We start from the raw sequence: 71,468 nt of genomic DNA, 5'->3' as shown, positions 1-71,468 counted from the left end.
TGGAATGACTCAGGAAGAAGGATTTAATCAGATCCCCTCTTCTTCAACCCCCGGTCCGCCACTCACCTTGATTGCCTTACCTGATTTTTTAAAAAGACACTGAGGACAGAAAATAGCAATAGAGCTACACTTCTGATTATGATTAAAACTTGATTGATTTGTTACCAAAGCAACTCAAAGTGACTTACAATAAATAATCAAACACATATATTGAAACAATCATAAAACAAAACATAGGAAAATCTAAAAGAAAATCCTCTTCTTATAAGGCAGGATTGAAACATCCTGCCCACTCAGAGAGGCCATTGATAATTAAGAGCCAAATGCCTGGTAAAAAAGAAATGTTTTTGCTTGGCACCTAAAGCTATGTAATGATGGTGCCAGGTGATCTTCCCTGTGGAGAACATTCCACAAATGGGGAGCCACCACTGAAAGGGCATGTTCTCATGTTGCTACCCTCCAAACCTCACAATAAAGGTGCACACGTAGAAGGACCTCAGATGATGATTGCAGGGTCCGAGTTGGTTCATATGGGAAGAGGCGATCCTTGAGGTATTGTGATCCTGAGCCGCATAAGGCTTTATGGGTAAAAAAACAGCCCTTTGAATTGGGTTCAGAAACTAATAAGCAGCCAGTGCAGTTTGGCCAGGATTGTTGTTATATGCTCAAACTGTCTTGCTCTAGTGAGCAACCTGGCCACCGAATTCTGCACCAGCTGCAGTTTCTGAATTTCCTTCAAATGAGATCATCAGCATTGATCTTATCAACTCTTTTTTAGTTTGGTGAAAACATTCACCAAAGGGTTGCCAAAGAATGGATTGTCTTGATTATTCTCTGCAAGAAAATGCAACATTCTTAAAGACCAAAGTGATGTGTGGCACTACAGCCTGTATAGGTCTACTCCAAATTAAATCCCACTGAGTTCTATATGGCTTGGTTCCAGGTAAGTGGGTAAAGGATTGCAACTTAACTCTGAAGTAAGTCCCAGTGAGTTCAATGGATTTCTTGTCTGGTGAGTATGTGCACGATTACAGTTAGTTACCTTTTGAGCTGTCATTGGCAAAGCTCTGCTTCATCATGTGCCAAAAAACACCTTAAACTAGGATGCAGATACTGAAGCTTGAACACTCCTCAAACACATGATAGAATATTTGATCAGTGAAGTACTTGTTGATTTCATTATGAAAATGTTCCTTCTGCTAAGGTGTTTTATTTTTAAAAGAATCCTACTGCTTTTGCTTCCTTAATAGATCCAAATGTTTGTCATTTTTAATCTGCCAGAATATTAAAGAAAGATCTGACAGTTTAATGTCATATCATACCCAGGTTGCTATTCTGTTGTCATTGTGATTTTGACTAAGCCAAGGCATACGTAACTGAAGAAATTTCTTTAGTTTTCACACCATTGGTGGTGGGGAATCATTTGAGCTTGTTTCATAGCATAGTACAGGCATGTCCCACAGGTAGATCATGATCTACTGGTAGATCACTGGCTCTCCCCAAAGAGGCTCAAGAACTTTGGTTCCCCTAAAAAAAGCTCAAAAACTTAGACCTAAACCCCCCAAAACAGGGCTTTCCTTCCTAAAAAAGCTCAACAACTTTGACCTGAACCCCTAAAAAAGGGGGTAGATCACTGCCAGTTTTCAACTCTGAGTAGATCACAGTCTCTTGGGAGTTGGCCACCCCTGGCATAGTTCATGTAGTAAAGCATTCTGCAAATGAAAAGTATTCCCTGCCAATTGAATTGCTTACAGACTTTTCAAAGTGTTAAGTACTCACCAAATTTTATCCAGCTCAGTCTGGAATAGTCAGAATTTTTCAGTCTTGCAGTCATGTTTCTGATCAGTTTTGCTTACTAAATCACAGCAAGCTTGCATGGTGGTGTTTGGTGATACTTTCACCTTAAAACTGTTTGAAAATGTCCTAGTTAAAATGAAGGAATGGCATATGTGGTATTCTTGCAGATTTGATTGATGTTAGTCATTTGTACTGATCTTTAGACCATCTTCTGCTCAAGGGTGCTCATTCTTTAGCGTTCAAGTGCTTAATAACTTCATCCTGTCTCAAATTAACATTCTCTTTTCACAGTTTACTGCCATGAACGTTTTCAATTAGCTATGGAGCGGGAACTCCCAGGGCACTTGCAAGAAATCAACAGACAGATGTTCAGATCAAGGAAACTCTGCATTGGTGCACAGGGATGACTTCATCCCTAATCGCCTCTGTTAATAGAGTGCAAGCACAGCTGAGACAAATGGTGAGGTTGGAAAGGAGGAGGATAAGCTCAGGTCCCTTTTCCTCCTGAACAACTACATTGAACAGTTGGAGGTCCATACTTTCTATGGAATATCACTTATGTGTTAAGATGCAAAGCAGCTTTTAAAAGGGGCTGGATGACTTGGGCACCCGTTTAAGGTGCATGAACTGATTGACTGCAACATTTATGCCATTGTGTTCCGTAAGCTTGATGTTTTGTAACACAGCAATGTACGTTTTTAAGTTTCAGATACTATGGAAGAAAGCAACAGTATTACAGCAGTAGTCTCAAACATTGGGGAACCGGAAGCTGTACTGATCTCCGAAGCAGTTGTAAGCCCAACTTCAGAAAGTGGTGAAGACCAGAGAAAGTGTAACCCTGACCCACTAATCCAGGTCATCCAAAAGCTAAGCAAGATCGTTGAGAATGAGAAGTCACAAAAATGCCTTTTAGTAGGGAAAAAGCGCTTGCATCCTGATGTGTCCCTGCTGTCACTTGACTCACAAAACCTCCCAGAGATCCCAGATAAAACCATTGAACTGCCTGCCCTGGGCACGATAAATATAGAAGATTATTACGTGACAGACTGTCCTCCGCAGAATAAAAGAAAGGTGGTTTGTTACCAATGCAGTCTCTGTAAATCTCTGTCTCCCACTCTCCCTCTGTTAAAAGAACATGTGAAACAGCATGGCCAGCAGAACGAAGTAATACTTATGTGCTCGGTGTGCAATTTTGCCATGAGAAGCCTAGAAGAGTTTGAAGCTCATGTGAGGCATCACCCAGAGAACAGCAGCAAAGCACACACTCTTTCAAAGGAGCAGCAGCAATGTGCAAGTTTTCCTAGTACCACTTTGCATGGTCCAGTGGAAGGTTTTGTCAATGCCGGTGCTGATCAGACAGCACAGGTTCAGTCACACCGTCCAACGGAGAAGGGGAGGCAAAAATGGTATACTTACGAGCAGTACGGCATGTACCGATGCTTAATTTGCAGCTACACTTGTGGTCAGCAAAGAATGTTGAAAACGCATGCCTGGAAGCATGCAGGCGAAGTCGATTGCTCATACCCCATATTTGAGGAAGAAAATGAACAAGCTACGTTGCTGGACCCTGCTATATCGGGTGTTCCTCGCAACGTGGATGCCGTTGTCCTCGCGCTAGAAAATAACGAACTGGGTCTCTCTGGTGACCAGGCTGTTCAACTCCACATTTGTAGCTCTGAGCAAATGGTGTACAAAACCTCCTTGGCAGAAGAGCCTGCGAAAGAGGAAGCACTCCTAAGTCAGTCGGCTGCTCTCTCGCCCACAGGCAAGGTAGCAGACGAGACTCTGACAGATGCAGATCTGGAGCAAGACAACTTGATGACTGACAGCTTGCTTTCCTCCGCCCAAAAAATCATTAGCTGCAGCCCAAATAAAAAAGGCCACGTTAACGTCATAGTTGAACGTTTGCCAAGCGCCGAAGAGCCTGTCTTGCAGAAGCCTTATTCTATGGACACCGACATTGAAGCTGAGAAGAAAATAATCTCTGAGCAGGCTCGTGTGGCACGCGATGGGGACGTTTATCATATGGACAAAAGCTCTGTGGAACTCGAAGAAGTCATAATTGGATGGAGCAGCGCAGAGAAGAAAGATGGCGATTTAAACCCTGGTAGAGCCAAAGCAGTGGATGAAAACGCACCTCCCACCAGAAGGAGAACAAATTCAGAGTCCTTGAGGCTGCACTCCCTTGCTGCCGAAGCGCTCGTCACGATGCCCATCAGAGCTGCAGAGCTAACCCGGTCAAGCCTCAGAGCTTTCGCCGAGGTGAATTCTATAGGTTCAGAGGCTGGGCAGAGGCCAGCTGACAACAGCTACGTTGCCCATTCTAAGCTGGTGACCTCCCTTAAAACAGAGGAATTGGCAGGCCTGAACCAAACGGACTGTGCTTTCATGGAAATACAGAAGGATAAGCCAGAGCTGGCTGAAGGTCCCATTAAAATGGGCATCAGCATGTCCCTGCTCACCGTCATTGAAAAGCTGAAGGAGAGGACGGACCAGAACGCTTCTGACGACGACATTCTGAAGGAGTTGCAAGACAACGTGCAGTGCCAACCTACAGCCGATGCCAACGTGCTGGGCAGCAACCTGGTGGAATACATCCCCAATGTGGATCGCCCCTTCCGATGCCGCCTGTGCCACTACAGTAGTGGCAACAAGGGGTACATCAAGCAACACTTGCGGGTGCATCGCCAGAGGCAGCCCTATCAATGTCCCATCTGCGAGCACATAGCAGAAAACAGTAAGGATTTGGAAAACCATATGATCAACCACTGCAAAACCCGAATGTACCAGTGCAAACAGTGCGAAGAATCCTTTCATTATAAGGTGAAGTGTTTATACTTTTGTGTTTGCCTTTTTTTTTTTTTTTTACTGATCCTTTATTTCTCTGAACTATGTGAGCCAGAGAAGTTGCAGCTTGTCATGACAGGCTTAACTGGGGCAGTCAATTGCAAACAGTCGATGATGGTTGGTTGCCAGAAAGGTCCCATTGAGATTGCTAGCACTGGAGTGTCTGGTGCTGCTCAGTGCCTGAGTAATGGCCTTGGAATCAACGACTGGATTGTTTGTCAAAACCTGTAAGTCAGTTCAGAAGTGGGTCAAGGAAGCATCAGGGTCATAACTTTATTTCAGCCTCTTCAGATCTAGAGTTAAGCCTGTAGTGATAAGGCAGGTAGAACTCTGACGCATAGCATTAAACCCCCCCCCCTTTAAACCAAGGGACATACCCTTTAACACTTGAGTATCTTAACATTTCTTATGTCTGAAGAGGAACATAACAATTCTGATTGTTATATGCCATTTTTCTTAAAGCAGCTTAAGTGTTATACAATATATAAATAGAAAAATTCCAAAAAAGCCCAAGTTATATCATCAAGATAAAGCCTAATAATGAAAAGTTAAAGTGCATGACTATTCTACCATGTTGGGGTACAAACCAGGGCATTCCTGCAGCTCTTGGTGGAGTGGTGGGTGGGCGGAACCTTGTTACCTATTTATTAGACCAGGTAATGGTAATTCTACTCTTCTAAACCTACGGAGCTCGCTCAGATTTGGGCAACTGAAAAGTCTGCTTTCCCATTATCCCTGCTTGAGTTGGAAACTGTGTTTGGAAACATCCTCACCCTCATGAAGTTGGTTAGTGATCATGTGTCTTGAGCTCCTCTTTAAAAATCTTCTTGATTTGTATTGTCATTTTGTTTGGCTGCCTGACAGATAAGTAATCACAGATGACGTCTGACAGGAAAATAACTAGAGTTCAATATGGAGGTTCAGCCACTCCGTATTTGCACCCTGTTAAAAGACGGTACTCCTGTTTGCTTTGCAGAGTCAGCTTCGAAGCCACGAGAGAGAGCAACACAGCCTTCCAGACCTATACTCTATGCCGCCGTCTGACAGCCTAATAACTTGTAGCAAAGTGGATGAAAGAGTCGGTACTGTCTGTCTTTTTCACTTGCTTAGTGATAGCATTGGGCCGGTTTAAAATGTTGAGCTCAACATGCTGGGAGGTTCTTGAAAATCCCTCGGCTGTGGCAGTGACTTTTAACTGTTAAAAGCCAGCGCTACTTTCATTTCCCAGTCGCCCATAGTACCTGAGCAGCAGCACTGCCACTGCCAGGAATATGCAGCATTGGTATGCAGATAATGATATGTGCAACACATATGGTTAGGGGCTGTTAAAGGTAGCACCTGCTTCATGGAGAATCACCAGAGGAAAAAGCTTTTCAGCGGTTGCCACATAGGGCTTTTTATCACTTGATGGTAAAGCACAGCCTTCTGATGTCTCCAGCCCTCTGGATGTTTTGGACTACAACTCCCATCATTCCTTGTCATTGGGCATGCTGGCTGGAGCTAATGGGCATTGTAGTCTGAAATATCTGGAGGGCACAAGATTGGGCAAGGCTTTTGTAAGGCCTTCAAATTGGCAAACAGTATGAAAAGAAGCTTGTTCCTCCCTTTGCTATTGTCCACACCTTTTTAGAGAAGCGTGCCTTTTACCTGAATTGCCTCTGAATCAGAGGGAAAGGATGCCAATTTTTCTTGATGATGCACCCCTCCAAAATAAACAGCAAACACCTAGGCCCTGCCTCAACACTTAATGCAGGTTTTTATTTTAAAACCTGGGATTTGGAAGTATGACTTGACTGAGCATGTTCCCCCTTTTAATAGCATTCATTAAATGAGAATTTAAGCTTTCTAAAGTAGTTTGGAAAGTCTTTGCAGTCAAATTATGACACGATTGCAGGAAGGAAGCCCTCTTGTCAAACAGATGTCGTCTCTATAAAACAGCCCAAACCCAAGAAGTTTATGGCACAGCATCTGTTTATGTATGCGTTAATCTGAGCGGGAACATTTGTTTCATGTTTATGAAATCATCAGCGCCCCTGTTCATCGCGGCTGTGCTAGAACGTTAAAGGGATCTTTCTGCATATGATTGAATTCTAAATGTCTAATAATGTAGGGTGATTGTAATAACATGCATTACAGGAACACCTGCTTTTAGTGTTGGATTGAAACCAGTCAGTTTGTTGCACCCTTCCTTCACTACCTGCCCTCCCTTCCGAAGATAGAAGCAGTTCCCAAACCCATGGTCCTGACTCTAAAGCATGTAGTGAAAGGCAGAGTTGTGTTATGTAAAACAGCAAATCTTTGTGACATAATTGCATATAAAATATGGTGGTTTTAGTGATCATTAGGCAATATATTTTTATTTGCCTACAAACTTATTTCCTTCAATGTTATTCAGTTTAGATAAGAAATGGCTTATTTATTTACCAGGCTGGTCCAAGGCAACTTACCATCCTAAGACACAGCACTGTATGATCCAAGAGCAATTCCCAGGACCACCTGTAATGAGGATGCTGGGATGCAACAACTAGGTTATTGAGAAGGACCTCGCATATTGTAGGTTTTCTTGGGCGCCCTTAATAATAAGACCACCCTAAGTATCTGCTTGGGTCACTTGTGTGGTTGGCCCAGACCTGATTATTTTAAAAGAATCCTGAATTAAATACCTTCCAGAACCAAAGCTGCAAGCCAATCAAATGTGTGAACCATACTCTACTCAGCTGTTAGTATTGGGAGGTTAGAACCTAAGCAGGATCAGATTGTGCTGCAACAAGATCTCTCTTCCAGTTAAGGAAAATAATTTCTAAAAACAGTCTTGTATGTCGTTTAGGGGATAGGATTTCAGTCCAGAAACTTTACAGATGCGACATTTGTGATTACACAAGCACAATGTATGTTGGTGTGCGGAATCATAGGCGGATTCACAACTCCGATAAGCCATACAGGTGAGCATATCTCTGGGGTTTTCTGTTACAGCTGGAATTTTTTTTGATGTGTTTTCTTGCAGCTGTCAATTCTAAAGTTAGAACACAGTGGGCGATTTGAAATTGCCTAATTTTGAAGGAGTGTGTCACTTGCTACCAATTTACTCTGACAGTCACTTTAGAATCCACTGACATCATTACAATAAGGACCTGCAAGTAATGCATATTGAAATACCTGGTAAGGAGGTTCCTAAAGCAAGCAGCAGCAGAATTGGAGCATGCTTGGGCCACATCCCATCAACTGGAGGGCTAACAGCTGCCGGGTTATGCTAGAAGAATGTGGCTTTTTCCACCTGTTTCTTTTAAGCAGCCTAGAAAGGTCTGAAAGTTAAGGTAGAAAATATTCAGAACAAACAATAAGCAGATTTCTCGAGTTTTTAATTTAATTCAGCAGAGTTTTCCAGGAAACTCTTACCATTTGCATGATGCATCTGAAAGTTTGCCATTTTGAACTTTTAGATGGATAGAGCCATATTGTTTGAACCGCATGTTTAAAGCAGACAGCTAACACCTCCAGAGGCCCTTAACCAATGACATTTTCATCTGAATAACAGGCAGCCGCCATTTACTTGGCTACCGCACCAATGGATTCTAGAATGAATTATACAGTCATACCTCACGTTGTGTCCGCTTCAGGTTGCGTGTTTTCATCTTGCATCCCGCGGCAACCTGGAAGTACCAGAATGGGTTACTTCTGGGTTTCGCCGCGTGCGCAGAAGCGCTAAATCGTGCTTCGCGATAGTGCAGAAGCGCCAAATCGCACAGTGCGCATGCGCAGAAGCGGCGCTTCAAATTGCGGGCACTTCACATTATGGACGGGCCTCCAGAACGGATCCCATCCGTAACATGAGGTACCACTGTCATTAGCCAAAACTCCCTCCTTGTCCGCCCTTCCGCAACTCCCACCTCAGAGATGGTCTTGTCAAGAGGCTGAGGTTGCTGGGAACCAATTGCTTCTTTGTTTTCCTTCAGGTGTCGAATGTGCAACTTTGCCACAACAAATATGAATAGCTTGAAGTGCCATATGAGGCGCCATCCACAGGAGCACCAGGCAGTGCAGCTAATGGAGCAGTTCAAGTAGGTAACTGACTGCTTGGCAAGCCGGTGGCAGCTGTGGCCTTGTTAATACGGATAGTTTGGAGTTGAGATCACTGAACTTTTGCTAGAGATCTCTCACAAATTGCTTGGTTAAGGGATCATCTCTGCCTTTGTATCTTGCTGCTGTTAGAGCCTGGTACTCTGGAGGCTCCAGGTAGTGAGAAACCTGCAAAAAAAAAAAAAAAAAAAAAAACCACCACCACAACAACCCAGAAGTACCAGAGCTCTGGAAAGCATAGGTCTCTCCCTCAGAATATTTGACTGTAGTTACTTAGTAGTGAGGAAAATGTGTTACGTACATGCTTGGCGCACAAAGTCCTGGTATGTGAAATGTTCTGGGTGTGGTTCCAATTTGTTCCAAATTAAATAGGGCTTGGAGAAGAAAAGATGGAAGTTGAATTTGATTAATTTTTTGCAGAAGTTGGTTATGACCTATCATTCCAGGTCAGATTATTTGTCCCATCTATCCTGGTATTGTCTACTCTCTTGACTGGCAATGACTCGCCAGCAGAGGCCTTTCTTTGCGCCTTCTACCTGAACCTTTTTATTTGGAGATGTGAGTGACTGAATGCAAGGCCTTTTTCATGCACAGCATGTGCTGCATCACTGAGCTGTGGCCCCTTCCTTAGTCCCACAGAGAAATCTGTTTAGCTAGACCCAGGGCAAATACTGTATTCATTTAGGTATGCCCCAGTGCATCTAACCATATGTTAAATTCTGAGAATACATGATATACTACAAATTTCTTCAACGTGCAATTTCTCCCTCTCGCTTTTCGTTACTTTGGCGTTTATTTTAATACCCATTAATTCTGTTGTTATTGCCTAATGAGACTATGTATTAGTCTATCATGTTTAACAGACTTTACTTTATATCTTTGAGTATACTTTTTGGGGTAGAGGTCTTTAAAATATCACATAGAAATGCAGCAACAACTAAACCAAACGGGGTAGAAATCAAAGGGTTTACTGACCTTTTATAATTTGACCACATTTTGGGTAAGACATATTGACCCCTTCTTCTTTCTCTTAATCTTTTCCCCCACCTTCAGATGTTCGCTTTGTGGGTATGAGTGTAGCCATCCCCCTTCTCTCAAGTCTCATATGTGGAAGCACGCAAGTGACCAAAACTACAACTATGAACAAGTGAACAAGGCTATTAATGATGCAATTTCACAAAGCAGCAGGTGTGTGTGCATTTTAAGGTCACTATTTATACCTGTAATATAGAGCACTATCTTAACAACTTGCATAGCAAGTCAGTTGTTTTAAGCAATATAGTTACTTAAGTTGTTGGAGTCTGGGGGACATTGTGATTTTTCCTGCTGGAAGCTCTTTTGCCAAACCTCCCACTTTTTCTTTACAGTTGGGGGAAATTTTATAAGCTGTTTAGTGAAGGGGAGGGAAAGGGCTGGCATACAAGTGAGATATACCAAAAGCAACATGTATATACATTGAGCCCTGCAAACTGATCCTTAGACATTCTGTATTGCATTGAACCTTTGCATGGTAGAATTGCCATTTTCTTAGAATTTGTATACTAAAAAGTCAACTACTTCCTTCCTTTCTTAGGTTCCCAGGTCAGCTGACTGGGAAAGTGACCGCTGAAAATGGTTTATTTCCTTTGAAAAGCAACTCGGAGGGCTTGTCCTTTACAGACTCCTCTAACCAAACTGCTGACAAAACCGTGAATTCTGATGAAAATCAGAATCCTGCTTCCACAACTAATACCTCATGCAATTCAGACAAAACTGCCAGTCTGCCTCACCTTGGCACAGAATACTGTGTCCTGCTCTTCTGCTGTTGCATTTGTGGATTTGAGTCCACCAACAAGGAGAACTTGTTGGACCATATGAAGGAACATGAAGGTGAAATCATAAACATAATTCTGAACAAGGACCACACAGCAACTCAGAGTGTAAGATAGGTGAAGCTGCTGCTTTAAAGGGTTTCATAAAGTGCTGTTTTCTTGTGTTCTCTTTACGTCACCTGAACTACTTGCTAAAGCGAAAACTGTAAGTAAAAAAAAATGCAGTGATATTTCTAACGGTCGAAATGTTATTTATGTCAACAAGAAAATGGATTTATTTCACAAGCTCTTGAAGTAACTGAACAGTAAATACTCCATTTAGGGAAAGGTCCACTGAAACCATTATTCTCTACCGACAGAGCCGTTTTCAATTCCTATTGCTAATCTAAAGCTTAGTCATATAATAGAAATTTCACACTAATGTGTTACCTTAAGGGGTTTAATCTTACTGCCTTGAAACTATCTAAAGGGGGTTAAATTCATTTTAGATAATTTTTTAAAAACTGACATGACTGACTATACATTTATGAAGCAGCATTTCGGGAGAGGGAGACTGAGTAACTTCTTAGGCCTTATGGTTCCTCACTCAGTTACTGCTTCTTTTTTTAGAAAAGATAACAATATCTGTATCTTCCTGCTGATACAGGCATCATAAAAGTAGCAAATTGTTTGGCTTGGGTTATTTATTTCAGTATGAAATTCTGAGAATGTATAACATAAATCTTGATAGACCATAATGGTTCACCAGAACTTTCTCATAGTACTTAAATCTCTCTCTCTCTCTCTCTCTCTCTCTCTCTCTCTCTCTCTCTCTCTAAAATCAGGCATTTCAGAATGCTAGAAATGCCATAACTTGGATCAGAGTGGGTGGGAACAAGTGGTCTTAGCTAAACTTTGAAGGGAGGTTTACTTCTTTATCAAATAACATTTAACACGTCAAAATCCACTTTCTTGAGTACACAGAAATCTGATGAAAACTCAGTGGAAGTTACTAGCTTGTCCCATTGTGACATTGTTATAAAATAGCCACTAAAAGCACTTCATTCACACTTGTTTCTCAAAAGGAGCTGTTTTCATGCCTTCTAGAATACATTGAGTTCTTGTCTGTGGTTGCAAGCTTCAGCTGCTTAACTCCCATTGACTTCAGTGGAGGTTCAGCAGCCTCCAATGTTACTTTTCTCTTGAAATTAGTGTTATGTTTCATTTGTGTGGACCCCTCTCCCAGTTCTTGCCATATTGCTGCATTTCCCTTTACTCTGGCAGTTAATTGCTTGTAAGCAGATGTGTACACAGATATGCATTATTTTCAGACAGCTGCAGAACTTTTAACAATGTATTTATTGTACATTAAAAGCTCAGTTTTCATAATGCTAATTGAGTTTGGGTCACCCCCTGCCCCTCAAAATTTCTGAACTGTGAAGTTGGACAAATGGAAAATATTTTGTGTCATTTTTAAAGAATCTTTAAATGTAGAATGCAAAAATATTTCAAGGCATTTTGTAGAAAATCCAAACTAGGATCCCTATTCTTATTCAATCTGTTACTTGTTTCTAAACTAGGTGCATTTATAAAAAGTGAGTGCATAAATTCACTGTACAACAATCTGTACAACAACCAAGTTTATTTTAAATATGAGATTGAAAATGTGGGTTTTTTGTGTTCTTGAGAAATATAACAAACAGGGAGAAATTGAGAAATTGCTATATTTCACTTTCTGCTATGAGCTCTTTATAAGACTGAACAGAATCCAATTGGTCACAAATCCTGATGAAGTACTTCTGGCTACTACTGTTACCTTTGTATTCAGTCATTGCATCAATATTGTATCCTCAACCTGAAACTTCTGATGTGCTTAGAAACAGGAAATTATTGGGCAACTATTTAATAGCTGAGGTCATACAAAGCGTATCAACATTCCACCTCCTATCTGTCTATTTACTGCAATTAGTTGAAAGCTTGGTAAAAATTACTCTGTTTATTTCAAATGTTTCATTTCAAAACCATGGCGAAGGCTCTTTGTCACAAACCTTTACTTTGTTTTGTTTTGTTTTATCCTTAATGGATCATGCCTGTCTGTTACACTACAAGAAAATTGTGAAACCACAAGCTTATAAAACTAATTATATTTTTATTGAAGTTAAGTATTGATTTTTAGGCATGTAAAGCTTTTTGCAGGAATACAATATGTGAAGAACAATTGAAATGAATTGGGGAGGCCAGGCAAGGTGCATATGTATTCAGCAGGTTCTTTTGTTACCATTTTGTATATGTAATCTTCCATTACTGTTAAATAGTAAAGGGAAGTATTTTATTTTTATTTTTTAAAGCAAACTAACTATAGTCTCAATACTTAAAAGTTTGATATTACCTTCAATTGCACAACAAAAGCATCCTTCATACTGACACTTTTTTCCATTTTAAAGCCCATGGGTTGCTATCAGTTCACTCTTAAATTTACACACTCGCCATGCAGCAGACTTGAGGCTGAAACCAGTTTGTTGATCATGTTACCTTTCTTGGAGTGTGAGCTGTTTGGATTTAGGGAGTTTTTGTTTAGAGCACTTTTTCAGACATACAGCATGTCTTCCCTCTGTTTTAGAATTTAAAAAAGATAAATGCATACTGCTAACTATAGTGTTTGATTTCTTCCCCTCCCCCATTTAATTTATGGAGAAGCAGATTCAGTGCTCTGTTCTGTTATGGGCGAAAAGCTTCCATTTATACTTCTGGCTGCAATTGCAATATACACTTGCTTGAGAGTAGATTGCATTACACTTGCATTATTCCCATAGAGATGTGTTGTGGATGACATCCTTACAATGTTCATCCTGTTGTGCTCAATCGGAAAACTCTTCCAATGGATCAGCACTGCACTTGTTTGGGCTGGTTAGGATTAATTTAGCATGTGATACAGGCTCATAGTAGGAAGAATGAGGGCAATGAGATCACAGCTACCCCACTCTTAGGCCCACTGTGCATCTAAACATAAAAAGTAATATTTACATAGGACCGGCAAACACACAATTAAATGATTGCAGGTCCAGATTATGATCTTACTATGAAATGTTTACCTGTGTGGTTTGGGCCTTCATGTGCTTTGGCACGTATCCAACTGATGGGCATTTTGGTGGGCGTAGAGGTAAGATTAGTAGACGGCATGGGTGGGATGATTTTCTTGTTTCCCATCCCCATAATCTGACCATATTTTATTTTCCTTAACTAGCCCTTTGACTGTAGCATAAGCAACTTATTTGGAAACATGGTGTTGGAATCAATGGAGCCTGCTTCCAATTAACTGTGGCTTCAACAGCTTCACCAATAGAGGCTGTATTCCCTGTTCTTAGCTTGAAAAAACATTGTGGCATTCAGCTAGTTGCTGCATTTTTAAAGCACTTATTTAATCATTTAAAATGAAAATGTACAGTTGGTGCTCAAAGTAATGTTAAAATATATTTAATAGAAATGTGCATTTGATATTCATGGGCATGGGTACATATATTTTTTTAAGAAAAAGGAATTGTAATACTATGGCACTGTTTTTTATAGCCAAAGTATAAAACTTTTAGAAAACTGACATGTAAAAGACTGTAGATCTTGCATTATCTGACTGACAGGATGAGTTACTTTATAAGATACTTTCCCGCACATTAAGCTGCATGCCTTAAGTTCTCTCTAGGTTTGTCTCGTTTGGAAACTACGGAAGCAAACTTTGTAGTACAACTTTGACTACCTTCTGAAATACTGTACATTGTTAGAATAATTTATTTTGCTTTACAGAAGTTTTGTCATGTATTGACTAATTGTATTTTGGTAATAAACTCCTTTGTTAAACACATCAATATTGTGCTCTCGATTGCATATGCTTTACTGAACACAAAAAAGTTAGCTTGTAAATATAGCCTTTCTCTTTGTTTAAAAATGCACACATATACCTAAACATGCTAAAAGAGCCAGTGTGGAGTATTGAATAAATACCTGAGCTATGAATCAGTGAATCCACAATTCAAAACAGCGCTTGAACTCCCTAAGTTTCCTGAATTGCTTATCTAGGTTACCCTAAGCCCCCGCCCTGCCCCCAATATGGGGTGACCTACTTTAGCGGGTGGTTCCAAAGAAAGACTCTTGAACACCAAAGCGCTATATAAATGCTGTTTTGTATCACCTGCATTCCTCCCAAGCCATATACTGACCATGGATGGTGATGCCTTTGAGGCTTAATTAAACCACCTGTTTGTGTTGCCTGCCTGGGACAACAAAGGGAGAGCAGGAGGCTTACTGAGGATGCTCTGTGTTCAATGAGCTGTGCTCAGCTGTGAGCTGTAAATTGAGAAAGGGATACGTTTCCTGTTTTTCTAGTGAGCCTAATTTAGCACTTTGCTTTCATGTATGATAGGCATGTAAAAGTTGACTATGAGCTGAATTATAGTTGTCATGTATGGGGATTCTTCAGCTGACTTGTTAAAATCCTCAGTTGCTACATGTGTCAGAGCTTTGCAATATCTGTAAAACATATTACTATTGTCTGTGCATACCTTACCACTTATTTGGGACTTTCTTGTGTAAGGCAGTCTCCTGAGACAAACTTGATTGGTCACGGAGAGTAAGAAGACAAAGGGAGACGGATCTTCTGAACACCGTTTCCGTGTTCTATGCCACAAGCTCTCACAAATTGAACATTTGGCAGAAACATGATGCAATTCTGTTTAATTTGGGGGGGAAAGAATATCCTATCTTCAAGGTGGCTTATAATTTCAATTAAAATCACTACAAACAAAAACAAGCAGTTAAAAATCATGAAATATGGTTGAAGTGAATTACTATTTTTTTAATTAAAAAGAACTTGAGTGAATGGAACAAGTTTGGCTTGGCACCCCAAAGCTATTCATGACAGAGCTGGTCTAATCTCCTTGGAGAGCAAATTCCAGAGCCAGGAAGCCTCTTTGAGATAATCCTCTGGTAGCCACCAACTTAATCCCTGAAGAAAAAGAGTATTAGAAAACCAGTAAGTAAAGAATATAAATAAATGTTAAAGCATATCTAGCAATGAAGTTCTGCACTATATTCGTGGGCCTAATTCTGCTCTAGTAGTCCCACAATACCAAGTCACAAAGGTTTGAACATTTTCGTGAATCATACTTGCCCAAGCAGAGTATTAGGTGTGAGGAACTTTGCTAGATGAGTGTGGCTCATTTCTCTCCTTTAAGAACTCCCCTGCTGGATCAGACCAAAGACCTATCCCGTACAACATTTGGTTTTCATTCAATATTTTTATTTTGCCAGGTGTTCCCAAACTGGTCCATTCAGGTGGCTTGTGGTGTGTCTGTGGTTTTGTGGTTGAAGATGGGAGACAGCACATCCATTGCATTAAATGTTCATACCGATACTTAATTTTTATTTTATTTTTTTATTCCTTACATTTCATTTTATTGTACTGAAATCTGAATTCTATAGAATCCAAATTGTAATACAATAAACCAACAATATATAGGAATTAAAAGAAGCAATAAAAATGAAAGTAAAAATAGCATCTAGCAGAGTGCATTACAGTTGCTACAAGAGGCAGAAACATTAAGTGACACACTAGCCCCTCAGCAGTTTTCAAGTGGTCCGTGGCAGAAAAAGTTTGGGAATCACAACCCTAGGAAATAAAATGGGGGCATGAAGAAAACAGCTGTTTGTCCTCCATTAGACTGCCTACTGGAGCCCTGGAGACAAATGGTGATGTGGGGGCATGGAAGGCCCTTAATATGTATTCATTTACAGCATTTATATTCCACATTTTTGTCCCTAAAGCTTAAGGTGGCTTATATGGTTATCCCCCTCTTATTACCAGACCTTGAAAATTACAGGTGGTGGAGTTGTCAGCTAAGGAGATGGGCATCTAGCAACATAGTTTTAATTATTAAAAACTGAGGGGAATGCCAGTAAATCCTTGTGGTCTAACATATGGTTTAACAGACATCCCCGTTTCCCGGGGACAGTCCCCAGATTTACAAATCAGTCCCCTGACAAAATCCATCTATTTAGTAGGAAGTTGAAAAGTGTCCCGGGATTCATTGAAAAAAATCTGGTAACCAGAATGATGGCAGTGGAGACTGCACTGCATCAGCAAAGGATGAACTGATAGATTTAATCAAAGTGGGAAAGGCGTCCTCTGAAATGAAAGTGGCAGAAAAATAACCTGTTTATTCCTGCAGACTTTTCTTTCCCTTTTTTAAACTGTTTTTATTTATTTTCATGGTACAGAAGATAAATTTTGAGAAAACAATTGTTACAACAGTAAACAACAAGTAACTTGTCCTGATAAAATTACAGATTTTTATCATGTCATGTGTTAAAAGTTTCATTTGGTTACTCTGAGCTGCATAGGACTGAGCTGCAACTATTGGAAGTGTCTCCAAAATGATCCAGAGTGAAACCAGAAATTCATTTAGCTTCCATCTTGGTGCAGAGGTAGCACATGTGGTGCCCTCCAGATGTTGTTAGGCTGAAATTTCCATCATCCCACTCTGAATTTCAGAAGGAGGGTCTCTTCCAGCCCTACTTGGAGATACCTTGGGGACTGAACCTGGGATCTTCTACATGCAAATCTCAACCACTGAGCTACAGCCCTTTAGGGGACATAGTGTAGACTGAGTTTCCTGAGTGGCAGCAACTCTCCGGGGTTTCAGAAGGGGATCTCTCTCTCCCCAGCCCTACCTGGGGATGCCAGAGATCGAACCTGGCACCTTCTGCATGCAAAGCAGATGCTCTACCACCTGAGCTATGGCCTTTCTCCAAAGACATACAGGAACACAGGAAGCTCCCTTATACGGAGTCCGACCAATGGTCCACCTAGCTCAGTGCTGTCTACACTGACAGGCAACAGCTCTTCAAGGTTTCAGGCAGCGGGGTCTCTTCCCAGCCCTCCCCCCAAAACCCCACCCGGAGATGCCAGGGGGCACTGAACCGGTCCCGGGACCTTCTGCACGCAAAGCAGGTGCTCTCTACCAACTGAGCTAAACGACACGTGCCCTTTATGGCCACAGCCTCTCTCCGCCCAACCTACCTCACAGGATTGTTGTGAAGATCAAATCAAGAGGAGGAGGGGGGGGGAGTGTGTGTTCGCTACCTTGAGCTCCTTGGAGGAAAAGGTGGGTTTTAAATACAAATCATGAGGGACAGAAGGGAGGGGGCGTCGGGAAACCCCTCCCCCTAGAAACTCCCCCCCACAACCCCCCATCTCCCCATCTCCCTCTTTCGTGCCCACACACCTCCCCGCCTCAAAGTGCCCCTCTCCCCCCCCCACCAAGCGGGAGGCGCCTCGCTCCGCCATCGCCTCCCGCCTCCCTTTCCCTCTCCCGCCTTCGTCCCTGAGGGAGGCTGAAGCGGCGGCGGCGGCTCCATTCCTCCCTCCGTGACACACCGGGGCCGTCACCGCCTGCCTGCCCCCCTCCTCCGAGTAGGTAAGGGGCTTCGGGTGGGGATGGGGGAAAGGGGTCCCCTCAGGGCTAGCGGGGAGACGCTTGGCCCCGGAGAGCGAGGCCAAAAAATAGAAAAGGACGAGGCCGTGCTGGCGGCTGAGGGGACGACGAGGAGGAGGAGGCCTAGGCCGCCCCGCAACGCCCCCCCCCCAGCTCCTCGTGCCTGGCCCATCCAGCGCACCCTGAGGAGGCTTCTCCCTCCTTCCCCGCTTCTCCCCCTTCCTCCGAAGGACGTCGTTTCTTGGCACAAATCTCAGCCCCTCCTAAGGCGGGAGGACGGGGGAGAAGAGGAACGACGCCTGTATACATTGTTCTAATTCTGTCGGTGTTTAATTGTGTTTTTAAAACGGTTTTCCTCCTTCTCTTCTCTCCCCCCCCCCCCCGCCTCTATGCTTTGAGCTCTTTCTGTTTTGTCTGCAAGCCGCCTGGAGCCCATGCCAACGGGGACGGGGGAGACGGGTATCGAAATAAATAGGAATAGGAGATGGAAGCTCCCCAGACAGTCAAAACAGACACGTGTGCCTGTTTTTATGGAGGGTTTGGGGGAAAGAATGCACTGCGGACACTTTTCAGCATGCCACCTGTCTGTGCATGGCGATATTGGTTTGCAAGAGGGGGGTGGGTATGGGGTCCCACCACCCCAGCTCAGGGGAGAAGCATCTGCTTGGCATACAGAAAGGCCCAGGTTCAGTTCCTCCCCAGAATCCTGGAGAGATGCTGCCAGCCGGGGTAGATAGCACTGAAGCAGATGTGTTATTGATCTGTATAAGGCAGCCTCTGACCTTCCTAAGGTCCCAGGTTCAACCTGTGGCATCTCCAGGTAAGCCTGGGAGAGATACGTGAACACCCCCCCCCCCGGGAGCTGCTGTTAGTCAGTGTAGACTGCACGCAGTGGTACCTCGGGTCACATACTTAATTAGTTCCAGAGGTCTGTTCTTAACCCGAAACTGTTCTTAACCTGAGGCGCGCTTTCGTTAATGGGGCCTCCCGCTGCCACCGCACCGTTGGTGCACGATTTCCGTTTTCATCCTGAGGCAAAGTTCTCAACCCGAGGTTTGTAACCCGAAGCGTTTGTAAGTCAAGGTACCGCTGTATGTCTTTGGGGTCAATGGAAGAGCATCTGCTTCGCATGCAGGTCACATTGAGTTCAACAGGCCTTGTTCCCATACATGTCTGTATAATTCCTGTAATGAATTTTAGAGTTGACCCATTTTTTTTTGAAAATTCGATAATAGCCGTATTTTCATACACTCCTTTCCCCATGACTTGGTCTGGTGGTCATGTTTATTTGATCACCCAAGCTAACAAACACACATGTATTCAGTGTGTGTGTGTGTGTGTGTGTGTGTTTCCTTTCTGACAAAACTAGAAAGGACATGCTGCCTTACTCTGAGTCATAATGTTGGTCCATCTAATTCAGTATTGTGTACACTGACTGGCAGTGGCTCTCCAGGATTTCAGACAAGAGTCTCTCTTGGCTGTACCTGGAGATGCTGCAGATTGAACCAGGGATCTTCTGAATGCTCCACCACTGGCCCACCCCACAACTCAATAGGATTTACTCCCAGGTAAGCATGTATAGCAGGGCTGATGAACCTTTGCCTCTCCAGGAGGAACCTTTGCCTCTCCAGAGGTTGTTGGATTACAGCTCCCATCAGCCTTGACTATTAAGATGCTGGCTGGGATTGATAGGAGATGTAGTTCAGCATCATCTGGAGGCACAAATGTTTCCTGCCCCTGATGACTAGGATTGTAGCCTTGTTGTGTCAAATGAAGTAGACTCCAGTCCATTAAAGTTTCTGCCACAATAAATCTGTGGTCCTCTGCACACTATTTTTACTGTGAAGAGATGGAAATATATATATATCCTTATATCAATTTTTTTATTCCACTAATATCCTCCATGGAGCTCAGGGTAGCAAATGTGATTCTTCTACTTCCACAGTCTGGCGGCCCAACAACCACCCTGTAACTTAAATTAGGCTGAGGGAAAATGACTGACCCAACTTCAGTCTGAGGGAAGATGGGACTCCTTGTGCTCATCTGATTTACATTGGAGCTGCTCACATGGAAGTCGCAAAATGTACCACTTGCATTTCCATGAGCTTAAAAAATGCCTTTAATTTTTTTAATCTGCTACAGAGACAGGCACATCAGGAGCCCCCTAATATATTAGGGAATTTGCAAGCATTCATATTTTTGAATGATACTCTTAAACTATTCCAATGGGGAATAAATTAAATGAGCTATGTTTTACTCTGTGTCCTTTGCACTGTTATTTGCAAGTTATCTCAAATGGTTCTGTAAATTTGATAATAAAATATTTATTTTGCTAATTTATTTTTGACAAGTTGAAACAATATGATTATTTATTCTTCGATATTTTGCAAAAAATAGCAAGACGGTAATTTAAATGATGATTTCCTGCTATCTGTGAAATATATAGCCATATATTTTTGCATACATTTTAAGGGTGTTAGTAATGATAGAGTGTTAAATGTTTAATTGCTTCCATATTACTTTATGTATGTATATTTAGGAACCAGCGCAAAGTATAATGTGTGAATATTACTGACATCATGACAGCTGTTAGACAGAGAAAGGGAATAAAAGCCACAGAAGTTCCAGAAGAGAGTGTATTCCACGAGAAGAACTGGAAACTTAATGGAAAAACTCTAGCTGGTAGGTCACAGTTATCCTTGTGCTATGTACTTAAGCTATAACTGTATGCGTAAGTAGAAAGAAAAATGGGGAAACCAAGAATGGTTATTATTCCAATTGAATTACATGGCTGAGTTTAGCCATTGTTAGGATTCACCCAAATTCATTCTCTACTGGTATTTAAAGCTATCTTTGACTTCATGTATTTCCAGGATGCAGTTACCGGTATATTTAGGGAGCTATGTTTTGATTTCTTACTTTTTGCCTACAAAATATTTCATGCAAATATTTTTTTATTTGCAAATAAAGTTCAAGTAAGCTTATCACAAACCCTAACTAGTTAGCACATAAAATATAATTGCTACTCAGTAGACCACTAGAAATTAATGGTTCTGTTGGGTACGTTCATTAATCTGCTAGTAAGTCAGTGACAGTTCTAGTATTTTTAGTTCCACCGAGTTTGATGGGTTTTCTAGAGTTTGGTATTGTGTTGCCCATATATCAAAACTAGAGAAGGTTGGTCTTTGTTTCAAATAACATGATTACCGGTAATTGGGAAATCTGAGAAGAGGAATTGATTCGAAACCAATATAGTCTACATGGAGGAATAACTGTCTAAATGTAGTTTTAGGCTGTATTTTCCCTTGGCATCACATTGTCTGTGGTTTTGCTGCTATGTTGTCAGCAGGTAAATCACCTGTAATCGTGCAGCATTATCAGGGACTGCTTTGATAAGTGCACATTTAGAGAAGAAGACACAATTTAGATAACCAAACCTTTAAAGTTAAAACAAGATTTTGGTGTGATTAATAAAGTCACCCTGCTCATAATTTATTAGATGGCATGCCACAAAGGATATTTCAAATAATTTCAGAATGAGAGGTGATGATTATCAAGACTATTTTATGCTTATAAGCTTTTTACTGAACTCTATTATCGAGGAAGGGACATAACACAAAGCAGATCAGAGCTTTCATAATGAGTACAAGAGCAATTAACTGTTCTTTGCAGAAGATGTAGCAAGCTTGAGAGAAAATAGTTAGCTCTGCCCCTTTCAGTGTTCCTGTCCTTCAGATTAACATCACTTAAAAGGGAATTACTTCGATCAAGAGAACCTGTGAATGGAAGAGAAATAGCTATTAGCACTGCTGCACACATGCTTTCTAAAGAGTTAGAATCATAGAATTGTAGAGTTGGAACGGATCACAAGGGTCCAACCCCCTGCAATGCAGATTCCCCCCCCCCCAACATGGGGCTGGAACCCACAACGCTGAGAGTGAGAGTCTCATGTTCTACCGACTGCAACAGTAAACTATTTTGGACCTTAAGTTGCCTCTGGACTGGAACTGGGGGCAAAGTCCACTGCATGTGTATCTCATCACAGATTCCCAATAAGGCCCAGGAGCAAAATGCTTTATCTATCTAGTGCTTGCCAATACCCCACTGTGTCCTCAGTTGGCTTTGCCTGCCTGGAGTGTGTGTGTGTGCGGAAATCTCAACATGTGTGTGGCTGGAATGCAGCCTACTTTACAGATGCAATGAATGTGGCTTTTTTACACTAGCCCCACCCAGGTTGCCTGTGAGGGAATATGGCCCTCTGAAAAACATTGCCCACTCATTACAGAAGAAATATGCATATGCCCTAGATTTAAATGGGAAGAGAAGGATAGAAAAAATTGCATAGATAGCTGCTTCTATATTTCCAGCAGTAGCCAGTAGTAACCATCTTCACTTAACTGCCCATTATGAAGGAGATACCAAAGTATGGAGTTTTCTCTATCTATTTACTTAGAAGATTGCAGGGTTGTGTGACCTAGCATCCCCACTTCATTCTCTTGCACCCCCATCCACAGCCAGAGCCTTTTCTCAATTCACCCACAGATGTTTTGTCTCAGCTGTCTTATTTCAGTTGCAATTTCCCACAGTTATTTTTTCCTTACTTTGCTACCTGTTTAAATTATTAAATAAAAAATAACTTTCTCCTCCGTGCTGTTTCCCTTTCACTTTCCACCTCCATTCTGAACTAGGACTGCAATATTTTCTGCCATAGCAACATAACTGGATGTTGTCCATTTGAGCTACCATGAAAAACTAGTGTAATCTTGATTAACATAGCAGAGAATGAAGTTTATTCACCCTGTACAACACTAAGGTTGTTCTGAGTAGAAAGAATGGAATTAACATGACTTAATTTAGGTTTGCTAATTTCAGTGGGATTTACTCATTGAGTAAAAGGACTGAATATAAAACAACCCTTGGTTCTTTTTTAACAGCATTATAATAGATAGGTTCAATACATTTCTGCCTGTATAAGAGTTTGCATAAGTGAGAAGAACATCTTGGGATTTAGTTCACTTGTCTCACACAGTGCCCTAGCACAATGCCTTCTTTGTGCAAAAGACCCCCTTTTTCTGCATCTTTTGATGCAAACCTTTTAAGAACCAGCTGGGTCAATTTAGTGCATTTTAGTATGGATTTTGTTGTTGTTTTATATTCTATTTTGTACCACATTGGGTGGGTGTTTCTTTTGAAAGATAGGGTATAAATCAAATGAATACATTTTACATGTATTTTCCAGTGCCAGAACCATCCAAGAGAAATCAGTTTTCCCTCAGTTTTCTTTTTGGAAACCTGTTCTCTGTTTATGATACATAAACCGTAGCCAACATCTGGAGTGGATACTACCATCCATTTGAAACATATTGGAGGAGTTGTTGTTGTTGTTTTGTTGTTTTGTTTTTTTAAAAAAAGAGAAATATTTATTAGAACAATCTTCTGCAGGTGGAAAATTGTGGAAGAAACTTTCACTCATCGTTGGTGGAATCGTTGGCATATCTCTGGGAATCTTCACTTCTGTTTATGTTGCTACACTACATGAAAATGATCTATGGTTCTCCAACATCAAGGTAACAGAATGACTCTGATTGCATGATAGATTTCCTAAGGCATTGTTCACATTGTGGCTTTTCAGACTTTTTTCTGCCAAGCTATCCACAACTACCATAGCATCACGTTTTTCTACATTGTTGATAATTTTACTCTCTCCCACATAAATCACTGTTCTTATCAGGTGTGTCTTGAGGACATACTGAGATAGTAGAAAGCAGATAGCAAGCTGAAAGTAGCAGCTATGTTGATGTGTTTTTGTTTATTTGTTTATAATACAGCATCCTGGATTGCTCAGACTGAATGGTGATTGAACCATGAACTGTATATGCACTGTTCTTTTTAATTGGATCTTACATTATTGAGGGAGGAAGGTTAAAGCTTTAATTTCCCTTCAGAGAAGGGCCACTTCAGAAGTTTTTATTTTTCTTGGGTTCCCACGAAAAATCACCAGTAAAACAGAAACTGGAATGGACTATTTCACTATAGCATATATTAAAATTGTGGCACCGTGTTAGATGTGACTTGGACTTAAGCAAGGTTCTTAAGCAAGTTTCCAGTAGATTTTCCATCCTGACTACAGCAGGTTAGGATCATACACTGCAGTAGCAGAATTCATCATGTGGTACATTAAAGTAGTTTCATCTAATGATGTCATGTTAATAGCACCTATTTTATCTTTGACTCTATTAGGAAAAACTCAATTCCAATTTATTGTCAGCCCCTGCAAAATAAATCAGGGCTGGATGTGATAGAAAATCTGCCAAGAGAAGAATGAAAATTTCAGTCAATAACTTGGTGCTATCAACACAGATTTTTTTCTATGAACAGAAAATAAAGGATTTATACAGGATAGAGGGTTTATTAGGAACACACCTTTTGCTTCTTCTGGGTCTTGCAAGTCTATAACATCTAAATATGAATTTATTTGAGTCTTGGGCAAAACAAATGTGTGCAATTCATTTAGGTCCTGTTCCCAAAGTCCTGGATAGGAAACTGAGGCATGGAAATAATGATTTAGTATAGTCAAGCTGAGAGTTGAACCCAATTTCCCATGCCATGATCCAGCTTTCCAGCAACAGAATTCATTATTTCTATTCCAGCAAAGTCTAATTTCAGTACATGGCTAGCTGTTGTATATAAATCCGTTGCTTTCTTCATTCATCAAAGCTGAATAAACACTCCAATCAGAGCAAATGGGCTTGAGGTTAACCAGCCAAGAGTTCTGTGTGTATTAACTGTGTTTGTTGATGGCACGCTGTGCAACCTTGGTCACGTTAATGCAGTTATCTGTATTGAGCTTTCACTTTTATGCTTAAGAAGATTTGCTACGTAATTAATTGGATTTTATTTTTAAAAGCAATATTCTTTTATTTCTTTTTCTGGTGCAGTTTTGGTTTTTATTAAGCAAGCAAACAAAGAAAGTTGAAATACTTTCTTGAGTGTATTACGTTTGGTTCTTTTGAAAGACAGTATCAAGCTTTGTTTGATCTAGTTCCCAAACTCTTCACTGATGTGGGACCCCAGAGGCATTTTGTTGCAGCGCAGGATTCAGTTGTTAGCTTTGTTTTCTGATTGGAAAGCCATTGCCTTTCCAAGATTCTCTCATGTGCGTGAATTCCAGACAGTCCACAAGGTTATTGGGCTCCAAAGATCACTGAAAAACCAGAACCTTTTATAGAAGTGAATGTGTTGAACATAAATAGAATAAACAAAATAAAAAATATTTTTTTTTCCTTCCAGTAGCACTTTAGAGACCAACTAAGTTTGTTCTTGGTATGAGCACATACCAAGAACAAACTTAGTTGGTCTCTAAGGTGCCACTGGAAGGAATTTTTTTATTTTGTTTTGACTATGGCAGACCAACACGGCTACCTACCTGTAACTGGATAAATAGAATATTAATTTTGGAAGTATATTTTTACATGACTCTGTTCAAAATACCTTGCTACAGATCATCCTGATCTTCCACATAGAACCAAAGAATTGTAGAGTTGGAAGGGACCCAAGGTTCAACCCCCTGCAATACAGGAATCATATATTTGTGCTGATGTGAGATTGAGTTGTGTTTATAGAGGGAGAAGAGTGCGCAGTAATGGGAGATGTTTAGTTCCTTGCCAGTTCTTCAGCCTTTTGAAAAAGGTGAATTCCTAGTTGGAGTATATTGTAAAAGAATAAAAAGATACAAGGGACAAGAGCCCCTCATATTATCCTGATCAGCATTATACGAAGCTTTTGTGTAGCAACAAAGCATTAGAAACAGCTAAAATCCCCGACGGCAATGAAAGTGAGACCACTGCAGAAGGGGGAAGAGGGGAAGAGAAGTGAGGAGAGAGGAGAGGAGAGAAGACGTTGGGTGAAATATTCTAAGTCCACTTTTTGGAGATTTCAGCTGAGCTGTGCCTCCCCTCCACAGGGTTCATCGGTCTTTCCTGCCATATAGCAACATGATGGTGGGAGTGGGAGATGAAGGCAGGAACTAGTGTCTGAATAATGCAGCAAAATGTTTTAAAGTGTTGGTCCTAGTGTGGAAGGGGGCATCAGTCCTTCACTCCAGACAGTAAAATGTCTTGGGCTTCTCCTGCTTAAGAACTACCTGCCCTGAGGGTAGAAGAGAAAAGTCAATAGATCTTTTTTGGAGGGGCTGGATGGAGGGACAGTATACTCCCCCTCCTCTGCTGGTCTGCTGCACTTCACCAGAGTCCCAGTATATGCTGCTTTTGCAGCTATGCCTTGAAACCTCCCCCCTCTTACACATAGTCCTGCATCATTCAGTTTAGGCTTGGTTGCAAACCTTGCTGCACCCACAGCCCCCAACTCTCCAGCACAGTGTGGGAAGGGGAAGTTTAACCCCCCACTCTACACACACACACACTCCCACCATGGTTAGTGGCTATCTCCTCCATCCTACCCCCACTACCACTATTTTCCTGACCCTGAGAGCTAGTTTAGGGGTAAAAGGTAGGTCAAGCACACATAACATATTTTAACAGACCCACAAATGGTTTCAGTCATACTTGTGAAAGAAGTATTTCATAAGATTCCCCCACCACCAACATTTCTACAAATTTTCCATTTCTGACCCTGGGGGGCAGGGTATTTCCTGTTTCCCTCCCCAGGCTTTCACATTGCCACCAATTTTATTTCATACAGATGAGTTCTATTTCTCAGGCTTTGCTGAGATAGAAACATATGCATGAGGGAACATCAGGGGCTGGTTTGCGCATGCAGCTTCTTTACTTAATGAGTGCAGTAGCAATCAACATAATTCATGTGTGAAACATCCATCACACAGACATAATACCACAGATAGATTATTCCTATTGATAAAAGGGATTGGCTTGTCACCGCCATAGATGATAATAGAATATTCAGTAGGCATTTTGTAGTTTACCTCCTTTTCTTCCGTAATCCCTAAAGGGAATAATGATGGAGCAGGGTATGACTGCAAATATTTTTGTACTTGCAGCTGATCGGATATCTCTAGAATAATGTAGAATTCACTTTTAATTGCTATATAAGCATCAAGAGTTTCAGCAAAGCATCATGGGGCTCATAGAGTCAACACTTCATAAAAACAAATTACATATATATAGAATGTGTATAGTAGTATTATCTAAATATTAGCCTTGAAATTTCAGCCGATAGCTCTCGCCACTTTTATTGACATCTGAGACTCTAGAAAAAGTATGAATTGCTCTAAATTTGGAAATGTGTTGTGAATGAGGAAAGCAGATGTTATCTTCGTATGAAACAGATGTAAAGCAGTAGTGTTTACCTCGTAAAGTATGGCATTTGGTTGAATACAGCTGGTGCCAGGCTTAAAGATTAATCACGTTTGATACAGTCTTGCTAATTAGATCCCTTTCAGTGCCCAGCCCTCCAGAATCAATTCCAAAATGTTTCAGAGCTTTCAGTTTTAATACTTTCTGTAGTTGTGGGACTACCTTAGGAACTTGAGTCATATTACTCTGTCATTGTGAACGGATTAAACAGAGGTTGCAACTTTCAGTATTTCAGGTACCGGTAATTTAGTGAACACCCACTGTTACAACCACATCTTTCAGCACACTACACAGCATACCCAGTCATGTGAAGTTGACATGTATTTAATCTGTCATTTTAGTTCATAAGTGTTGATTTTATTTATATTCTGATTTTTTAAAATTGTTGTTGACTTTTATTGATAATTTTAATGTATACCTTATATCTCTGTAAACTTATTTGGGGTTTTAATTAAAATTAAGGGGCATACACATTCTGTTAAATAAAAACAAGATAATTAACATTTAAAAGGGTTGTGGTGTAAACCACCTGTCATTTTCTCTTTCTGCATTGGTTTGTCTAGGGATTAATATTGTTTTGGATAATAAGAATTTGACTGTACTTTAATTGTAAGTTAAATTTGAATCCAGCCTTTCAGTGCAGTAACAGTGATTGGGTTGACTAAGAACAAAGTTTTGAAGCTGCAGAATGAGGCATAGAAGCCAACACTGCAATTTAACAGTAAAACCAATAAAATAGAAACAGGTAAAAAGTGCTTAAAAACAAGGGGTAGCAGTCCATAAAAACCCCTCAGACTAGGATAAAAATGCTTGTTGGAATAAAAACAGTTTAGCTAGAAAGTGGGAAGACAAAAATCGGTGATTGGAAAATGAGACAGTTGCTAGCTGCAAAAAAATATAAATGCATTGAAGACAGTTTCACAAAGTTTCAAGCCTGTATTTCTTCCTAGATTTGGGTTTTTTAAAAAACAACCAAAAAAAACCAACAACCCTGGGAGTTTTAAATTGACCAGTGACAGGTCTAAGAACACATCTGCTCACAGTAGGTCTGTTGGTTAAAAAAAAAAAAAATCCTTGGCAGCTGACCTAGGCTGATACACAGAAGTAATTTCTAGGAAATCATGTTACTTCAGTTTTTCCTTGTGATTTTTGCAGATACTTTGGCTATCTAAAATGAAATGGAGGTTTCAGCTGCCTTTCATGTCTTTATTAGTTTACTTTTTGGACTAGAGCCATAGTATTCTGGTAGATTTGGACCTTGGAGATCTCTGGACTTAAATCTCTGGTGTGCCATCAACTCATCAAAATGTCCTTGACTAATCCCAACCTCAGTTCCCTTTTGCTTAACATAGGAAGGATAATGATCTATTGCATGGTATTGTTGCACTGAGGAATGAGGTGAGGATTAGAGAGCAGTTTTCCTCCATCTCATAAACTGCTTTTGTTGCTGATCTAAACTATGTTACACTAATTTTATTAAACAGGGCAGAGGCAAGCGATAGTAAGACAAGCATCAGCTTAAGTTTATTATTGATCTTAACTGGCATGTTTCCTTCCAGGAGGTAGAGCGGGAGATTTCATTCAGGACAGAATGTGGCCTGTATTACTCTTATTACAAGCAGATGCTACAAGCTCCATCCATTCAACTAGGTATTGTAACTTTTATTTTCTGAACTGGATAAAGTACAAATGGCTCTCAGAAGCACTACTCTTCTGTGTTTTTAAAGAGAATGCTCGATTATCAACTTCCATCTTCTGTTTGTCGGCGGCTTTTTATATAAATCCCAGGAACACAAACCAATTGTTAGTGGCAGAAGTGCTTGTCATATCTGGAGGTGTCTGCTGTTGCTAGATAGCATAGAATTTTAGGTGTTACCTATATCAATGGAAGCATTATTTTCATCTTAAACTATATGGTTCAGATATTATTGATTTCTAAAAAGTAGACTCAGACCCCCAGAGCACTCCATTTGCAATAAAAGCAGCACTATTTATTAGATTACTTTCCATGAATCTTCTCCTGGACACACTTAAGTGGTAAGCTCCGTTGAACACAGTAGAACCTTCTTCTTGGGATACACTGTCATATGTGGCTCCTAAAGAGGGGGTATTCTAACTCAAAAATAAGTGATGCAAATTGACTTACTTTCCTTAGACTTTCTCAAAGCATGTGCAGGTGATAGGTGACTGGTATCACCCACCAACCAGATCTAGTTCTTTATAAGAAGCCAAATGACTTTAACAGTAGCAGAGTCTATTTAATAAGTAGTATTCTAGTTTCTAACTTTAAATTCTTTTCCAGAAGACATCTACATTTTAATGGCTTTTAAATGCAGGTGTGCCTTCATTTTATTTTCTTCTTTCTACAGGTTTACATCGCTTGATTTTTGACAATAAAACTGAGTCCATGAGGACAATTAACATACTTGAAAGAATGAATGTTTACCAAGAAGTCTTTCTCAGCATTCTGTATAGGGTTTTTCATATGAATGTGAGTGTTTAATTATAAGTCCCCGATAAATGCGCGAGCATCTTGCCCAAGTCAGTACGGTGGGGTCCTTGTTGAAAAGTTTTGTGGAAATTCGTCTTTACCCGGCATTAAGTTTAATGCGATTTACTCTAGGAATTGTGTGTAAGGACCAGCCAGCGTGATGTAGTGGTTAAGAGCAGTGGACTTGTAACCTGGTGAACCGGGTTCGATTCCCCGCTCCTCCACATGCAGCTGCTGGGTGACCTTGGGCTAGTCACACTTCTCTGAAGTCTCTCAGCCTCACTCACCTCACAGAGTGTTTGTTGTGGGGGAGGAAGGGAAAGGAGATTGTTAGCTGCTTTGAGACTCCTTAGGGTAATGATAAAGCAGGATATCAAATCCAAACCTAAGAAAAGCCCTGCTGGGGCAGGCCAAAGCATCTTGTTCTCACTGTGCCAAACAGATTCCTGTAGAAAACCAGCAAGCTGATCATGAGCACAGCAGCTCTCTCCCACTCATGATCCTGAGCAATTGGTATTCAAAGGCATACTGCCTATGCCATAGCTGTCAACTTTTCCCTTTTTTAAAGGGAAATTCCCTTATTCTGAATAGGATTCCTCGCAAGAAAAGGGAAATGTTGACAGCTATGCCTATGACCCTGACAGAAATGGATAACTAGTCCTAGTCAGAACAGGCCCATTCAGATTAATAAATCCAATTTAGACACATTCAATTGATCTTCTTTGAGCAGGATTGCATTGGCTACCACCCTAAAGTTAAATTATTTGTTGTGCAAAGAAGCTTTATAGTAGAATCCTATATAGGTCCTACATTTCAATGGTACCTACTTCCTAATAAGTATGCTTAAGATTACAATCTTACTTTACAAATGTTACCGTACTTATGATACCGGTAGGAATTGTTGGTTTCATGTTAAGACAAGTACTATTTGTTTAATGGTTTCTTATATTTTCCCTTCACAGAATTTTTTTGAACCTGTTTATTTTTACATCTACACGTTGTTTAGCCTTCAGGCAGTCTATGTTGCTGCTCTGTATGTGACCAGCTGGCTTCTCAGTGGAACTTGGCTTTCAGGTGTATTAGCAGCCTTCTGGTATATCACAAACAGGTGGGGATACTTCTGCAAATCCTCCTCTGAAATAATCCAATGTTTGCCATGCTATAGAAGAGAATATATTCATTTCTTCAAGTTAGTTTGCTATGTATTTTGGAAAGTGGTTTGCCTGCTCGCTGTGCATTTGCACACCTCTTAAGACATCATAACCAAATTTCACATTATGGTTCCTGAGATCAAGGAGCAGGTTTTTTTTTGTCTGTGCTTGGATGGGCACTATTTTGAATCAAGATAGTAGACTGAGCCTTTCAAAACAGATTTTTTCTTTTTTGTTTAGAATTCCCAAGCAACACAGCTGCTAGTTTTTATGGACAGATAAGTGTTGCACTAGCAAAGGCATGTTGGTTTTAGCTCAATACTTTCCTGTGTAAGTGAATCTGTTCCAGGGTGCCTCAGAATGGGACACATAATTTAGAAGAGATATGGGAGAGGGAGAATACATGGGAATAGAATGAGGTAGGTAGCCAAAACATAGTACAGAAAGGATTTGAAGCTCTGGAGGCTCTGTATAAAAAAGAGCCTGTTCTAGTTTAGAATAACCTAAGGGGGAAAAACTTCCCTTTGTGTAGAAATGTTGAAAACTGGGCTGTTGGCCACTTATAGGTGCTTTAGTGCTTCTAAACATTTATTTTGTGCCATTAGTGTCTAGACAGTATATGGAGCACAATGTGACACAGTCAATAAGCTGTCAATTAACTGGTTTTTAACATATTAGTAAAAATAATTGCTGCAATATTTCACTGCAGAACTTACTTTGAAGATCCTCAATGAAGCTGGCTGTATTTCCTTGGCTAAACAGTGTGTGCCAATAATTCTTTTTTTTTTAATTTTACAAGTCTTTGGCATTTGCACATTGCTGCTCTGTATTTAGGTGATCTATAACAACATCCTGTTAACGGGGTCCCTCTCTGGTTGAAATCAGATTTTATCAGTTTATTTGTAATGCATTAATTTAATTAGCCCGAATGCTTTCTGCCATATTTGAAAATAGTGAAGTAATAGTCAATGTCCATTTTCAATGTTCAGATTTGCATCTTTGTAGAGGACTTGCCTATTGTTGCTTATATGAACCTTTTGCTTTTGTTTTCTGCAGAACAGATACCACCCGGGTGGAATTCACCATTCCATTAAGAGAGAACTGGGCCCTGCCATTCTTTGCTGTTCAGATAGCAGCAATTACATTCCTCTTCAGATCTCATCTGCGACCCACTCATGAAGTGAGCCTTTTTTAAAAGCACAAAAAGTTTTCTCTTTAAAATGTAATGATAAATGTTTCTAGTATAGCCAAGGTAATCTGACAGAAAATATATACCAGAAAATAATTATTGCTGTTCTTCCATAGTTAAATGTAAAATCTTTGATTGAATGCAGATGCTCCAATCTAGCTCAGAGCCACATTACTCACAGAAACAGGCTTCTATGTTGTATCCTTAGTTGCATGGGGAATTGCATGTGAAAATGCCTCCTGAGCACCCTATTCCACAACCTGATGCTGTAGGCCTAGAGATCTTATAAAACAAGCAACAGCCTTGTTGGCTAGGTTATTCGGGAGAAAAAGGCTGTTTGGATTCTATTCTCCCACTCCCCCTTTTCACTAGGATGATGATGGTGGTGGTGATCTTTTTAGTTTTTAAAAAAGAGGGTTTATTGCTGCATGTGTGCTCTGTTGGTTCAGAGCCAGACATTGTATTTTAAGATATGACTACTTTGGAGTAGGGTTCTAAGAAGGCATCATTTTCCATTCTGCCCTATATTCTTCCGTTGCAGCACTATTTCCCATTGCAGTTTGTCTTTCGCTCAAATCTACGGTATGTCATTCATTTAGCTCTGTGGCAAAATTACATAATTTGCGTAATTAATTAAATAAACTATGGAAATTACGTCGTCTTGATGTTATTCCAACCCATTCATTTCACTGCAAAGGTAATTCAGGGTAAAGGAGGGGGACGTAATATCATTTGCAGACTGAAAGCAACTGAATGAACTGATTTTTATTCTGGACATGGGACAAATAAGTGACCGCCAACAATTTCCATTCCTGTTTCTGTTTTTGTCAGAATGCTGCAAAATCCCTATGTTTGTAAATAGATGCATGCTATTTTGAAATTATATATGGATGATGTATTTTATTTATTTTGTAATAGTCTGATTTTGAGGAATAGTTTTTGTTTAAAGCTGTTTGATACACTGAAATGGCCAGTAATCACTTTCCGTTTTTTCTACTACGATCTTTCCTCATGTATCTCATTTAGCTTATGTTTTTGTTTTTCCAGAGGCTGACACTTCTGGCAGTATTTATTTCAACTTTCCTCTTCAGCTTGGCTTGGCAGTTTAATCAGTTTATGTTGTTGATCCAGGCATTGGTTTTGTTCACACTTGACTGTCTTGACTTGCTTCCTAGAGGAAAGGTAAGCTAATTGCTTAATGTGCCGCCATTGAAATAATGGAAAACAGTCACGTTCAGGTGTGCTTGATTGTATGCAGTGTTGCGGCCGCTGTGTGTGATTGGAAACTTTGGAAGGCTGTCTGCATTTTTAGGAACTCTGATGAAATAATATTGTGCTAGGTGCAAAGTAAACTTGGTTATGTATGTATGTTTAGGATGGAATGTCCTGTTTATCATATTTTTTTCAACTGAATACTAGAATCTTGACTTCTGCCTCTCTGTCTTCTGGTGCCATTTCCCTCATTACAGGAGGGACTGGTATGAGCATTGTGCAAGTTAGATAATTCAAAAAATGAAGCTGTGGCATGAACAATTTCTTATCATTATGTTTGTAGGTGACCTGGATCTACATAATACAAGTGGCTAGTTTGCTGCTTGTTTGCCTCCTACAGTTCTTTAATTCCATGATAGTGGGATCATTACTTATAAGCTTTAATTTGTCCACCTTGTTAGCAAGAAAACTCCAGGTATGTATTTATCATGGTTTATTTTATTTTGTTAAAATAACATTTAAATAGGGTAAGCTAAAAGTTGTTTGCTTTGCTATTTGGGTAATTTTCATAAAATTACACATGGTTAAATGCCTGCCACCTTTGATTAGCTGTGTTAGGGACCATGACTCATAAAGAACAAGTCATGATCTCTACATCATTATAGGGAAATAGCCATGGTCAGATTGAAAGCAGAGTTGCTGATCAAACAGTATTGGACAGGAACTCCTTGGTCCTGCTGTCTTCATGCAAAATGAGTCCATGAGATGCTTTATGGTCAGGTATTATTATTATTATTATTATTATTATTATTAAGATTCCCTCCTGCAATCTTGCTCAATAAGAACTGCTCTCACAGCAGAATATCTTCAAGTTTTCTGGTGCTTTTTTTCACTGCTGCCACTGCCTATCATAGGCATTTTTACAATTGATTTTTTCATTTGCTGATGGAGACTTGGTGCTTTGAAAACCCTATTGGCTTCTCTCTTCAAAGATTTAGTGCTATCCTGAAAGGAAGCCTGAAACTACCTTGATGCACTAGCATCAGTACAACAGTAGTTTTAAAATTAAAATTAGATGGACAAGTAATGCTCAGCATAGTTTGTCGTTTGATAGATGCATTATTTACAAAAAAGAGAGGGAGAAGGAAAAATAGTTTTTTTTCTTCTGTCATGTCCTCTTATTTTTCTTGTTCCCTCGTCATTCCTACTGGCAAGGAAAAAGCCGCAAAGAAGAAAATTCAGCCTGTGAAGGTCATTAAAAGATGCTAGCACCTGGCACTGGAAAGCCTCCTGTTTGGATTTCCACCATGCTCCTGTGCCTTCTTACCCAGAATGCTGAGTGAGCACCTCCTTGTCCCTTGCAGCTGCTGAAAGCTGATGACGCTCAAGGAGCTCCTCCCCACCAGTGATTGCTGTTTTGAAAGTATCCAGAAAGACCATCACCAAACTCCTAAATAAATCTAGTCTCTACCAGTGCCAGAGGGTGAAAGCAGTGCTTTTTTTAGGGGGAAGCCTCCAGAGGGGACCACCTCTAGAGGGGCTTCAGTCTAAATCTTGTTCAGCCTCAAGGGTGGTACCTGTCCCCCTTTCATCTTGGAGTGGTTCATTCCAAATGAATCATTCCATGTCAAAGTAACAGAGCCATCAAATTGGCCAAACAGTACAATGTTTTCTCACAGTTCAGCCTATGGAAATGTTAAAAGTTCCAAATGAATGCCCCAGTGGCAGCGCTCCTATCAGGCATCGTATTATCTAAGGACAATGACATGTCTCTTTAGGACATAGTGAAAAGACCAAAGGGGCACTTAATGGGTTCCATGAGGCCTCTGCACTGGTTTCTCTAGGCTGTTTCCTGTGGTGCTCCTTTTCCCAGGGCCTCCCTCCCAAGGCTGGAAGAATTAATGCAAAACAAAGAGCTTAATGCAGAACCTTACATAGGCTGCTAGGAGGAGATCTCCATCTATATTCACAAGGCACTATGAAGTAGACATCTTCACCTCTTCAATGAGAGCTTTTGTCAGGAGTGTGCTTCAGCATGTCCTCCCACAGAAATTTCAGCTATAAGCACCATGATTGGATTTACCCGACAGTTAGGTTAGCTAGGACATTATCACATCGGTAATGGATGCTTCTTTTACACCATATTTTACGTACTCACTGTGGATTTTCTTTCTGACTTGGAGTGAACGAGGCATCTGCGCCACAGCCTGGTGAGCCAGTGCACATTCATAGCTGTCAACCTTTCCCTTTTTTGTGGGAAATTCCCTTATTATAGCATTGGGAAACAGCAGGGAGGGTTGACAGCTATGACATTCATACAAACCATGCAGGATAGGACTTCCTTGAAGACCTTAAAATGCAAGTCCCATGCCTTTTCTTGAGGGGTTAGCCCATTAGTAATCAATGCCTCATTCACCCCAAACCAGAAATAACATTTACTGTGAGTGCCCAGTGTTCCTTTGCAAACACTAAAATACATTGCTTACATTTTCCAGAATAATCTGAAAACTGGTGGCTTCTTTAGCAAGCTTGGGAAGCTCTTCCTTCATGTACTCTTAGTGCTGTGCTTGACATTTCTTGCAAATAACTTTATTAAGGTGAGTAAATCCTTTTTTCTATCTTATTTCCAATTGAATCTGTATAGTATCTTGTTCAATATGTATAACAGATTTACAGTGCAATACTATGTTTGCATATTATATATATTGGTTTGTAACCTTAAATGGCTTTATGTGCAAATTCATGGTGAATTTGTAAAGCAATGTTGTTTCTTATTTGTCTGTACAACAGACAAATTGAATTTAGTATTCCAGATGTGTTCTGCTTTTGCAAATGCTTTGCCTTTCCCTAATATTGTATAGCTACACACACAAATGGTATATATAGCTTTACATCTGGGATGCCTAAATATATAATGAACTTCAACTACATGCCCATGTTCTGCTTACTCCTTTTCACATCCTTCCTCAGTCAGTTTAAACCAGGGGTGGGATACTGGATCCAGCCAAAGGATGGATCTCGAACTTGCCCCCTCTCTGCACACCTACCTGTCAGTCACCTGATCTAATATGATGCTGGGCTATTTAAATTTCAACTCACAGGAACAATCACAGATTTAAACCACCTAACAAACAACGTTTAAACCAGCAGTGGGGAACCTCTGGCCCACTGGTACTACAACACTAAGATTGGAGATCTGTCTCTGCTGCTGCCTTTTTCTATTAGGGATCAAGCAGAGGCTTATAGCTGATCTCAGTGCTGTGGAATACAAATTAAGAAAAACCAAAGTAAAAAAAAAAGTGGCATTTGTGAAATGTTGTGATGGGGATGGCAGAGTTGTCTTCACAACTAAAAGAAAGTAATAACTTTTATATTCTCTCTTCACAGAAAGTTCTTAATCTGGAGTCAGATGAGCATATATTTAAATTTCTGAAGGCAAAGTTTGGATTTGGAGCAACAAGGTATAGTATTGTTCGGAGTTCAAAACAAAATTATTTTCCTCTAGTTTTTTGGCATGGGAAGGACCCAAGTTTCTGTTGGAGTATGTTTCCCTTTACTAGCCAACCTGTGCCGTAAGACCAGCAGTGGAGGCTTTTCAGGTTGTCCCATTGACAGGGATTGTGAGACAGAATAGGGCTTTCTCTGTGATGCTGCCCAACGATAGAATACCTCATCCCTAAAGGTTGGTTACCCTCTATGTTGATGGACTTCCAGCACAAAATACTTGTTCAATTTCACTTTTGGTGGTACTGAAACCAGGGTTTCAGAATTTGGGGTGCATTATGTCCACTGCTGTAGTTTAATCTGCATTTATTGCTTTGTTTGAAAAACCCAGGGATTTGTTTGAATGAAGGGCAAGTTAGAAATGCAACAAATAGCAATAAGGCACCATTTGCTCTTGCTTGTAAATTCTGAGTTGTAGTTACTGATCTTGCTTTAGCACTTTCTAACATGCAACCTTAGGACTACGGTAATTTTGTTAGATTTTTTAAAACACACACACACTATGCCAATAACTGCAATGTTGACTTGTCTTCCTTTTTTTTTTTAGAGATTTTGATGCTAACCTTTACCTGTGTGAGGAAGCTTTTGGTCTTTTGCCTTTTAATACTTTCACAAGACTTTCTGGCACTTTAGTTTTCTATGCCTATGTATTTGTGCTCTTGGTGATGACCATAACATCTGCTGTGGTTGCTTTTCAAAATCTCAGGTATGTCTGTTTCTATATTGCAGGATTATGTTTTCAGTGCAGGGGGTCTTTTTCCTTTCTTGTTGATAAGAAGAGGAAGACATGAACAGAGTCATAGTTCAGCATCACGGCATGCTTGCCTCAGATTTGAGCCAATTATCTAAGAGAGAATTGGTTTTCTGAACCCAAGATATATAACTCTGGTGGCAGCAGCCTCAATTTTTAGAATGATGTGTATATTGGCTAGTTCACTTGCTAAAGCATGTCACTGTAGCAAGGCTTGGTTACTGATGCATTTCAGGCCAGTGGTCAGCACAGTCCAGAAACCACAACAAGTTTAATGTTGCTCGAGTAGAGTTAATAAGGCCTAGTGAGGCAGTAAACTTGTGTCTTTGCTATACTACTTAAGCCAACAGATGCCCATCACATAATAAAATATTCCTACACACACACACACACACACACACACACACACACATCCTTCCAATGAAACATTGCATGTTAGAGAGAACATAGTCTTATACTGAACTAGACCATTGGTCCATCAAACTCATTGGTGCCTCTCCCCTGACTGGCAGCAGCTGTCTGTGGAATTTATGCTCACAACAAACAACAACTTTAATTACCAGGAAAATAGATCATTTTTGCTCTCAACCTCCTAGGCCACTTTGGGATATTTTGCAATGGTATGCAGGATTGTTGGTCATTTTCTGTGGATTTATTCAATTCAATTCAATAACCTTTATTAGGCATAACTGTGGATTTATTCATTTGACCTTTGTTACAAAAGTGATTCACTTGGGCAGGGGGAAATCTACTGGAACCCAAGTAAAAATGACCAAGTAAATGGAGATAGATAGATAGATGATATAGATATATTTTGTAGAGAACTGGCTTCTCATCTGGGAAACTTTTATCAGCTTTATCCCAACACTTGCCAATTCCTAGTAGCAGCTGAGACCAGTATTTTGTGTAAAACCATGGGAGTACTCCTAACTGCAAATTTGGTATTAGCTGTCAGCCGTCTGTTTCCAACCCACCCATCCCCCGAACATTTATGCTTCAGCATTTGAAGTATTATGATGTGCAAATAAAAATATTTGTTTTTCATATTTATTTCACTCATGTTCCACCGTTTGCCAGTCCAGCTTGAAAGCAGAAAATCTTGCACAGGGGAATATTTAAAGCACTCGGCAAGCATGAAAAATCTATTAGTATTGCCTTAGAATGTTTTATTTTCCCTGGAACCAGGAGGTTCCTTTGAACTGCATACAAATGTCCTGTTTTAGAATAACGTATTGCTAATGTAGCCGTGCTCCTTTTCTTTTGTTTCCCTCTCACTCAGTGGCTCTGTGAACAACAAACCTGCGGATAAACTGCAAAAGTGCATAACTCTGCTGAAACCAGGTGTCGCTTACAATTTAGTGCACACCATTCTGTTTGGATTGCTGGCTTTGAGCACAATGAGGTACCCTTTATTTGACACATCATACATATTGGGCACTGGATATTACATATAAAATAGACTATAAAGAGAGCCAGTTTGGTGTAGTGGTTAAGAGCGGCAGACTCGTAATCTGGGGAACCGGGTTCGTGTCTGCACTCCTCCACATGCAGCTGCTGGGTGACCTTGGGCTAGTCACACTTCTCTGAAGTCTCTCAGCCCCACTCACCTCACAGAGTGTTTGTTGTGGGGGAGGAAGGGAAAGGAGAATGTTAGCCGCTTTGAGACTCCTTCGGGTAGTGAAAGGCGGGATATCAAATCCAAACTCTTCATAAATACCTATTCTGTCTGTTTACCTTACTTTTTTCATAACATATGCCTCAGTTATGAAATAAAATTGTCCTATGCACTCGAAACTAGGATACAGAGGGATTTTACTTCCAGCTCTATTTGATGAGCTGCCAGAACTGATTTTCAAAACTTTTATCTTTGTAGGTGCTTTAAGATACTGAATATTCTGGAAGTAATATAAAGTTATTTTTTAAGTATGTATGCTATTATAGATTACATTATCTATATACTATTACTGTTCAACTTGCCTCCACATACTGCATTTTCTTTCTTTCTTTCTTTCTTTCTTTTCATCTTGCAGGATGAAATATATTTGGACTTCCCACATATGTGTGTTTGCAGCTTCTGGTCTGTGCAGTAGTGACATGTGGGGGCTGATCTTGAGATTTGTCCATCTTTACACACCACAAAGGGTTAGTTAGAGCTGTTACGTGCTATTGCTTTGCTTGTTTTCATTGATGTGTGAAAAATCCAGTTCTTTAAGGGGTAGCCTGAGGTGAACCACCACACGCTTAAAACAGATTTGCAGTACGCTGGAGGGAAAGTGTTTAGATTTATATACGGTTTAATCTGGAATTCAGGGTCATTTTGGGAGTGTAACTTATTAAAGGAATTCTATTTAAGTCCACTAGATGGTGATGTTGCAGAAGCTATGGAATGCATTATTTTTTTAAAAAATAACACTTTTCGTGAAAAATGAAAGGGACAACAGTATATAATTTTTCACATATAGCCGAATACAATACTTTGCGCTTCACAGAAGCTAAATTAATACACGGTATTTTGTTAAAGTTCTTAATGGAATGACTTTTAGAGACGGAAATTGATAACACAAAGAGGCTCTTCAACCTAAAAATGCAATTTGTGAAGCAGTTCCTGTTGTCTTTGTTCTCAGAATTTGTTGATCATTCATTGATGGTGTTTTATTTCAGTAAATGTAATTGTTGTTGTTTTCTGCCTAGGTTTCTGTGATTAGATATCTGACACCAGTACTCATATTACTGTATCTTTGTTACAAGGTAGGGCTCTTTGTTAGTCTGTATCTTTCTTATAAGAAAAATTACTTTTAGAAAATAAGGAAAATTTCTCAGCCACTAAGGGCCATTTCCCCCTATTACATTTGTCCATGGGAGATATACTGCCATGCAGAGAAAGGTCAGAGTGAACCAATGGTATGGACAGAAGTAGACTCCATGATCATGGCTGCACTTTTGTCAGAGACGGCTGCCAGATTGCCATGTGTACCACAACCTGCTCACATTAACATTCCTTCACACTGTCAAGTACAGGCTAGTTTCCCACAGGCATCTGGTTGGCCACTGTGAGAACAGGATGCTGGACTAGGTGGGCCACTGGCCTGATCCAGCAGGCTATTCTTATGTTCTTACCCATGTACATGAGAATACCATTTATGTGAATTATGTTAACTAGGAATATTTTCCGCTCATCTCATATATCAGGAAATCAAACCACCCATCAGCTCCCTGATTTCTATGCTGAGATTTTTTTTATGAAGTCACACTTCCTTATACAATAATTTCTGTCAATAAAGACATAACCTGAAAAAGAGCTGTGAAAATAATAGTATTCATAACCAACCTGACTCTCTAGCTTAATGGCATTTTCTTTACGCCTGTGGAAGGAGACCTGTGATAATATATTCTGTATCAATACAAGTTGGTCCAGTTAAACCCTGTTACCTCTTTTGAACAGTACATTTTTGCAGATCTGGCATATACAAGTTTGTTGTTTAGTCATGTCCAACTCTTCGTGACCCCATGGACCAGAGCACGCCAGGCACTCCTATCTTCCACTTCTGCAGTTTGGTCAGACTCATGTTGCTAGCTTCGAGAAAAGTTTCACTTCATAAAAGTGAAACTGAAAACCACATTCTATTGACATCATAAAATGTGGCACCTTTATGAGCTTTACCTGGGCCCAGAGATTGGTCCCAAGGACCTGCACTCTGGCTTGCTGCAAAGAACCATCAGATTGCCAGGTACCATGGATAGGGCGTTTTCAGTGGTGGACCCACATCTTTGCGAGTTCCCTCCCACACAAGGTTCATTTAGAGTGGACCCTCATTGGTGGCTTTTAAGTACAGTGGTACCTCGGGTTACAGACACTTCAGTTTACAGACTCCACTAACCCAGAAATAGTACCTCGGGTTAAGAACTTTGCTTCAGGATGAGAACAGAAATCGTGCGGCAGTAGCACAGTGGCAGCGGCAGGCTCCATTAACTAAAGTGGTACCTCAGGTTAAGAACAGTTTCAGGTTAAGAACGGACCTCCAGAACGAATTAAGTTCTTAACCCGAGGTACCACTGTACCAATTTTTAAAAACTCAGCCTTTTATCCTTATTTGATGTTCTCCAGTCAGACTGCCCCCTCTCCTCACTCCAGGCCATCTTTACATTTGTCATTTATTTGTTTTAGTATTTTAAAATTGTAAATCTCCTTGTGTGCTTTGGTGGGAAGGTAGTCTATAAATGCAACACACACACACACACACACACACACACACACCCCCACTGGATACAAATACATTAAATAAATAAATCTCATTGATTGTGATGGTTGAGAACCGTAACAACAAATCAATCAATCAAATCAAATCTCATTGCTATCATTGGATAAATATGGATAATTAAACATATAACTTACATTCTGCAAGAATTGTTTTGTTTTCTGAACCTGTAGGTTTTTTCAATCCTCAGTTGAAAGGCTCATTACAAATATACTCTGTTTGCTACATATGTGCCATTTTTTAAAGCAACTCTACACTTTTAAAAATAGAAACTGCTGCAAGATGTGTCTTTTTTATTTTTAGCTCTCGCTTGAAAGCAAATGGTGGCAGCTACCAACTTTTATGCATAGATCTCTAAAGCTTATGTCATGCAGCACCAGGCTTCATACTGGCTGATGAATGCAAAGGTTGCCCTCTCCCTTCTCAATAAGCAGACCAACTAGTGCTGTCAGCTCTGACAGCCTTAATCAGCTCTGCTGGGGGAGACAGAAGGGTATGCCTCAATTTAGTCCTACCCAGACCCCTTCCAACTGGTGATCAAATCTGACCAGCTCAGTCATCTTTTTATGCACATCAAAGCAATGTGTGTAGAACCTGGGGCACTGGGTGCCCTTTCTGTCACCTGCCTGTGGGTTCCCCTCTGCATCACCTTCCCATGGAGGCAGAGGCAGAAGGCCGCTCAAATCATCAAATCTACACTCACTGAATCCCCTCCAGTTTTTGCACAAGCAGTTCCAGTTAGTTCATAGCTGTCAACTTTCCCCTTTTTTTAAGGGAAATTCCCTTAATCCGAATAGGATTACTCGCAAGAAAAGGGAAAAGTTGACAGCTATGAGTTAGTTATGTCCTGAAACTTTTTGTAAGTAGCATCTCGTTTTCAGTAACTAGGCTGAACTATCTTCTGTGGATACATTTTCCCCCCCAAGCAAAATATGCATTAGCTTCCCTCCTCCCAAAACTGTGGTGGTTTTGGGGGGGATTATAACCTAATCTCGAATAAGCTAATGAAAGCTTCTTTAGAGACATGTGGTTGCTGTAAGTCCAGATACATTGCTTGAAATATTTATTTGTTCAACTTCAACTGTGGCTGTTTGTTTAACCCTTTCCCTGCTTCCTGTTCCTGCTCCCATACAAAAACGCATCCCAACCATCTCCTTTTCTCTGTGTGACATTCTGGACATGTTTTTGCCCTTGCAAACACAAATCTGGAACCCCACGGGGAGAAACATGGCTTGTGGGAGTGAAAAGCGACAGCCAAAGAAGCAGGTGAAACATCCCCCTCTGACCTCTTGACACCATGCTTTCCATAAACAAAGCAGCCGGTGTGGAGGAGGAGTTCATTTTGGGGGGTGGGGAGTTGTCCTGTCACTTGCTGTCATGGGAAATCACTTTTCTTTCAAGTGGCTGGTGATTTGTGAGATCTGTTTTTGGACACAATGAACAGAACAGCATCTTCACCTGCAGTACATCTTGCTGTTCTATGTGTAGGCCTGCTTTAGTCCATACCGTTCCCATTTGTAATGTTTTAAAACACAAGGCAGCTGCTGCTGAGCAGAGCAAAAGACCTGCTTCTTCCTATGACTGGGACGTCAGTAAGGGTTTCCCACTCATACTCTAAAAGCAGCCATTTCTAACTGCTACAGAATTGAGCTCCATCCCAGTATTTGACATGTGGATTATTCTCTGTACTCCCCCCCCCCTCCCCCATGTGGTTTTTCTTCTAGTTCTGGCCTGGTGTGATGGCTGAGCTGTCGGAGCTGAGGGAATTCTATGACCCAGACACAGTGGAGCTGATGAACTGGATTAAGTAAGAGGATTTTTACTTTATTTAAATTAGACGCTCTTTAGAGTTAGCTGATGTTCTTAGTGTTGCTGCTCTCTGGTTCTGTCAGTGACCTATATTGACCAATTCCAGAAAGCAGGCAACGTAACACGGAGAAGCTTTTGGCCTTGGTTGTGATTTTGTTGCAATTGCAGTGCACAATTCCTCTTGACTGCAGCAACTTCTTACAGTTTTTGGCTAGAACGTTGATGGCCAGCTTCATCATCATGGGCGGCTGGAATCTCCCAGGCAAGGTGCTTGGAGGCTTAAACCTACACACGCCACTGCATGGTAGCAACTGTCTCAAGAACTTTCCCAGATGGGTCAAGCCCTACTCATCTCTTGCCCTCCACAACTAAACAACATGGTAGGCACCACTTCCAGTACAAAGAAAATATACTACAGAGGATTTTCGCAGGTGCTTAAGTGATGTGTCCATTTTCTGAAATGAGGGCTCTGGAGTCCTCTCACTGCATGCCGGGAAGAAGTACCTAACATGTTATTCAGCTTGGGTGGGGTGGGGAGCTGTACCCATTCCAGCAAGGCTTCCTGGAGTTGATGCCATTATGGAGCATCAGAGGGGGGGGGGGGCTTCAGCCCACCTGCACTTTGGCTTGGAGAGTCCAGTCCTTCCCCCATCCCAACTGCTATGTTGGAAATGGCCCCCAACATGGCACCAGAGAGAGGCATTTGGAGACCACAAGATATGACTGGATGTGACCTGTGGGCCTCCTGTTTCGTTTATCCTTGACCTGTAGTTTCCTCTATAAAAAGTGGTGCTGCGGGGATGGAAGACTTTGTCAGTTAGCGGGATATGTTTGCCTCTTACAGCACTGCATTGCTGCTTCTTTTTTTACCTTTTTTCTTTTTGGGGGTAGGGTTAACAGACAGTGTAATTATTCATGAGTAAATAGGTAATATAAATCTTCACCACCATTGTGAATGCAGACCAAAGTCATCTCCATCCCTTTGCTACCATATTGACATGTTCTCATGACTAATGTTCACCAGCCAGGGGTCTTTAGTACCACTTCTGTATTAAGAGATGCTAAATGTTTGATAGCCCTGGTCTCTGGAGTACAATATGCAGTGTTTTATATATAGATTTATACATAAAATATACATGGGGCTTTGGTTTCAGCCACAAACTGGATTTGACTGGTTGCAATGAGAGCAATTTTTCACACAAGCCCAGAGCAGAGAATACTAAACTGCTGCTTATCCTCTTTTCCGTTTAAATCATGACAGACACTTTTTTTTTGTTTGCTACTTGGAATTTATTGTGTCAAAGAGCGAATGTTATGCACGTAAGGAGAAGTTAATTACTTTTGCATTAACAGCAGTCGACAACCAATTTATGCCTTGCACCTGAAACTGGGACTGATATGTTCTTGCCTTGTAAGCTCCTGGTGTCAGAAATGATTCAGTCATTATTCATTTGGCCCCTTTAAAAGTTCAGCTGAACTTCATCTCATTCAGGGTTTTCTGCATAGGATAACTTTTTTGTTTTGTTTTGGCTTGCAGTTTTCTATCTCAGAAAGGTTTTGAAAGCTAAATTTATCACTACAGACCATCAGGCATTCTTAAGAAGGTGTTTTTCTGAAAGGGGGTGCACTATTAAGTATACAGTGAATTGTGCTGCATGCTCTACATCATGTTGTTTTATTCCCGTGAATAAAAGAGCCAGTGTGGTGTAGTGGTTAAGAGCGGCAGACTCGTTATCTGGGGAACCGGGTTCGCGTCTCCACTCCTCCACATGCAGCTGCTGGGTGACCTTGGGCTAGTCACACTTCTCTGAAGTCTCTCAGCCCCACTCACCTCACAGAGTGTTTGTTGTGGGGGAGGAAGGGAAAGGAGAATGTTAGCCGCTTTGAGACTCCTTCGGGTAGTGAAAAGCGGGATATCAAATCCAAACTCTTCTTCCCGTTCTTGTACAGTAGTGGACTGGAGCCTAAGGGCCCTTTACCACCTTGCTTCCATATTCCCATCTCCTTTACCTCCCAATTCATGCTGTAACTGTCAGTTCCTCTCTCTCTCTCTCTCTCTCTCTCTGTGTGTGTGTGTGTGTAATGTAATGTAATATGGAGGTTTTGCACAACATTGCTCTTGCACAAAACCTCTGCATTAAAAACTTAAATAACAATTAAAAGATTGATTTATGATCTGCAAATGTGCCTTCATTCCCAATTCATGTTTGGCTGTGGATTACTGTTTGTATTTTTAAATTATTGTTTTTATACAGAGGTTTTGTGCAAGAGCGGTCTTGCCAAAACTTCATATTAAAAAACATAAAAACAAATAAGAGGTTGATTTACGTTCTACAAATGTGCCCCCAGCGTGTAGCAATTGGAAATAAGCATCATTTTGTCCAATGAAGGAACAAATGCCTTCTGTACCTGCTGGTTATTCCTGAGGGGACAGTTTTATTTTTAATACTTTTTGTTTTGTTTTGTGCAAGAGCAGTTTTGCGCAAAACAGCTGCTTTTTTAAAAAAAAGGAAAATATAGCACAAAGGTGCCTTCAGCAACAACCAGAAGAAGCAGGTATGCTGCATCCTTTGGTTTGGGCTAATGGAACTAAAATGGATAGGTTGTGCTCTGATGAGGAACAAAGTAGGGGTGTGTGGAAGTGGGCAGCACTCAGTCAAACCTCTAACCCTCATAAAAATTGGCTTTTTTAAAAAAGTGCTTCCTGGTATCTTCCTGTTCTTTGTTACTCCTTGAAGCTGCACCAGCGGCCATCCTAATTCTCTAGAAGTCTCAAAGTTCTGACATTTCTAATATTGCATTTAGAAGTGTCTTGTAGATACATTATTTGCAGCACTAAGCTCTAAAGTGGAAGAGCTCAAAATGTGCATAAAATGTTCATAATTTATCTCTTCTGATTTGACCATCAAATAAATCTTCCTCTTTAAGCATGACTTTTTGCTTTGAATTTTCCTAGAATCTTAAGCAGGGTTCTTTCCACCCACCTTCCTCCAAAATCGTACATGGAGCCCTGTAATTCCCATTAAAGCTTTCTGTTGTAAATGAGTTATTTTGTAGTAATCCTATAATTCTTAAAAGTGTAGATAAAGCAGAGGTTCCCATTTTGTATTATAGTGCTCAGTTTACCCCATTAGTTCAGCAGTAATTAACTTGTTGAAGCTTAGAGCTTCAAAAATAAATGAGATTATTTGTTCAAAATGCCATCAGGTCCGCTTGGAATGACATTTAAATTACATAATGTAAATCAGTTTGACCTGTAAGTCCTTGTCATTATTTAGTGACATTTCTTGCAGAATAAATTGTTTGCAGGTTGGGCAGCCTGGTTATGGAGCTTGGCAGAAACCTATAAAAACAAATTATCCTTTCATTTTATACATCATTTGTTCAGACATTTGTAAAAATTGCTTCGTTTTTCCATAATGGAAAAGTGTCATTTGGGCCTTTGAAGACATTAGCTGTGTAAGATTCAGGCTAAGCTTTGTAGCAGCTGCATTGGGCAATAAGGATTAGAGCAGAGGAATTCGGTGTTCCTCTTTGCATTGTGCCTAAAACCATGCTGGCTAATTGTCCCCCTCTTGTGGTCATTCCCTGGGAGAATTACTCTACATTTCTACCACTTATTTGTAGTGAATGCAACCATTAAAGATATCCATAGGAAGAAGCACAGGTGAATCCTGACTCTTCTTTTCTTCCTTCTACTGAAGCACCCCGGTTGAATTTGTAGACCTCATCTCATTTTCAAAATGCTGGTGAAATTGCCACCAGTGGAGCCATGGCAGAATCTGACAAGTCAGGAAGAATGTGCCCGGCTTTAGGTAGAACTAGGCAAAACCTGACAGGGGTTGTGGTTGATGACTGGCAGAGTCAGAAGTCAGCTGGGTTTTCAGCTCCAAGTGCTGGTTCCCACATAGAATTGACTTTTACTGCTTGGACCAGTAAAACACTGGCTATTTGATGACCCCAATTGCTTAGGTCATCAGCCGAGGTCCTGCTCTGGGTGTCTCTGCCTTCAGAGGTTAGGCCTTCTCAGTGGTGATGCCTAGTCACTGGTGACCCTGTCTGATCTCATCACTGTTAAACTTGTTAGGCATCAAATTGTTGCTGTTTTCCTGGGGCTTATCTTGAACAATGCCAGTCTTTTGCTATTTATTGCTGCTGGCTATTTAATTTGATTATGCTTAGTTTTGTGATTCAGTTTCATTATTTGTTGCATTAAGAGTTCTTTAAGCAGGGCGGAAAGATTATAAATTAAGTAATTAAATGATTTTTTAAAAGTCCCAGAATACTTACCATGGATGACGTCCCAGATCTTTCATATTGCAAGAGACGTAGGAAGTGCATGGGTCGACCTGAGGGTCTTTTTTCAATCTGACTTTTCAACGGGTGCTGCATTGGCCCTTGGCAGAGTTTCTTCCAGCTCAGATGGTTGAGGTCTCAGCTTGAGACCTGTCTGGAATTCATCTCCCAACTTGGGCTAGTGGAGAGAGATGATTACGCACATGCATAATGTTAAGTTCTTCTGCCGATTCATATGCTGAGACCACCTCGCTTCATGGTATTTGTGACTTTGAATATTTTAAATGTAATTATAAAATATTAAATGGGAGCAAAGAGATTTTTCAAAAGAAGCTGGCTTTAGAAGTCAAAGAGAAACTGTGACAGTTTTCTTTTTTCATCAAAAGTTTAAATGGCTTGCTTAAAAAAAATTAACTCTGTTGTCTGTATATGAGATTCACTTGGCCTTGTAAGAAGTTTTAAAGCAGCCCTGTGGTATGTCTTGCATCGTTGCTACCGGCACAAGTTTTCCCCTTTGGAGCTATAGCAAACATTTATGGTTGTCTCTTAACATATTCAAAGATTGATCAGAGAATTCAATGGAGAATTAAGTGAGAGCTTAAATAATGTGCAATAACTTCGGCAGGTACACACAGTTAAGTGTAGAGAAATGTTCGTGTTGGCAGCTTTCCAGCTTTCTTGAAATGATCTCTTCTCTTTGTTAAATTGTATACCTTCAATCAGGTATCTGCAATAACAACATGGGCATCTTATTTCTATTGTTACTTATGATTACAGTACAGCCAGCCTGGGATTGTATTACTTCAGGATGAGTGTTTTAAAGGCCTTATCCCTACAAACTAGCTTTTCATAAGCAAGGTGCTTTTGACCTTCTGAATTGGATGGCTGCAATCTGAAGTGGGCCTTTACTAGGATGGTTGACCTAACTCTTACCTGCATGGACTGTTGCCTTAATTCTTAAGCCTATCCTAAAATCCCAAAGTGAGGGCTGGTCAAAAGACATGGGGCATAAGGGAATTGCAGGGGCGAATAAGCATATGTGTAGTGATGGTCCCCTCTAGAGCCCCACAAGGCCTAAGTCTGCCTCCAATGGGGACAAAATCTGCAACTTTGGGTATGTAATTGCCAACTCTCAGTCCTTCACTGCTTCTTCATCTTTCACTCCAGTTACAAAGAGAGTTGCCAGATAAAACCCACTAAAGTGATATTCCCTCCATCAGTCTCGGGGGCACTTGCTTGAGAAAGCTGTTCAGGTCCTTTTGAAAAGGACTGGGGGTTTTACATCCCTTGTCTCTTTCTTTAACTAGATCAGCACACAGACACACACACACAAATCACATTAATTGTCTAAGAACTAATTAATTTAAAACAAAATTAATTATTGCAACCGAATGTAGCTGTTTTGCAAGCAGATGTGAGGATATAGGAATTTCTCTTGCCTATATTATGAAGTATACAGTTTAACCTTTAGCTATACAGTTATACCAATATGATAGTAAAGTTGTTCTTAATATTTGCCCAGGTCTAACACCCCCAAGAAGTCAGTGATTGCTGGAAGCATGCAGCTCTTAGCAGGCGTCAAGCTGTGTACAGGAAGAATTTTAACAAATCACCCCCACTATGAGGACAAGAGCCTAAGAGAAAGAACAAAACAGGTAAGGGAGATCTTCTCATCAGGTGCTTACAGCTGAGCCATTGGTCAGGCCTGGCATAAAGTTATTAACGGGTATGGTCTCCCACCGACACCTGGCCCAAGTCAAACATACATTGCAAGGCACTCAGCAGTGATTAAAACGAAATCAGTATTACCAAAACTGTTTTCTGAGGGAACAGATGCACTGTTTGGGGGTTCTCCTTGATCCACCATTGTCACATAAAGCCCAACTTGTAATCAACACCCCAACAGCAACTGCACCTGGACCTAACATCATCTGGTATTGAGAACCTCAAGACATAATTACTGAGTGCATTCTATGCAGTGCTGCCATTAGGTCTGGTCTGGAAGCTATAGCTGGTGCTAGACTGCCAAGTTTGACATCCCATCCCAAACACAAACTTGATGCTGAGCCAAATTTAAGGTACTGCTGGTAACTTACCTAGCAGTCTAGTGGAGAGTATTTCCTTCCTTTATATTTCAGAAGTTGTGCATTCAGATTCTTTAGTTTTTTTATTGTACCCATTTCTTATCCATATCTCTTATTTTAGTCAATGCAAAAGAGCCATGCTAAGCCAGACAAAAGATCCATCTTGCCCAGTGTCTTATTTCCCACAATGATGAGCAGGGTTCTCCCAGGAAGTCCACAAGCAGCCATGAAGGCTGCAAGCCAGTTCCTGCTGTTACATGCCATCCAGGGTATACTTTATCTGAATACAGAGGGCCCCATCATGACTAATTGACAGACTTCTTCACAAATTTGTCTTTTAAAGCCATCTAAGCCAGTGACTGTTACCATATCTTGGCACAGTGAATTTCATACTTCAATTTTGTGTTGCATGAGGAGTTACTTCCTTTTGTGTGACCTGAAATATACCTCCATCCAATTTCAGTGGATGATCCTGAATTCTAGTATTATGGGACAGGTGCAGGGGACTGTCAAATTTCTCCATGTTATTTCATAAATCTCTTGTTGTGTACCCCTCTTGAGTTGTCTCGCCCCCCCCCCCAACTTTGAGCAATAAAGAAATGGCGGAAATGGGGGTGGGAATCACAATTCTAATTAAATTACACTGTTTATAGGTTTATCAGGTGTATGCAAAAAGATCTCCTGAAGAAGTCCACAGGATCCTCAGATCTTTTGGAACTGACTTTGTGATCCTGGAGGACAGTATTTGTTATGAAAGAAGACACAACAGGGGCTGTCGGCTGCGTGATCTTCTGGACATAGCAAATGGCCACGTAAGTACTGGAGCCTGCCTTCCTATTTGCATTACAGTATTTGCAGGAACTATGGCACAGGATCATCTCTCCCTGTAGCACTCTGTGGCTTTGTAGCCAACACGGTGCACTCCAGATGTTGTTAGACTCCAACTCCCATCAGCCATAAACAGCCTGGCAATTGGTTAGGGATGATGGGAGTTGCACCAATAGTAAATGGATGGTGTCTTGGTTGGCTGTCTTGGCTTAAATACACAGCAAACATGGTGTGAAATGTGCTATGAACCAGACAGCAGGGCTATTATGTCACTGGGAAGTCTAGCATTTATGTTCTGTTTGGAGTTTATAAAGAAGGCTGCAATCCTAATCCCACTTGCCTGTGAGTAAGCCCCATTGAATTTAACTGGCCTAACTTTTTAGTAGATATAGTTAGAATTGTGCTGTAATCTGTGGTCAGGAGTTAGGATTGCCCATGTGAATTAATATAGGATTGAATCAAGTAAAGTACAACAGTAAATTACAACGTGCCATACACTGAAAGCACATTTCTCCTCCAAAGAATCTAGGGAAATCTACCGGTAGTTTGCCCCTCACATAGCCACAATTCCCAGCACCCTTAACAAACTGCAGTTTGTAACAAACTACAGGATTATTTGCTGGGTGTGTGAGGTGTGTGTGCTTTTTAGGTGTATGGTGTGTAGCAGCTGTGGGTTTTTCTCTGACTATACAATGGCATCTGGTGCTTATACAGCTTAGTGTGTTTCCTTTGTATTGCATTAAGAGAGCAGTTCATTGTTTTAGAATGTAGCAACAAGAGGATGTTTGAACAACCTTGTTATTTCTGTTACAGACCATGGATGGTCCTGGGGAAAATGATCCTGATTTAAAACATTCGCCACATCCTCGCTTCTGTGAGGAAATCAAACGAGACCTGCCTTCATACACAATGTATTTTGCTAAAGTATTTCAGAACAAAACATTCCATGTTTACAAGCTCTCTAGACATAAAAAGACTACATAGCTTTGCTGTGACCGCAGCAGCTCATGCCAAGAGTTTACAGAAACGGTTCATGGGGCGGGGTGGAATCATTGTACACTGGGTTAAGTGTTTTACCTTTTAATTACTGTGATCATTAGAAAGGGTTTGTGCTGATAATGTTTTTGTGTGTCCAGAACGCTTTTCTAGACTACAGAAGGCTGGTTCAGAAAGGGCTCTGGTGCAGACGCTGTACAAGTGGTGTGGTGCAAGCTCCAGCCTGACATCTTCAGTGTCATGTGGGAGTGACTCTTTTGTGAAGCACGATGGCACATCCCCCATGAAAACGGTGCTCAGCATACAGAGAAGGGGGGTGGGGTCTGAGACTTAGTCTCACCTGCATTGCACTCAAAGCATACTTACCCAGGACCTCTGTGGACCAGCTGTTGTGTCTTTCCATCTACTGCTAATCTAGGGGAGTCTGCTCAGGGTTCTGGCTTGCTAACATGATCCTGTTGATACCATTAGTGTCTTGTTGTTGCTTCTTTGGTTATTTTCCTTAGGGTGCTTGGGAACACCAATCCAGAAACATTTACTTGGGAGTAGTTTCTCCAGATTTTTCTTGGTGCTTTTTCCATGGTTGCTTAAGCATCACAGACTAATCTTCTGTTGTCTCAGCCCTCAACCCAGATCCCAGCTGCCAAAGTGCTTAGGGTGTATATACCAGTGACCTTTTCCTTTTCTAATGCTAGGACCCAGATGTGAGCTCTGTAATAGCCATCAGCAATGCAATGCTTTTGGTAACCTTCCCTTCACACACACACCCTGCTCTCCCTTGCTTCTCTCTCAGACAGCACAGCTCTGAGGATACTTGGCCTTCTGCTGACAAGGATGGAGCTGCCAGTGTCTTAGCAGCCACTGTGCAGCTAAGGGCAAAGTAACCCAAGAACATCCCTGCATACGGTTTTGCTCTTAGCAGGGACTAAAAAGTGAGGGTTTTCCCCAGCAGGGACAGCTATGCTGTTCTTGCCACAGCATTGTCTTTGTGCCATTGCTCATGCAACACCAGGTCCTTAATTTTTGCTGCAGGTTGATCTGCCCCAAAGCAAAGCTCTGGGCCTTGTGTGGGTGCTGTTGCCGAAGACCATAGTCCAGCAAAAGGCTTGTGTCCATCATTTGAACATTGCCCCCCCTTCCTCATTGTATGGTACTTCTCAAGTTCTCTTGACTTTCAAACACTTGTTGCTCAGCATTCCATTTGTAATGTTTAGTGGCTGCTTGTTTTACCTGTGGTTCCACACTTGATGACTGATTTTTGTGTGTGGTTTTCAAACTTAGAAGACTGGAGCATGTTGGCTTTCTTCGTTTTTCTTTTGATAATGTAGCATGTTGTGGTGTCCTGTATTTCAACCTTTCAGAGGAGCTTTTACAAACAAGCAAAATACACCCCATTTCCCCTCCTGCAGATTACAATGTTCAATTACTGTATTCTGTTCTCCCCCCCACTTCTAAGTGTGTCTTTTTAAGTAAGAATGCCAAACCCAAGCTAAACACTGTCATGAGCTTCGTTATTAAAAGCTGTAGGGTATATTGTGCTTTAAGGGAGATTTTTGCTTTATTGTATGTGACAAGTACTTACACAAACCGTTTCCTTTCAAAGATCCTTCCCCCCTTCAATGTTTTTCCCCTCCTTACTTGGACAAAAAACAACAACCCCATGAATTATGTTCCTTATGTTGAAGCAAATAGATTTCACATTTTTGTACTTTTATGAAGACTATCAACTTTATAATGCTGTGCTTTTTTATTAAAAAAAAAGTCACTGTGATGTTTTTAAAAGCTAATTTTAACATTTTTATATGAGACTTATGGCAGGGTTGGTTTGGAAGTAGAACTTTCCCAGTCATTAACAAGTAACTTGGCAGCTGTAGGCACAATCTTTAATAACTTCAAAGTCCTATTCAAATGAATGGGAGTTGGGCAAGGCCACAATCCATCTCTTGTTAACTCCATTTTTCCCTGGTGTAATAATGGCCAGTGTTCACTTCTGGTGCAAAATCTGATGGTAATCAAATGCCTCTGGGAAAACATCAATAGGAAGCATATTTGGCCTGCTCAAATAGTTCACGTAAGAAAATTGTTGCAATTAATTCCTAACGATGAGAAACTTGCAGAGCTTCAGCTAGCCTCCCCCACATTTAATTAAATCAAGATGTGTAATGAGATTAAAGTTCCCCAACTGAGCTATGTTCCAGTTCCCAATGATTTAAACACTTTTCCCCTCTGCAGTTGTTCCTTGGTAAATTACTGCAGGGCTAGATAGGGTTTTGTCACCCTCGCACAAAATAATTTTACATTTAGGCGCAAGTATTCATTAAATAACATGCAGGATCCTTCTGCGCTTTCATCCCACCACCACCAAAAGGAAAGCAGACTTTAATCAGCTCGCACTTAAATCAAACCTGGAGGTGAGCCATGGCAGGATTTTTATTTTTTATTTTTTTTAGTGAGGAAGCAAAGCCCCTGAATAATTCCTACTCTGTTTCCCTTAATGAGGTTGGAGCCCACTGCCGCTTCAACATAATACAATAATAAAACATTCTAATAAGTAGTAAAACTTTAATTAAGCCTGTAGTGATGTGTGCCTGATCTTGCTGGGAGCCTGGGTCAGCAGATTGCTCGCTGGTAATGCTGCATGCTAATTCAGGATAAGCACATCCTAGGCATGGTGGAGTGAGATAAGGTTGCCCTGTCCTTTGGAGACAGTGGGCATAATCAGCTGAGGATGCATGCACTCGGGGCCACTTTGCCCAGAACATTATGCACCTGTCTCCCAAGCAGCCCACACAGCCGCAGTATATCAGGCCTCATCTTATTTTAAGCCTTAAGCTCGGCTAGTGTGGAGGAGTAGGCAGAGATATGACAACCTGCATGTGGTTCTGAGGTCTTCTTGCCACTGTCATACCATATGCAAAACGGGGCATGGCCAGGTGGGCACTTGAGGTGCTGGCAGCTCACCACTCTAGTACCTGTTGCTTAACTTCAGCTTCCCCAGCAAGAATTCCGATAGCACTGCTGTCTTTTTTTAAAAAAAAGAACACTGACCCATGCACTGTTTCATTATTTTCACGTCACATTTATTATTACCAAATATGTATGATCAAATATTGCCATCTTAGAAATGCAAGCTTTTTTAAAAAAACAAAAACAAAAACTGGAGCTGTCAGTTGCCCCACCCCACCCCCCCAACCAAGCCAAATCTGTCCTTGACTATAACAAAACAGTGTGAGAAGGCAATCTTTTTTTATTGGGCCAACTAAAATACTGAATGCAAGTTTTTGGGTAGCACAGAACTCTCTGGTGGGCTTAGTGTGACCTTAAGAGGGACATGGTCAGTGGAGAAGGAGAGAGAGAGAGAGAGAGAGAGAGAGAGAGAGAGAGAGAGAGAGAGAGAGAGAGAGAGAACGAGCTGCTACTTGGGTCGTTGGAATGATGGAGCTGGAGCTGAATTAAGGATGGTAAAGGGAAATTTCATTTTCTTTGTAATGTGCCTGATACCTGCAAAGCAATTTCAGGGGTCAGGGTGGCTTGGTGGTGTTGTGGGAATGTTGTAGGCATCAGGAATAGCCTTTGAGATGCTGGGTGCCAAATGGTTTTTGTTTGCTTTGCTCCTGTAAGTATCAGTACTTGAGGGCTGTTAGAATGTGCCAGGGGTCCTTTTCCTGTCTAATATTCCTTCCTTCCTTCTTTCCTTCCCACCCTTTCCAGTCATGGAAGTGTACCCCCCCCCCACTGCATTTTAAATAAGGGAGAAGGTTCAGAAGTAAAGATTGGCCAGTAGGTTGGCTGGTGAGTCCCCACCCCGTGCCTTTTGTCTGCGAGCACTCAAGGATATACAGTGCTGGCACCTTTTTTTCTAGAAGAAAAGCACTGGTTTAAAGTGTGACATTTAATGTAACAGCTTCATGGTGAGTACCAGCACCATTTTACTAGAAGAAAAGCAATGGTTCCCCCCACCTCCTTACTTGAACTTGCACAATCGGAAGGCAGGTCTGACAACCTGAAAAAGCCCCAACATCAGGGATTGTGGAATAAATCCAAGCAGCGGCATGTATAATGAGGAACACATGCGATACAGACCACAATAGCTATAGCCTCAATAAGTGCAGGAGATGACATTTTGGGTGCCAGCACAGCTCAAGGTGGTGAGTGACATAATCATCAAAGGAAGTTTGAGGGACCCTTAGCAAATAAGTACATGGGGAACGGGAGTTGAAAGCTGAATTCAGAACCTTGCAGGCACTTGCCCTATTTCTCAGCATGCTGTGGCTGAGTGGCTTCCTTTTACAGCCCAAGGGTCACACCTGCCCTTGGCCTCCACCCTTTGGGGGCTGCATGCCATCAGTTAGCGTGGCCAAAACTGGGTGCAGCCACCACACACCAAAGCAGGAACACACACAGGCACATAGCCCACCTGCCTCGGCTCATCCATGAAGAAAGAGCTATTGTCTCACCACTCAACAAATGATCGGTCTGATGTCTGGGAACGGCTCTGCCCAGCCTGTGCTGTGTACAGCCAGCTCACAACTTGTATGCATTTAACTTGCACAATCGCAGCTTTATGATCTTGGTGGCCGGCCAGCACACAGTCACTCAAATTAAACACACACAAAGCAGAGAGCTTAAAAGCTGTTTCCGCATCACGTTTTCCTGCCGTGGAAAAAGCTTTTCTGCTACCTTGCTATCTGGTTCTGGGAAGGTCTCACATTGGCTCTGGGAGGCTCCAGTGAGATGTCAGGAGCCTCCCAGAGCTGGTATGAGAGCCTCCCATAGCCCGTTAAACAAGGCAAAGAGCTTATAATCTCTGCCTTGCTTGGGTGGCAAGCCTCACTCAGCGTGCTAGCTCCAGAAAGGTAGGGATGGTTGCATGGGAGCAGTTCCAGGGTTGTTTTGGCTACACATGATTTTGGCTTTACACACAATCTCCAGAATCTAACTCCCATGCAAGTTGTGAGTCATCTATTTTCACTTTTCTGCTGCAACCAAAACTGGAGAAGTCGGGGGGGGTCCCCTCTTTTGAGGGAAGCAGGTCAAGCCCTTGAACGTGGTGTTAGAAACTACAGCATAGGAGGGAACTGTAGGAAGGGGGCGCTGCTGTAGAATTCATAAGCTGCCAAAGATTCAAGTCTAGCTGTTAGCTAGTTTAGCAACAGGACTAGTTCCCATTCTGGGAGCAAAGATTGGGGGTTTTCATGCTGCTTCAGGTCAGTTTTTCTTCTTCAGTATTGCATTCCCTTAGTTCAGGCCTGTACAACTTATGACCCACCAAGCCAAGTGTAACACACCAGCCATGCCTATTGACCCACCAGATGATCAGCAAATATGCCTGTCTTTGACTGCAAACCTGAGTGGGACTGGGGGGGGGGGCATGGCTGATGAATTCCATTTGGTGAGCTGGCCTGGGAGGCCTGCCTTTAGCACGTGGGATGAGAAATCTGTAGCCCTCCAAATGTGGTTGTACTCAACGTTCATCAGACCCAGCCAGAGTGGCCAGTGTTTGCCAATGAAAGGCACTGGAGTCCCAGCAAGTGGAAGGCCACACGCTACCCATCCCTGTTCCTCACTGTGCCACCTGTAACATTCTGCTACCAAATGCATGCCAAAAATACCGGTAGTTGTTTTATTATTAAACCTGATCCTCTTCTCGCTTGCAAGAAACACTTGCATCAACCTGCAAGCTACTTGCAGTGCAATCCTAAACCATGTTTACATAGAAGTAGATCCAACGGATGTCCAGTGGATCTACTTCCAAGTTCACACCCAACTTGTTGCCACCCTTGTCTGCTCCTTGGCCCCTTAGTGTGGAAGAAAAGGTTACATTTATACAGAAGATAAGTTTTCTATAGTTACGGTCAAAATGAAATTGTCAGTCTGTGGAGCTAAAAAGTCAAAAGGAGGCTAGTATGAACATGAGGAGACACACATCTTCAATATTTTTGCTGGTTAACACTTCACCGTGCGGGCATTTTATAAGATGCTGTACTGAGATGCATGAATATTGTCTTCTAAATAAAGTTTGATCTGCAAATCAAAACCTGTTGCCATCTGTCCTTTTTAAGGCAGCCATTTAAAAACCTGCTTCTCTTGTTGTTCCTCACATCCTCTGTCAAAAGCAGCTCATTCTTCTGCCAAAAGAAGCTTTTTGACCTTGTCTTAAGCGCCTTAACATGCTGAAAGGAGGTAATATTTATTTAAATCATCTTTGGGCTTTGACAGCTTGTAAGAGTAGCTTTTATTGAATTTCCAAGTTAAATGATTTAGCAGTAGCATTTTTTTCCCTGCCAATGCTGCCTGGCGCACTTAACTTTTGTGAGGTTAGCAGCTTGTCTGGGGAAGTTATTTGGATAGCGTTAAATAGAAGTTGCTTTCTGATCCATGGGGATCTGTTGCTGCTTTTTTCCTTTCCTCCTAATGGTGAATTTCTCAATAGTTTTGAAACTTTATATGATAGAAAGAAGCAGGTCTCTTGTCAGGGAAGCCCAGCCAAAAGTAATTGCATGTGGCATGTGGCCTTATTTGAATTTTGAAAGGTTGGTCTAGGACAAGGGTTTAAAAATACAGTATTGCTGAGATCTCATGGATAAGCATGGTCTGTCTTCAGTCAAAACCACTGCCTTATTTGACTAGTAAAGTGATTAAAAGTTTGTAGTGTAAAGCAAGTGCAAGCTAGGAACTTATTGGGTTGATGATGGTCTATGTTGGATGTAATTGCTTCAGGAAATCTATTTCAGAAATAATTGATCTAGTATGAGCCTCTGTAGAGCAGCAGTATTACTCAATAGCATGTTTATTGTGAGGAAAGCTGGCAACGACCCTTTTTACATGCTGCTCCAGAGGTGGAGGTTGGGAGGTTGGCTGGAAAGTAGAGGAAACACAATAGCTTGGGGTCCAGGGGGTGACAATGAGCTGTTGCAGTAACCATGAGCTACTGTGGCCAACACAGCTCACATCAGGGAGCTGTGCTAACTACATCAGGTGAAGGGAATGGTCTGGTTACTAAGGTGTTCATATTAAATAAAATGCAGGTCCATGAAGCTGAGCTAGCTGGACAAACTTCATCAAGGGAGTGGCATGGAGCCATAGTCTTTAGGGCATGTAGGATAGAACAATTGTTAACCTGTATCGGGAATATCTTTGGTAGCATCTGGTAAGAGGTGGTGCAGTGGCTCATGTTCCCTCTGCTAGCAGCACACAAGAAAATAGGAAATGGCATGATAGCAAGTCAGAGCATTGGTCCATCTGGCTTAGTATTGTCCATGCTAATTGGCAATGACTCCCCAGGATTTCAGATGGGGGATCTTTCCAAGACCTACCTGGAGATGCCAGGGATTGGACTTGGGACCTTCTGCATGCAGACTGCTCTGCTGCTGAGCTACAGCACTTTGCAGCTGGTAGAAGGAAATCATGCCTGACTTTTGTGGGGGAAACAGTTGATTGCATCACTGAGGCTACCAGGCTCAGAAGACTCAACTTATTTTTAGTTGCTGCAGTGTCTCCTCTTAAGGCATGTAAAAGAGTACACTCTACTCCTGGGATGATGCTCTGAGGGTTGCCTCAGTGCCACATAACTATGTTATCTGTTGACTTTCATTTTGTAGAAATGGTGGTTGGAAACTTATGAAAACCAATAGAGCTTGACAGGTTGACAGATTAAATACTAATATATAGAAGATTATTTAAATTGCAGGCCTATACACAATTTGTATAGGAAATAGAATTGTTGTTGCTACATGTTAGCCTGTAAAGAGCTTGGCAGGAGATTAGTTAAAGTACCAGATTACTGAAAATCCAACTACCTAGGGACATACTTATTTCTTTTTCTCTTTCCCCCTTTCCTGTCAGCTGCAGGACTTCTAATAATCAGGTCTGCTGGCCTCTTTCTCAACAATGCCACAACTCCCTTGCATAGGCTTTTAAGGAAGCAAATAGGCAAATCCTGAAAGGCAGAAAACAAGTTCTTTTTGACTGTTGCATGGAACATGCAACACAGTGGTGGCCATGAAATACTGGAAGCGTGGCAGGAATAACAGTCTCCATTAAGAGGAAGATGAAAGCCTCTGCCATCATTTCACCTTGCAGAGTTGCATGAATAGCTGGGAATGCTTTTCACATCTACACTTAGTAAGAAGGCTGGAAGGTTATCCATCTAGTGCTCAAAATGGGGTGGGATGCCACGTAATTTCTTTTAAGATTGATATACTGGTACCACTCTTCCATTTCTGTTCAGGCAGACATTCTTGAGTCTAGCCTAACCACCCCACATCATCATTTTCCTCACACTTTGAAAACTGCATCCCTAACAGGGCGGTTCATACCTAGGAAGCTGCCTCATACCAGGCAAGATTGTCCATCTCACCCAACAGCATCTCCTCTGCCTGGCAGTGGCTTTGCGGATCTCTCTGACACAGGGTCTTTCCCCTCTCCTGTCGCCTGATCGTACTCTTAACTGGAGATGCCAAGGATGGAAGCTAAGACCTGCTGCATGCAAAGCATGAACCCCAGCACTGAACTATGATCCCTCCCACCAATAACCCTAATGCGTGCTTTGGTAACCTTGAGGCTTATGTGCCATCCAGACAGATCAATATGGCTTGGGAAGCTGCAAAGGCAGCATAAGACAGGGAGGATGACCTATGACCCAATAGATACTGTTGGACTGTACCTGCCATTATTCCTGAGCATTGGCCATGCTGGCTGGCATCAATGAGAGTTGGCAGTTTCATAACTTCCAGAGGACCGCGGGTTCTGACCCCTACCACGTAAAATATCAGCTCTTCTGCAGAGCCGGGTGAGCCTTTGAGAGGACTTGATGTCCATTTCTTCTGGTGTGAACCAATATCCTTCTGGGTGCATTCTGCAGGCACTACTAGCCATGTTTCCTCCACAGCTGGGAGGCAGGAATTCTTCTAAATATCATTTGCTGGGAACCAGAGGGAGGGAGAGTGCTCTTGTGTTCAGCTTCTTCTTGCAGGTTCCCTTCAAGACAATCTGGGTGGCCAGTGTGAGGACAGGATACTGTTCTGGGTGGGTCATTGCCCTGCTCCAACAGGTCTCTTCTTATAGTTCTCTCTTTGTACTGCAGTCAGTCACCTGAGTCAATGAGACAATCCATCTGTCCAAGGACTTAAGTCACACCTTCAGTTTCTTGCACCAGTCTGGTCTGAAATGAACCAGAAATTGTGGTTTGGGTGAGTGAAATACTTTTGAGCCAGGCTGTGTGTTGAAAAGCACATTTTTATTCTGCGCAGCACACCAAGGGAGTAAATAGCACGTTACAGGCAAAGGAAATAGTCTAAATTGGCCTGAAAAATGCCGTCAAATGATAGCATATCCTACTGAGAGTGGCTGGGATTTAGATGAATGGATAAGAAGCAGTAATTAACACTGAGTAGTGCCTTGATGCATTTCGAGCAGCAGGAGATTCGGGGTGGGATATTCATTTCTGCCTTTTTCCCATAGTCTTGTTTGCTACACTGAAAAAGCACACAATGCTCAGCAACACCGTTCTCTCAGTTTTCTGGAAGTGGGTTATTACATTTGGACAAGCTTTATTGCCTGTACAGGTGAAAAATATTTACAAAGGAATATTCAACACCTGTGAGCTATGATAGGTAAAACCATGTGAACTTGTTCCATTATTTAAGGATGGGCATGCCACATCTCAAAAGGTAAGTCCCAGGATGCTCCCATGGTGCTCAGGAAAGCCATTTTCTTCCAGTGCGCATATGAATTGGCACCAAACATTGGCAGCATCTTCCTGGTTAACCAACTGTGGTACAGCACTGATCCCAGCTCTGTTAACAAGACAGAATTTCCTCTTTTAAAAAAAACAAACCCCAAAAAAGGCTTCCACATATGCAAAGATTTAAGAATATGCATTGCCCTAAACTTGCTTTGCAAGGTAAGTGAAAACAACTTGATCTTGACCTTTCCTGTTGGCTCTGATCCATGATTCAAAAACAACTACAACTCTCCAGTCTCTTGAAGACCACAGTTTGAGAATTGTGGAGGTAAGAATAATGTTGCGGGATTTACAGAGAGATGGCTAAATAATTTCTAGTATCCTCTCAACCTCAAAGGAAAGTGGGAGCAAGTTCTTGAGCTTTTTATCGTTAGAAACTATGAAGAATAACCAGCTTGATGTGAAGACTACCACAAGCTCTTTATCTTTGTGTTTCTTTTGAAATTTGTATTGAAAAAGCATTTGGGGAAAATCTGGGTATATGTGGTCTCCTATGAAAACGTTGGTCTCCACTGTAGCTTAACACATGCTTGAAAAATTGGACTTAGGAACTTCTGGAAATGTTATTTGGTGCCCTGCCAAGCACTTTTCAATCTCCATTACCCGTCTCTCAGTACACTTGTTCATTCCCTCCCTGTGGACAGATGATCTTCCATTTTCTGAATCCCCCCCCCCCCGAACAAATGAAGCGTAGAAGAAGAGAGATATAACGTTATGAGGAAAGTCAGGGAGATGAGGGGAATTTATGAATAATCTAAGGAACACTCATAACTTGGAGATGTCCTTTTTTTTGCAGAGCCGAGGGAGCAGGGTAAGGTTCTTTGGGCTTCACATGTTGGCAGAACGAAATCTAACTTTAGAATTTTTAAGTCCGCAGTCCCTTTTCGCTCACTGCACAGCATTTACTCAGAATAGCTAAGTAGAAATGCAGACTCGAGATAAGAAGATTGAAATGTACTGCAGAGGCAGAGCCTTCTTCACTTTGGATATTAGTGGTTTAGCAGAAAAATAAACCGCACCAGCATCTGTGCTAGTCAAAAGAAAATGATTTTTTTTAAAAAAGGACTGATCAGTGTGTAGCAAATCACACCATAACACCATTGCTCATAACGGAAGGGTTTCTCCCACATGGATTTCAAAGGCATTTACCCTCCACCGGACAATTCCTGTTTTTGCAGAAGCAATGGCCGACACTGGGGCATTATTCTCTATGACGGTTTGTCAGACGGCAGAATCTGGGCTCAACCAAGCTTTCCTTTGAAATGGCTTGTTGACAAATTTCTGTCTACATTATTTCAAGCTTTACAAGAAGCTTGGTTTTTTTTGGGGGGGGGGGATAAATTAGGGCAATTAGGAGAGGGCTCTGCAAAAGAAAAAGCAGTCCAAGGCTATTCCAGGAATAGAGGCAGTGTAGACATAATACTGGTTTTGAATCCTACCCCATGTAAGAAACATGCAGTGGGGAAGGCCATTAGCTCAGTGAGGTCTCATCCATGTTTCCGCTTGTCCTGTTTTCTTCTGCTTGTCCTGTTCTTTCTAGGGAAAGTAGTGGGGCAAATGAAAAACATCTCAGACCTGTGCTTAGAAAGCACAGGATAACTGTGGACAATAATAATAATAACTTTTATTATTTATACCCTGCCCATCTGGCTGGGTTTCCCCAGCCACTCTGGGCAGCTTACAACATTATCTAAAAACAACAACTCAGAGGGCATCTGCTTTGCATATGAAATGTTCCAGATTGGGCGGAGAACGTCCCTTGCATGAATAGGTTTGAATTGTTGTAAGGCAGCTTCTTAGGTCCCTCTCATTGAAAACTAGCAAAGCAAGAAGAAAGGTTCTAGCCAGCTCTCTGTCTCCTCCTCTGGTTTTTTTTTTAACCTCTATGAAGTGGTTAAGGTTTGGGTGTGGGGGGGGGGGTTTACATGGGTGACACAGATGGGATCTCCAATCTGATGTGGTACCATCAACTTTAGCACCTTATTATGCTCCACAAGCAGGACGTGCAAACAAATGTTGCGCTGCAGCCTTGCTCTCTAAGGGAAGTGTGCCTGTCTTGGATGCCAGCCAGCCATTCCACCCTACCCTTGCCTGCCACCACACCCTGTCTTCTTCATTTTCCAAGCAGCCAACATTCTGTGGCCACTGAGCATATTTAGCCCTCATTGTGCCTCCCTCCCCCGTTATGTTTTTTCACCCTCCTCAAAAGAGAAAAGAAAAAATGATTTTGTACTTCTGCAAATCCAGGGGTGCTTATGAAGTGGGAAGAAAATGCCCCATTGCAAAGGTAAGTCCAGAGGTAATAGACCAAGGAGCTAGCAGGAAGTCCACAACTGGTTTAATGTGACACAATACTGTATCTGTCAAATATGCCATCTCCTGCTACAACAATATTTGGTTGTTTATGGCTGTCCTTACTTTGAAGTCTTTGGAACCACACATGGAACAACAACTCTGGGAAACAATTTCTCATCTGGACTGTTTCGGTGGCAAAAACCATGTCTTATGAAGGTAAAAAACCCACGAAGGAACTAATTTCAGTGCGTCATGCCCTGGTGCAAGTTTGTGTTCCCTCCGAATCTGGGGAAGGGCACACAGGAATTTAACCAAGTAACAGGCATGGGCTGCTGGGAGTATTGAAAACAAGTCACACACCCCCAAGTTAAAGGACTGTTATTGCCAAATCCATAGCATGGCTCTTCTAGTAAGTTTGAGAGGAAAGAAGCTTCATTCCAACTTGGTACACTGATTAAAAACCACAAAGTACAGACAAAGCATCTGTTCTTACAACCGATACAGACGTAGTTTCTTTACATTTTTATCTTTCTGCAATGGTTCTTTGGTTGCCGCCAACTCTAGTTTAATTCTGCCCCTTCTTCCTCAGCCTTCAAAAGACAACAATCTATGTATCTTATGTCCTTTTCTGGGGGGGGGGGTGTCCAAAGAAACAGCCAATCCAAAATCAAAGCCCTTTTTGGGCTACCTGGTCTCCATCTTAGCCGTGCCTTTGAAGTATCTCCGTAGGGATTGACTTTATCAGAAGTATGTTAAAAGTACCTTTACCCGCCCCACCCCCCAAAACACCACAAGGGACCTTCAAGCGTTGTGCAAAGATGAGATCAGCAGCCTAACCATCATCAGGCTCTGCATGAGAATAGAGTTTGCTGAGTTTTTCAAACTTCGGCCCCCACTCTTTCATATCCCCGTAGGCTGTATCTTCCTCCCATCCACCGGAGCCCAGGGAACTTAGGCTGCTGGCTTCTGAACACTCTCCTTCCGTGTAAAAGACTTGCAAGGAATCGCAGGGCAGGGCATGGTGCAGCTGGTCCATGTTTCTCACCACCCCTGAAAGGTAGCATCCAAAGTCGATGCTGGAGAAGGAAGAGCCCAGTCCTGTGGACAGGGCTTCCAGCTGCTCCTTTGGACTGGCTGGGAGGTCGCAGCTCACGGGACTCTGCAGCTCTGCCCGCTTTCCTTTCTTCTTGTAAAGGGAGTAGGCTGGGCTGGTTTGAAGGGACATCTGGAGCTCCGCCATGTTGTAAGCATCCTGCAGGAGGAAGACATCAACAGCAACGTAATCAAGTCGCGTGTACCCACCCACAAACTTACGGATTCATTCTCTGTTCCTGGAAAGGTATTGCAACATGGGGGGGGGGGGGGAGAGATGTATGCTGACCCCAGCCCCAGTGACCACCCTGCACACCAGCCCCATTTGCTGCACCCTCAAGCTTCTTGCAATGAGCGGGGAAGGAGGCTTTGATTGTTAAACCACTCTGGGAACTGTAGCTCTGGGTGGGGAATAGGGGGTCTGCTAACAACTCTCAGCAGCCTTAACAAACTGTATTTCTTGGGATTCTTTGAGGGAAGCCATGACTGTTTCTTTGGAGCAGATTTTAGCTTCTGTGGCACTGGACATGGATGGTCTCTCTCTGCCTCTCTAGATAATGCAAGGGAGTTCCTTGCACTTGCAAAAGTTTCGTCACAGGCAGCAACGCAATATGGATGTGGAGATCCACCCTGTGCCGTAGAAACAAACTACCCTTGAATCATTTGGTCTCATTTTGTTACTTTCTGAAAGGAGCAGATACCAAGCTCCTGACATGTCAGATAAACAATGCCTGCTTCCTCAAGATAGATCCCCTGCGTGGGTAAACCCATTTTCCCCCTTTACAATTTGCAGAGGGAGTTAATCTTATTAAACACTAATAGGATTTGTATACTTAGCTCGCTGTGTGCCACCTTGAAGATAAATATCCATTTAAAGTGTTTAAAACATGTTCACGGAAATTTATCAAAACCTTCAACTTTCTTTCCCCCCCCTCCGTTTTTTAATGAGGAAATTTGCATTCAGCTTGTAGGAAATACCAAGTGTAAAATTCAAACTAAACTCGTACAATTTATTTATTTATTTTGTGGGGCAAAATCCTGCTCTGGGTGCAGAATTTGCACAGAAGTCATCCTAGGACACAGTCCTTCTAGGATAGGGGTAGGGAGCATTTTTCAGCCCAAGGGCCACATTCCCTTCTGGGCATGGTTTTGAAGGCCGCATTCCAGCAGTGGGTGGGGCTAGAGGCAAAAGTGGGTGGAGCAATAAATGCATATTTTACCATTGTGTAATAGGTTGGTTTCTACACATGCTCACTCACATACAATCCACCCACCCCTCTTCTGTTCTCCACCTAAGAGGCAGTATCGGAGTTCAAGGACACATCCCAGGCAAGCAAAAATTAAAGAAAAGCAATGAGGTTTGTGCATCCTGTTCTCAAAGTGGCCCACCAGATGCCTAAGGGGAGCCTAACAAGCAGGATTTGCAAGCTTTAACCTTTTACCTGTACTACGATTCCAACTGAAATTTGGGCGGTTGGGGGGAAGGGTCCATGTCTACTGTTAAAGTCCTCCCCTCCACCATCAGTGTTTCCAATCTGCCTCCCACATTAGTTAGTGAAAGAAAACTGAGCTGCACAGCACCCAACGACATCCTGCATAAGACAGAAGAGGAACGTCCTCTTCTGAGATGGTGCTTATTACCAGCAATTGTTATAAGTCCATTTAGCATTCCTAATAATAATAATAATAATGACAGCCATAATAATAACAAGAGTATGAATATTATTATTATTTAAGCATATTTCCTGGCCTTCCACCCAAAGGTATTACAGTGGTACCTTGGTTCTTGAACTTAATCGTGCCGGAAGTGTGTTCGACTCCTGAAACCATTCGAAAACCAAGCTGCGGCTTCCGATTGGCTGCAGGAGCTTCCTACACTCAAGCGGAAGCCGCATCAGATGTTCAGCTTCCAAAAAACATTTGCAAACCAGAACACTTCTGGGTTTGTGGTGTTCGGGAGTCGATTTGTTCGGCAACTAAGCCGTTCGAGAACCAAGGTTCCACGGTATTAAAAAATACTGATTTGCCTTCCAAAATGTGCCCCCCTCCCTCATGATTAACTGGGTCATCTTTCTGTCAAATTGATTAACAAGTTGCAGATCTAATTGACATTGGTGTGTGTGGGCAGGTGAGCAAACAAGAATGTTTGCAGCTCACTGACTTCTCTGGACTTTTTATACTATCTTTTCTCCCAGGCAGTTTTAGTGAAATGTCTCTGGTTCAAATGATTTGGAGACTGGTGCTTTAATACATTTGCTGTGTAGGTCTTCTTAAAAGTAAGTCCCACTGAATTCTATGGGGCTTACTCACAGGCAAGTTGGCACAGGATTGCAGCCTTAGCTGAGGCAGTACTAAGATGGCAACATTCACTGAGCATTTCTACAAAACGTTGCAAGGACTTGCAATCAGGACAGAATAAATGTTAGGTCTGGTGGGGTGGAGGGGAGATATATGCCCCATTTGCTAAAATTGAAATGCGCTTTTCTGAGTGCCAGAAGGGAAAGGAGATAATATAAAAAAAATTTTTTGACAAAATCCTATGGGTCTCCAGCAGGGGGCCACAAGACAGGAGTGGATCTCGACCTCCGGTCTGCAGTATTCCAACAATGCAAGGGAGAAAAAACGGGGCATGTTAGGAAACCTTTGATCCACAGGATCCAAAGACCATTTACAGAATTTTAGAGTTGGAAGGGACTTCCTCCCACACTGGTTATCTAGTCCAACCCCTGCAAGTCCTAAAGCATGCTCTACAGGTGACCATCCAACCTCTGCCTAAAAACCTCCAACCAAGGAGAGTCCACCCCCCACCAGTATGGGAAAACTACACTAGTCCCTGGAACTGGCCTAGTGAATCCCCTTCCCTTAGAAAGAAAAACCACCACATATGTGCACAAAAATTATCTGGGGGGAAGCTGCCCCCTACACAACTTCTGCCCTGTCCGGTGTGAGCCTGGTACATGGTGGTTCCCCTGCCATGGGCTCTCTCCTTCCCGTTATGACCATCTGTCTGGGATGCTGTAGGTACACTGAGATAGGGTTGGACTTCATGGCCTTCACAGTCCCTTCAAAGTCTAGGCTGTACTATCAAAGCAAAGCGAGCAATGGCTTTCCCTCTGGTGTAAGTTTCCTTGCACACGTCAGATTAATTGTCAGAGAAAGAGCCTTACTTGATCCTGCTCCCCACCCCCTTCCTCGTTATAGTTGAGGATGTTCTCTCGAATGTCCTCCAAGTCATCGTGGCAGGTGGTGACGTGGTAAACTCCTCCATTCATGCTTTTGTGGCTCTTCCACCGAGTCCACAGGAAGACACCGCTGAGCAGAACTGGGTGAGAAAGCGAAGAGCAATTATTTAGAAACCAAGGCCAAATGCACCATTAAAAAGCAGGAGAACTTTGAGAGTTAGGACTTAATGCGCTGGAAGGTCGCCACATCTGAAATATCCCTGAAACCACCCTCCTCTGCCACGTCACCTTTGAAAGTGACTCACATGGAGGGTACAACATTTGAACTGGCTCCAGTTCAAGTATGTCCAGAAACTACTTTGTCTCAGGCTAACAGACCCAATCCCTGCTCTCAAACAAGCACCACCTCAGTAATCCTACCAAAGCCAACGGGATTCTGCTGATTTAAGCGTGCACAGATTCAGAACTTTAAGTAGACAATCCAATAAGTGTAGCTAGTTCTAGCAGGGACTTAGCTCTACTTTTGATTTACTGCTATTAATAAAAGTAATTCAGTCAGAAGGTGAGTAATAGCCAGAGGAGGGGTGCAGCAGCAGCAGCAGCTAAGCACCCACATTTGGCCTGCAAGCCCAGGAATGCTAATTTGGATGAGCATCCCATAAAGTGAGTGCACTTAAAGCTAAATATATGTAGGGCTGTATTATTAAATACCAGCATGGATTCAAGAGTGATTGAGTTTAAAAACTAACTGGTGGCACAGAGGATTGCTAGATGCATCTGGGTACATTATCTCACACCTTCAATCCCTCCTGGTTAAAATAGGAATAATAACAGCCTACCTTGTAATGTTTGTCACTGAGGGTGAATAACATGAAGATTACAAAGCACTTTGCACTCTCAAAGTGCTACTATGCAGATGACAGACAATGGAAATGGTGAAAAACAACTCATGACAACTCCATAAAAGCCATGATAGCAGCCGCCCATCTGATCTTGTATCGTCCTTGTGGTGGCAGAGCCTTGTCCAAACAGGAGAAATGCATCAGGGAGGAGGGAGGAAAGAATGAAGGTCAGTGGGGAGGGCCAGTGTCAATGCCAGCAGTTCCTACACAGGTTGGCAGCAGCCACTGTGCAACCACCGCCTTCACCTCCAATGTGATGTGAGCCTTCAAAGCAATGCCTGCTCATAGAAAAGCCCGACTCAATGTAATTTTTCTCCCCCGAGAGAGATCACAAGAATGAGACCGCCATGTGATTGGGTGTCCGTGAGCAGTGCCCAGCTAATGCCTTGCGGAGGGAAGACCCTATGAACCTGGAACAAAGGGTGCTACATCAGACAACAGATACATCAGATTCAGTCTTGTCTACAGTGGCTTAGCTTATATATCACACGAACCTATGGTTTGTTAAACTATGGTTATGGAGGAACCCTGCCCAACTGATTATCTATGGTTTGTTTACTGCCAGCCATAGTTTATTGTTGGCTCACAAACCTTGCTTTGTTTCAACTATGGCTTGATGCTCCTCCCACCCACCAATTCACCAAATCCTGCTCAAGGTCATCCATCTTTCTCCTGCTTGCATTCCAGATGTTAGTCTGGATTCAACCTTGCATGCTGAAAGTTGAAACTGTCCATTGTTGGGGCATGTGGTAAATCCAAACCCTATCGATGCACATTTACCGGTGGGAGGGAGCCCCGTTGAACACAGTAGGTCTTGCTTGTGAGTAAACATGTAATACACAAAGTGAGGAACAGCCTATGGAAGAAACAACAATGAAAATGAATGGAAGTGATGAAGGGGACATAGACAAAGAGGCACATGACACATTTTTATTAGAAAAATATATATTCAGGCACAGGGTTTGTTTGCTTTTCCCTATGTGACTCCTCTCACATACTTGAATTGATTATTTACATTCTGGCAATCCAGAATATACTATAACAAAGGTGACTGGCAGGTGTTCTTTCAGAGCTAAAGAATGTAAGATGCCCTTCATGCAATTAGAAATGTAAAATTACAGAGCAGGGAAGGACAATTCAAATCCAGGTTGAACCCCTGGTGGAGAGAGCAGGAGGGCTTTGCCCCCGCTATAGTCCTGACCTGAACTGGGGGCCCTACCACTGCACCCACTGCCGCCTGCCATTTGCTTTGAAAGACTAGCCCCCATTCCCCATGCACCGGGAGCTTTTTCTCAAATGCAAATAGGGCCCCACAATCTGGACCAGAACTACAGCAGTGGGCAAAAAGGGTAACACCCCCACCCCCACCCGGTCTGCCATGTTCCCAAACCACACTGGGCTCTATTTCTTTAAAATTGCCATTCATGCGATTGCTAATTGAGTGCAGTGGTAATCTCCCCAAGTTTTAACATTCAGTGGTTACTAAAAAAAAAAAAAGCACCTCTTTGTTCACAGGACATTCTTATGATTCTCAGACCGCAAGATTGATAGTGATAAAAAATATACAGCATCCAGAACTGGAACCCACTACTATGACCCTGCGTTGCATCCTGATTCTGAGATACACACATTTGGAAAAGAAATGGCCTGAATAAAACATGCTCTTTGCCAGTTCAGAAGAGCCTATGAGATGCCATTTTTACCACCCCACAGCAACTATCAAGGGTACTAAAAACGGCAGACAAAGGTGGCCTGTAAACAGAGCCACATACACACAAAGAGCCCTAGCCCAGTTTCAAGAGTATTTAACTGACCCAGCCATGTCCCCCAAGGAGGGGATTTGGCTTCACATCTCCTGTTCCCAGCACAAAAGGAGGCCTTTTCGCACTACAAAGAAATAAACCTCTTTGTGAGAAAGAGAAATATCATGCTGGATGTAAGCTCCGCTTCTTCCAAAATGCTTTCATTCTTGTATTCCGAATGCACAATTCTCAGAGGAACAACTCCTCTTGTAACTGCCTGTCAGAAAGCGCCACCGGATGAAAGTGTTACATCCAGAAGCCAACTTCAATGTGCATCAAAGTCAATGGAAGCTTACATTGAACCGTCATAAACAAGCTTTATCAGAGAAGAGCCTATCAGCACACTAAGGCTGCAGCAGCTGTGAGCGATATTTAACACTGTCCCAAGCACACCTTTTCTGCCTCCTGTTGCACAGCATGGCGCGCATTCTCCCCAAACCCAATTACAGCACAATGTGGCCTCATGAAAACACCGTGCTTAGACTTCAGAGCAGAAATGCTTTTCCATCTGCTACCAGTTCCCTTGTTTCCCTACAGAGCAGAGGTTCCCCACAGT

General features: G+C 41.8%; 3 protein-coding genes across 10 annotated transcripts in view; 2 read left to right on the top strand and 1 right to left on the bottom strand.

Moving 5' to 3' along the window:
* The window catches only part of ZNF507 (zinc finger protein 507), a 13,825-nt gene extending 2,636 nt beyond the window's left edge, over positions 1-11,189 (top strand). For 2 of the 6 annotated variants that reach the window (XM_033156670.1, XM_033156671.1), the window contains 7 exons: positions 2,089-2,257; positions 2,501-4,620; positions 5,621-5,726; positions 7,472-7,586; positions 8,598-8,702; positions 9,775-9,909; positions 10,295-11,189. In XM_033156670.1, the coding sequence (XP_033012561.1) occupies positions 2,512-4,620; positions 5,621-5,726; positions 7,472-7,586; positions 8,598-8,702; positions 9,775-9,909; positions 10,295-10,649 (2,925 nt within the window). In that variant the 5' untranslated portion in view covers positions 2,089-2,257; positions 2,501-2,511 and the 3' untranslated portion in view covers positions 10,650-11,189. Of the gene's footprint in view, positions 1-2,088; positions 2,258-2,500; positions 4,621-5,620; positions 5,727-7,471; positions 7,587-8,597; positions 8,703-9,774; positions 9,910-10,294 lie in introns of those variants that run through there. The other 4 variants (XR_004427128.1, XM_033156674.1, XM_033156673.1 and 1 more) reach the window with 4 other exon arrangements.
* A 6,636-nt stretch (positions 11,190-17,825) lies between these two features.
* On the top strand, positions 17,826-55,029 carry DPY19L3 (dpy-19 like C-mannosyltransferase 3). Of its 3 annotated transcripts, none has more exons than XM_033156668.1 (19): positions 17,826-17,973; positions 20,535-20,677; positions 23,438-23,562; positions 28,887-28,977; positions 29,697-29,818; positions 30,781-30,926; positions 32,026-32,149; positions 33,206-33,340; positions 33,714-33,845; positions 35,866-35,967; positions 36,758-36,831; positions 37,422-37,580; positions 38,905-39,027; positions 39,656-39,767; positions 40,317-40,373; positions 43,606-43,688; positions 49,509-49,641; positions 50,724-50,882; positions 51,712-55,029. In XM_033156668.1, the coding sequence occupies exons 2-19, from the start codon at positions 20,575-20,577 to the stop codon at positions 51,880-51,882; spliced, it is 2,151 nt and encodes a 716-aa protein (XP_033012559.1). In that variant the 5' UTR covers positions 17,826-17,973; positions 20,535-20,574; the 3' UTR covers positions 51,883-55,029. The 3 variants fall into 3 exon arrangements, with proteins under 3 accessions (XP_033012559.1, XP_033012558.1, XP_033012560.1); XM_033156667.1 differs by having other exon boundaries at positions 17,826-17,977; XM_033156669.1 differs by lacking the exon at positions 40,317-40,373 and having other exon boundaries at positions 17,826-17,977.
* A 9,719-nt stretch (positions 55,030-64,748) lies between these two features.
* Positions 64,749-71,468, bottom strand: part of LOC117051057 (putative neural-cadherin 2) — a 21,829-nt gene continuing 15,109 nt past the window's right edge. The window contains exons 10-11 of the mRNA XM_033157109.1: positions 68,194-68,348; positions 64,749-65,186 (exon numbers count right to left, since the gene is read on the bottom strand). Of these exons, the coding sequence (XP_033013000.1) occupies positions 64,767-65,186; positions 68,194-68,348 (575 nt within the window). The 3' untranslated portion in view covers positions 64,749-64,766. The remainder of the gene's footprint in view (positions 65,187-68,193; positions 68,349-71,468) is intronic.

This window comes from Lacerta agilis, chromosome 8 (genome assembly GCF_009819535.1).
Source record: "Lacerta agilis isolate rLacAgi1 chromosome 8, rLacAgi1.pri, whole genome shotgun sequence".
Taxonomy (NCBI): domain Eukaryota; kingdom Metazoa; phylum Chordata; class Lepidosauria; order Squamata; family Lacertidae; genus Lacerta; species Lacerta agilis.
The sequence above is the reverse complement of the archived record's forward strand: the minus strand, read 5'-3'. Positions and strand labels throughout refer to the sequence as shown.

Bases quoted from the DNA above. Each gene is read 5' to 3' on its own strand.
- DPY19L3 (XM_033156668.1), top strand. From the start codon at position 20,575: ATGACAGCTGTTAGACAGAGAAAGGGAATAAAAGCCACAGAAGTTCCA. The intron at 37,581-38,904 runs GTATGTCTGTTT...CCTCTCACTCAG, and splicing joins GTTGCTTTTCAAAATCTCAG to TGGCTCTGTGAACAACAAAC. The intron at 39,028-39,655 runs GTACCCTTTATT...TTCATCTTGCAG, and splicing joins CTGGCTTTGAGCACAATGAG to GATGAAATATATTTGGACTT.